Below are 71,683 nucleotides of genomic sequence, written 5' to 3'. Positions count from 1 at the left end.
ACCATCCAACTTGAATTCTACTAATAATATCTTCATCTATTTCACCGTGACTCTGAACAATAGACCTAACATATCTAAATTGTATATTTTTATTAATGACTTGATTGCCCAAAGTCACAATCCCCCCAATAGATTTATTACTACTAAAATTGCACTCCATGTATTCGATTTTGGATATACTCAAACGAAAACCTTTATATTAGTGTTCTTTAAATGTCCCGATCTAATTTTAGAACAACGTTTTACTTTATTTTTCATATTCTGCTACTTCATCTTAAAGTCCATAACTAATAAGTGATATTAGGTACATAACCTTTCACTCGGAATAATTTTACAATCTTTGTAATCAAAACTATCTATTTTTCTTATAAACAAATAATCAATCTAAATTTTTACTATATCCATTCTTATAAGTGATGAGATGCACATCTCTTTTCTTAAATAAGGTATTAGCAATTACAAAATCATAAGTTAGAGTAAAATCTAATACGATCTTACCACCTTCATTGGTCGATCTAAATACATAGCCATCATAAATGCTTTTAAAATCATCCACTCTCTACCAACATATTCATTTAAATCTCCTCCATAAAACTCTTTCTTCAAGAGGTATGAATAAATCAAACGGTAAAAACTTTCTTGCCAGTCTATCCACTATAGGTATGAATAAATGTTTCCTAGCTGGACTCAGATTGAATGATTGATATTTAGCCCATGCTATACCCAATTTATGCAATCCAAACACGATTGGGTAGCACAAAATAAATGGATGAAGACAGAGCATAAATAGATGACCTCTTTATCAATAGCAACCTGTACTCTCAACTAACCAAAAAAAAACTTAGACTTAACATTGTTTTAAACCGATTCAACATTAGTGAATTTTCACCAACAACTGGAAGGTCAGATTTTAAACAGGTTTACCTAAGTCTTCATTTTTTTATACCTTGCGTGGTTAAAAATCATATGACAGACATTTATAAATCTCAACCTTACAATCCCGAAACAGACATTTATACCAAAATGAAGGAAAGATTCATTGCTTAGTCCAGGGCTACAACAATAACTTTTCTAGGTTCTACAAAAGCATGACATGAATCATCACGTAAGAAGCCTTTGCATATGAATAGACTCCATAAAAAAAATGAACTGAGGAAAAATAAGGAAGAATATTTACAGATCAAATCTCTATGATTTCAGAAAAGACTACCGCATAAATGATTAATCTTTTGATAGAAACACAGTTCTCTACAATGCTATTGAAATAAAGGAAATACATCAAAAGGTTCAACGCGTCGAACCGGAAGATAGATTAAATACTAATATTCAAAATTTGACGTTATACAAAGAAATTCGTTCTCAGCATGTTAAACATCGCCCTCAGGTCACTAAGGAGGTTCAAAATAAATTTATAATGGCTTAAGTAACCCAGAGCGCATAAGGAGAATGTTTTACAAGAAACCAATCACAGCCATGCAAGCCAGCAAAAGTTTCGGAAGCAAACAAACAGTGACAACCATTTATTATTTAGCTGGCTTGCATAAGTAGGTAGTTTTCTCTATAGACAAGCAATCCAACAAGTGCGGCGATCAATTACTTAAACTAGAGTGTCATTATTTTCTCTGTTTTCTCAATACAGCCATTGCGTACATAGTCAAATCAGTCCAATGACTTGTCTAAATAGGTTTCACATAAATATATGGAAAAAAAAAAACAACTACGGACATTATAAAAACTGTATTTGGATTACCAAAAGATCATAAAAGTGGATTAAATGCTATTCATCCATTTAGGCACGGTTTGTTTGCCCGTTCCCTGTGCTTTTTTCCGTTTCAAAACGACTTTTTTTTTTTGCCGTTTGAATGTGCCGCACGCTTTTTGCAAAACTTTTGCAAAACTCCATTTTCTTACTGTTTTGAGAAGCGACATGGTTTAGCTTTTTCCGTTTAAAAACTCCATTCCCTCTAATGATGTTTTTGAAACGGAGAAGTTCAAAAAACCAAACGAAGCCTTAAAATGAAATATGAGGTTAGATTAGTAGAAGAATTTCAAAGGACATAGCCTGATCATGAAAATAAAGGGTATGACATATTTGCAAGGAGTAAAGCACAAACCACATATTTGGGATAAGACTAAAGGTTATATCTACCATTTTGTTTTTTGATGAATTATACACAAATCAGTTGATTTACATAAGGAACTGCTAAAAGAACTATGTTAACAATAAAAGATCATAAAAATATAAGGGAAATAAGTTCTAAGGTTGGGAACATATTGCATACCATCAAGAAGCTCATATATTAGAACAAAGTTGTTCCGTATAGCATCTTCATCAAAAGCCCCACCAAAGTAAGACTTGAACAGTGCAACAGCCTGAACATCAACAAATTTCAGTACTTGAAGAAAGCCAAGGAAACTATAAATTTTTTAATATCAACCAAATTTAATCAACACAAGGCTATTTTGTTTTGCATGCCATCAATAAATTCAAAATTTGGAGAGTGCCATCATTCCATATTCTCAATACAATTCAACTTCGACATGCAAGAGAATGTACCCTTCCAACATCAATGTCTCTGACAACCATCAATTATAAATTTAACCAAATTTATAGGATTATCGGATCAACAGTGAACATGTTAAGGCCTGCATAACATATGCAAATGCTTGAATTGAAAGCTAAGGGAGGGATATAAAATCAACAATTAATTAGTAGAGCTATTAGAATATTTTAAGGGAAGAATATTGTGCTCTTACGTTAATTTGTAGAGATGTTCAAAAAAAAAAAACTTAACACATCCTTTATCACTACAGTTCCTAAAAACTCTAGTACCCTCATTATAATGAAAGAGATAGCACCATATAGGGGAAAGGCACAGATGCAAAATAATAGAACTACAGATTTTTTTTTTTTTTTTCAGAGATAATTGTTTGTTTGCATCAGTATTTTGAATTTTTACAAGTTTTCTTATAATCAATAATTAAATATTATAACAGAAAACTCATAAATCAAAGAAAAGTTCTTAGCCTACACAAGAACACCAACACCACAGACTGTCACTCCCAAAGTTTGAAATTATAGCGGTTTTTAGAGGGATAAAATTGAACGCACATAGACTATGCAATATAAGACAACTATTAAGTAAAATTTACGACTATGGAGGAACTTAAGCAGCATAGGCACAGTTAAAAATGGAAAGAAGGGATATCAAGCATACCTCAACAACAAATTTGAAAGCACAAGCAACATTAGCGTTGCTGCTCACAACAATCACAATGTAAACATTACTGATTCTCATGTAAAAGAAAGAGCAACCTCCAATTTGCCGAACAGGACATATGCCTAGTTCTTTTGTCTGCATTATGTGCATTCGGAATGCATCCACCATGTTTCCCCTGTATGAAGCACACATTGTTAGAGCATGCATATAAACAAATAAATAAAAAAATAATACTATGCAAGAAAGCATTCTTGCAGAATATGCAAAAAAAAAACCATAATGATACTTAATTGTACACATATGTCCATTGCACCATATGCATTCTATCCATGTAAATCAAGATAATCAAAAGAGTATTAGTACAACCAATTCAAATCCTCTAGAGTTTCCACTTAGCACAAAAAATCTAAATGATAACACATATACATATATTATGAGAAGAATTTTGATGAACTATAAAATTTGATCCATATCCGAGATATGAATTGTTTAAAAAACCAAGTGATGAACTCCAATGGAAGAAAAGGAACACTGAAATGGGCTTCTTGTCATGGATGATTGGTGCAATTGCATCTGCAAAAGTAGCTACCATCTTTCAAAACAGACTCATACAAGGGGATTGGATCCAAAAAAAGGGGTTGAAGTGCACGAAATTGCACTAGGGTTTCATTTAGACAACCATATAAGCTATCAACAATAACCATTAATCAAACCAAATAGCAATAATAAGAAAAATAAGCACTAAAACCCTCTCTTCCATCTTTGAAATGACTTTGCATCTAGCTAATACAATCAGTGCAACCAACAAGCCATGCGCCATAGGGGAATGGTAACTCCTAACCCATAAACCAGCTTGCCAGATATGATTATCCAACTTGATTCCAATTTTGTCTTGCTAAAATTAAAAAACCATCCCGGGAGCTTTATTTTCCTCGCATTCAAAGCAATAAAAAATTAACACGCCATGCGAAATCAGCATTACCTATTATTCCTCATATTGATCTGTTAATCGACTCGCATAAATCAATTCAACATATTAAGATAGATATTCACATCCATGGCATTTCAGACCTAAAAAGAACAAGGGGAAATGACTCTTACCCGACATCGTCACGGTAGAGGCGATTGATGAGGACATCACCTCGAAGATTAAGGAAATATATAGCAGATGCTGCAACAGGCATCTCTTCCGCCGCAGCGATCCGTTGTTAAACTAAAACAAGGATTCAGAATCTTTCCAAGAGCCCTACCTCCCGATTGCAACCATAAATCTGTAGCAGGTTGCAATTCGGAATAGAAAATAAAATCACTCTACCAAACTCGGCTGCCAGCTATTGATCGAAAGATCTAAGATTTGGGGTTTTGCAGATCTATCAAGGGCTTCCGACCAGCAGATCGGGAGGGGCTGAGGAGAAGGAGAGTGGTGAGAATGGTTCTTTCCTCCAATTCTATACAATAAGCAAGTGTTTTCTTCTGCTTCTTTTCCGATTCAACGCCATCTAAGGAAGCGCACCACCATTCGCACGTGCCTTCCCAGATATTTTTTTTTATTTAATTTGTTGAAAATTTAATACAGAGTATTAGAAGTAGGATTAATTTTAAAAATGAAATAGTTTCATAATTATTTACATGAAATTGAATTAAAGAAATTAAATGATGGCATTCGTTTAGTTTAGGTAATGATTGACTTTTTCCGAGGACTACATGTGCCTCAGGTGAACGAGAAACTATTATGTGCGAAGATTAGATGCAAAATGTCATCTGGAGGTCAATCAGATTGCGTCACGTCAGCGGTATCGAGCCACGATGTAAAGTGCAGGGGTGACGTGGTGCATTCTAATTGGTCTCTAGACTGCGTTCAGCATCCACACATAATATTTAATCCAGGTGAACGCGGCTTTCCTCAAGTGGACATGGTTGACGAGAGTAACGTGGCAAGGCGAGGCTAGTTGTTTGCTATTTGATCAGCTAACCCAATTGCCCGGCCATTATCTATCTGCACAATTGGCTAGTCGCGTTCCTAACTCGGTGCGCGCGAGATATTTGCTTTAAGTATTGAAAAATTAAATCAAAGTTATTTAAAGCATAATGTTGTAGAGTTTTAAATTAGTGAGTCATTAGATTTACATTAATTGATTATTAAATTTAATTCTAGATTAGTGTGTAGATAACTTTATTATTTTGAAATTATTTTTAAAAAAAATTATAAAATACTTTAAAATTAATTGTCGTAATGTCTAGTCCATCATTTGGTTAGTTGAAATTAGGTGGATAATTAAAATAAAGCAAGTAATGTCCCCAAAAAAAGTAAGTTAACTCTTAAATTATGTGGAATTTAACTTAATGTTATTGATTAACTTAAATGTGTTATTATATTATTTTGAAATGAAATTATTTTAAACTAATTTATAATTTAGTTTAAATCATGTTGTTGAACCATCTGATGATGAAGTAATAATTGATTTTTATTATGATTTGGAATTAAAAAATATTAATATGTTTTAATTTAGTTATATAATTGAATTTTAGAGGCAACAAAAAAGGAAATGTTGTTACTTTCTAAATCTATAAAATATAATTTCAATTTTTTATATTTTAAAGAATTGGGTGAGTATAATTATCTTTTAATTTAGGCTTCTTTCGTAATGACTTTTTAATTGCTTGTTAAAATAGAGTTTAATACAAAAAAAAATAGTTTTGTACTAAAACTCTATTTTAAAAAGCAATAAAAAAGTCGTCCCAAACGAAGCCTGGTTCATTTATAGCATATGATTATGTAGTTGTTAGATGTAAAGTCATAAAAGAACTATATTTGTTCCTATTGCTTACAAAATTATGTTCACATTATAATGCGCTGTAAAATATTAATGTCAAATCAACTGCACAGAACTACCGTATTATATAAGTTGTATGTTGTTAATATATATGTTTATGTGAATTTAAATTTCATTTTACATATGTGACTTACTTAAGCTTGGTTATATAAGTGATACATCTCCAAGTGAAGTTGATCGTTGAGATCAATTCTTTCTATCAAAGTTGTGAAAATCAAACCGAACAATGAGCCAAAAGAAGCAGGACTCATAGTTCAACTAGACCAGTCAACATTTAACTTGGTCAACTAAGCTTAGATTGAGGCAAACCAAACCCATTTACATCAAATCATTGCATATAATTAATTCAAGTTATCCAAGACTCACCAAGTTCTTAACCCCTTTTAATGCATGGCTTAAACACACCCAAATTATTGTTAAGTAAAATCATAGTGAGTTTGATAAAGTCAACTAACTAAAACTTGGTCAAACTCACATACATTTGCAACCCTTCATGTACCTTGCTTCAAAGCCATGTCACTCCACTCAATTAACATTTGTACACTTCCTACACTCCACATCAGCACATTTGACTAGTTGACTAGTCAACTTGGTCAACATACACTTAAATAAGTCCTAAATGGTCAAACTAAGCTAAACACCCCATTCCTTCCATACTAAGCATTATCAACTATTCAAATTCCCTCTATAGTCTTTTTCAATGCTCCCTAAATAGTGCTTAATCCCTAATTTACCCTCAATAACTCTCAAATGATTTCCATGTGCTTATAAAAGGATAAAAACACCTTTACAACTCATTGTCCTTGCTTAGTCCTTTTCTCAGCCCTTATAACTTCTTAAGGACATATGTTAAACATCTAGACACTCCCTCAAGCCATCTCAGTCGTCTAAATGATCTAGGGCATTTTAATTGGGCCAAAGAGACAAAAATCACTCATACTAATTTTTCCATTCACTCACTACCTCTAAGATATGAATCTCTTTTGTTTGAGATCTCCAGAAATTCCCTCACACTTCCCAAGCTTCAGCCCGCTGATGAGATTTTGGCCACCAGCACAGCACTTCAATTTTTATCCAAGGCTTCTACATTGCCATCTAGACCTCCTCAGTCATTAACTTCTTCAAGAAATTGTTTTAGGACTCTCACAGAGCAAAACGAACCTAAAATCAGCTCATGAAACTCATTGGATTAAGGTAAATATCAAACCCTAACTAAAAGTACATTGATTTAATTTGTCTTGCGAACAACATGTTTTAAACAATAAAAGCTAGTCCCCATTGTTCATTTATCTCTAGTTAAGCTCTATTTAAAATTTCATAAGATTTGATTAAATATTTCCCAATTTTGTGTCGCTCTTCATCACTAAGGTTTCAGTTAGCCTATATATGAATTATATGAAATATAAGTCATTGATCTCGTGATCAACGGCTCGAATCCTGTTGTTCCATCTCTCATTTGAAATGCATGTGAGATTAGTTAATCCGATTTATATATGACGTCATCACAGCCGTTGATTCAGTACCGAGCGGGATCAAATGGGCGACACAAGCCACTGACATGGTTTAATGAAGCCGCATTTTTCTCACAAGGTGCACACTGTCACAGCTGCATGTATTATCAATGATTGCCGACAACATAATCATTGATAATAAATGCGTAGGAGGTTGAACAAAAAATGTTTAGGGTTATATGATCTATGGAGATATAATAACTGTATAGATGCCATAAACATTTATTTACATCTTTACAAGATCGATGGGTATCTAAAGGTGCATAAGCTCTAATTTATAAGTATTGTAGGTGAGTTTGCTTAGGAGAACATAAATTCATTCACCATCATTAGTCCAAAATATTTTTATTTTTTATTATCTTAACTAATTTTTGCACTTCTTAGTAGTTCTAGTGATTATTCTTTGGTTCATTGCGTAAGATAAATTTAGTAGCTTTAGTAGGCAGTATTAGAGACAATTGTGATTGACCTATTTTCTTGTGGGAATTACAATCTTCTCATAACACTTTATTATTTGATCGGCACGTGCACTTATGTTAGTTGAGAATATTTAGCATATGAATTTATAGTAGCAAGCAATTTCATTAGCATATAACTTAGCCAAAAGTAAAGTGTAAACTCCAATACAGTCCCATAAGTGTGATACATAACTAGAATGACATAAGTACTAAATATTTCATATAAGAATTATTTATGGGAAAATAAGCCTTTTGTGAGGTATTGATGAATAGATGGAGGAGAGAATAACAACAAAATATAACAAATGTGTACATTCAAAAATTAACATAAAATATACTCTTGCTAAAATACTTCATATCTAACCCTGCACAAACAATAGCATATTTTTTTGCAAAAAAAGAAAAAAAATCCATATTTGTTTTTGACAAAGTGATGTATCCAGGAAAAAAACTCGCCATGTCTAATTATTGCCAACAAATAAACATAAATAGAGAAGGAAAACTAACTGTGTTAGCAAAGATATGGAGGTAGAATTCCTGAAGATTTGGTTGACAAAGCTTACTATTGATGAGCGCGGAAGCTGGTAGATAATCACTGCTTGGCAAGCAAAGGATATGGAGTGTTGGGAAGGGTAAAGATGCGAATAAATATTTAAAATAAAAGGTGATAAATTAGTCAGTGAAAGAACACCAGATTCGCCCAGCCTGACGCAAGTCCCGTCCGCCTGCTAGTTGGTCAGACCGATCCCGACTGGCTTAATCATTCGGCCAACGAACGAGTTTGCCTCCCGACTCCCGCCAGTTGATCCTAACTATATTTCTATTGCTCAAAGAATGATCTATTTTGCCTCTCTTTAGCAAATTTCCCCTATTTGTGGTAGGTTTTTTTATGTTTTATTTGTTTGCGATCAAAATGAAATCATGCACAAACATTCCTCTTAGATTGTGATATGATGAAAAAAAAGGACGTTAGTTCGAGTGTTCGACAACTACTTTTAAAGTAGAGATTCAAATATTATAATAGAATCGTAGGTTTGAATAAGAACTTCAACTTATTATATGAAATTTGAACTAAAGTTCAAATACCGTAATAGATGATTAAAGCTTATTCAATAATATGTTCAAACTTTAACATTATGTTCAAACTTATATTTATACCATAGCAGTTGAAAGAAGGATTATGTTTAAACATAAGTTCAAATTAAGTTTGATCATTGTAAAACTTTGGTTCAATGAATTTTTGAATATGCTAATAATATTCATAATTAATTTGAACATTGATTGAATTGAAGAAAAACTATTTATATAGTAATTGTTGCATAATAGGAGTTTGTATTAGTTTTGAGTTTTATGCTTCAACCAAAATTTTTCACATTATCTTCTATGAAATTTATTCATTTAGTTTATTTTGTTATATATAGATATATGTCCAAACTAATTATTTGCATTGAGAGGTGCAACATTGCAATAGTAACTTGCATATTTGAGGACTAATGAAGAAATTCAAAAAAGTTGATCTAGAGAAGGATATTGTAAGTTAAACAATAAATTAAGATGTCATTAGTTTTTTTTTTTTTTATATTATTCATTATTGATATGCTAGCTATGATTGAGAAAGATGCAAGTTTCTTTGCATTCTCATGAGAAAGGATGTCATAGGAGTTCTACAAAAAAATAATCTACATTGAGGGAAATGTCCACAAGGTGGGGAAGAGGATAGGAAAAAAGCCCTAGCATGTTACACTGTTAGTTGATTTACTATCTCATTGCAGTGTTGGTTTTATAAAGCCATTCCAAAGGAAGGAAATGATTGTGTTGAATTCTTTTGAGCGAATTTCTCTACGATGTTGAGTAAGATGAGCAACAAAATGCTCATAATAATTTTTTTATCAGTTATAAATAATAAAGAAGTGAGTGATATGTACTTTATTATATTTTAAATGATTATTTATGTTTAAAAGTAGTGGCAACTAACTTTTAATGTTATATTGAATAATTTTTTTCAAGTCCAAAATAATCGTACATAATGATCAATGACAATAAATCAAGCCACCATGCAAAGACTCATGAGAATGTTGTCGTGGGGGCCTAACACATTGATCTATTTATTGAGATTGTATATACAAATGATGCACAATTAGTTGAGATTGTAAATAAAAATGATATACAAGTAGTTGAGCTTATTAATGAAGATGGTACATAAACATGTGAGCTTGTAAATGAGAAGGATATTCAAGGACTTGAAATTTTAAATAAATAAAATGTGTAAGGAGTTGCATATAATAGAAGGAAAAAAATTGAGCTTATTGAATAGATAAGCTCAAGTTTTAGCTCAAGATGGAGCTTACAGCATGATGAGATTCACTCACGAGCAAGTTATCGAGTAGAGTCGAGTTGGCTCATGAGCAAGCTCGATTCATTTACACCCTTAGCTAACTTATAGTCTTATACTATAGTGACACAATGTTCCTTAATGATACAATATTAAATATATTATGAATTATTATTTTGCAGCATGTATATGCATTTAGTCTTTTAACAAGGGAATGACTTTGGCTTTACCTGGAGATATTTGAGATAGCTATTGTCATCTTAGATAAATAATTTGATTAATATATACTTGAAAATAATATTTTTTCATTTATATTATGTATAAGAACCTAAAATATTATGTAGGTGGGCTCTATAAGTATGACATTGGTGATGAAGAAAGATTCCTCAGTTGTTGATAAGAAAATAGAACGTATATACTATCCAATTAATTGGAATACATTTCATTTGATTGTACGTGAAATAACATTATCTAATAGGATTTTGACATTATACTATTATGTTTCTTATGTTGTTACACCTTAAAAACTTTGCTAAATAATGACCTCACTTTACAAGTGTTTCCTTGCATTGTTGAAAGAGTTGGGGTTGTTTGCACATATAATGGACATTCTCCATTACCATAGAAATTGAGAGAAGCTAACAAATATTCGGTGTCAAAAGCAAAAAGTAGGTAATAACATTAAAAAAAAAAAGTAGGCTATAATGTTGAGACCATGAGTCAATATTTTCTTTACCATTTGTTTTTACAACTTACATACCATCAGCTTTTAAATTGTATTGCTTTGTTTTGTATAGATTGTGGAGTGTATATGATCCAATCTATTATCTCCTTGATTTAAGGAAGAATGTCATCGAAATTATACATGATCACATTGATTTTATGGAAGAATGTCACTATTCACAGACAAACTTTGTGTGGACATATTCTTTAACTACTTAGATCCATAATGCATCTTAAAGTATTTCATGTTATTGTAAATTGATCTATGAGCACCTCTAAATGAATTCCATGATTGTAGCTATTTGTAGAATTGTTCTTAATTTTAGTAACTATGACATTGATGTTATGTGCAACTATGTAGTTATAGATCTTAAATGAATTCTTAAACTATATACCTAAATGATATTATTGTGAGTTTAGCTTTTACAAATAATGCTATGTCATTGATATTTTGAGTTAGGTGCTAGTCATTTCTCTATTATAATTTTAATAATGATTGACATATGTTCAAAACTTGCTTTTCATAAAAAAACGGGTTGAGAGAGCGAGTCAAATATGATTGAACTAATTGTGAACCATATTAAAGACTTATTGAACGTCTTGAGCCTTGCTATACATCAAACGTGGGAAAAAAGAGAGTTGACCATGATTGAATCAATTTCAATCATGTTTGAACTTTTTTAAAATATTATTAGAAAATTGTTCTATAACATTCAAGCCTATACAAACATTTTTTGGTCATCATGACAAAAACAATTCAAACAAGGTTCACACATGCTTTTACTTGGTTGGGTAAGGCAAAAACCGAACAAAATCGTGATGGAACTTGTTCAAACATCTTTAGAAGAAGTTTGAAGCAATTTCAAGCCTTGTTGATCTAGATTCAAACAAAGTTGAAATAATGTTTTGTCCTCTTTAAAACAGAACAAGGTTAGAACTAGGTTGAACTACTTAAACTAGCTCAAGAATGAGGCTTCTCTGTGTTATGAGTGGGATATTGGCACTATCTATTTTTAAGGGCATTTTTGTCAATATTGTCTTTGAAGTATATTTATCCAAATGAAAAATCTGTAGGGAATAGTTGTGCAAATTGATCTAATATGAAAGATAATAAATCAAGATTATAATTTTATTAAATAAAATTTATAGTCTTATAATTTATTTAAAAAATATATATAAGAAGTGATTAATAAATAAAAATTTTCATTAATTTTAGATTATACAATTAATTATCATTAAATTTGAATCACGATAACATGCATAACTTTTTCCAATTAAGGGATTTTTTTAGTAGATGAATTTAATCAGAATTTAGACTTCATTTCAGACAATTTTTTTTGATGTTTTCTAAAACAACTTTTTAGTACATAAATTTCTTGAATTAAAAATTATTTACTAAAAAACTGTTTTAAAAATCGATACAAAGATGTTCCAAACGAAGCCTTGGTGTAAATCTTCTCAAACTATCAAAATGAATATTTCAATTACTCCAAAATCTTAAATCCCCTTTCTCCTCCATTTTTCTTTAAATCATTGACTTAGTAATCCAGGAGTATAGCCTATTTAACTTAAAAAAGTCATTTCACCTTTTGCCTCGAGATTCGTGCCCGATCAAGCTAATTTTGTGATGCCGTATCATATATATATATACCAAGTAAATTACATAAGTGTGTGCGTTTGTTAAGTAATTACTTTAATCTTAATATTTTTATGTATTCATTAATTTATTCTCAATAATTTAATTAATATTAATAAAAGTTAATTAATTACCTTAATATGCTATCAATTATTTATTAGAATTTAGTTAAAATTATATAAATAAAATAAATATAAAAAATTAAATTCTGAAATAATTTAACAAAATTTTATTTTAATTGATCAAATTTAACGCATAAAATTCAGTAAATATGAAATTACAGGATTTCCTAATCTTCGAGTAAAATCCTACTTGCAGCCGAACAGCCATCTCACAGTTGAAATCGAAGGTTAACAAAACGAGGCGACCGAATGAACTTCTTGTAAGAAAGCTCTTTTCTTTGGACTGTCCTCGCTTCGCCTTCTCTGTGGACAACGGTGGATTCCATGGGATTCTTCCGCAGGATCGGCACAATCCTAGGGTTTGTGAAGGACGAGGCCCACGCCGTTGGGGAAGAGGACGGGGACAAGCTCAATGACAGCGCGCAGCGACGGCCGGGGCGAGGATTTAGCGTGCAGGTACCTGTTGCTGCTGAGAAGCCCAGCCTCGGTCCCGTCATCATCCCATGTAGCGTTGGGGAAGGAGGAGTCCAGGTACACTTCTTCTTCTTCCCTTTTTACCTACTCGGCTTCTTGTCTGTTAAAATATCTAACCACTTTGCAAGTCAAAGCTTAGGTCTTGTCATTTATAAAGTATTGTGACGGTTTCTTTAACTGGAGGCCAATGGGACTGAGGGCGATTATAATGATAAGAAAGATCAAGAAGGAATCAGGGCTTCCATGCTAATCAAATGATGTTAAAAAAAGTTCGATGGGCGTTAGCGATGACTTGTTATCTGAGACTTATGCAGATAAATCTATTTATATAATTTTGTCTCCAGAATCCACAAACTGAACTTTTTTAACTTCTTACTTTAATTTGTACAATTTTTGTTATCTGGAGGTTACGGATTTGTGGCTAGGAAAAAGCCTATATGCAAAGCAGGGGTCGGGTAGGGCATGTGAGCTCCTCTCAAGAACCTACATTTCTGGAAGCCTCTGCATTTTATCTCTAGATTTTTATTACCATAGTTATGAAACTTGAAGCTGCTTTTATTCTCAGTTTTCAGATCTTATGGCCAATTCAATTAATTTATCCAATTTCAGAAGAACCATCTTGACTTGGTTTAGTATATCAGGGTCCGTGGATCCCCTGGGAACATCCCAAAAAATACAATAATCTAGTGTATCTCACTTGGCTGTTATGGTTAAAAAAAATCCAATACAACAACAACATCAATCATTTATCCCACTAGGGTGGTCGGCTACATTAATCTTTTTTCTTCATTGTGTCCTATTAAGAGTTAAATTCTCATTTAAATATAATAAACAAAAGTATTTCTAATACTTTTTAACCAAGTTTTTTTAGGTTTGCCTCTATAGTTCTTGACATAGGTCGAATATAATACACCTACTCTCCTAACTAGGTTATTGGAAGGCCGACTGATGCAGGACTTAAATGTCTAAGCGATGTTAGAAAAGAATCTTGCACAATTTAATTTAGAGAGCTTTATTCACTAAAATACTTGTAATAATTAAACGATGAAATAAAACAAGAAAGAGATGAGACTAGCTTAGGCCAAGTCACACAATTAAAAGTTAGGATCACAAAATAATCAATGATTCAAAACATAGCATACATGAAAGGATTCCAATAAGAAATCCCAAAATTAACAAAGAGACTAGTCACTATGAAAATAAGCCCCTCAATCAACTCTCTAAATTATTAGGTTTACCGGAGGGAGTTAACACAACCTTGATGACTTAATTAAAACCACAAGTTAGGGTAGGATTTAGATAGGAAAAGATTTGGGGGAAAGATTCACCTTGCTCAGGATTTAGAAATAACCCGCCATTGGACGGAAGAAAATTGTTCGTGAATAGCTTCGGCGAGGGTGAAGACGATCCTCTCCACGTAGTCCTCTACAGTTTGGTCAATCTCGAGGTTGGGGTTGAAGAATGGTGAGTTGAAGAGGATCCGCCATGCGTGGGTAGAGAAGTTTGTTAAGTGTGGGAGGGGAAGTGGTGTGATCTCTTCTCTCTTCCTTAGGTGAAGCTTCAATCCGAGAATAGTGGTGGCAAGGGGAAGGTGGGTAGTCGACCAAAACGAGGGGAAGAAAGCATCTTCCAAAAATTTGAAATAGAATTTCAGATTTGAGTGAGAGAGGATCAGGTTTTGAAATTTGAATTCCAAGTAAGGGAAAAGAGGGAAAATTACTCCTTAACGAGAGACTAAATTGATTTCCCTAAAAGGAGAGGAGTTAATGTGGGAGAGAGAGAGGGGAGAAGGAAGGGGCAACGACATGAGCATGTGGGATAGGGTTTAGGGAAATGAATTAAATCTTGCTCTAATTGGGATCTTAAATTAGGAAGAGTTAATTTAAATCAAATATAATTAGACTTAATTTAATTAACTTTCCTAAAATAGGAATTTTTAATTATGAAACAAATTCAAATTCAAATTTGTTTGAATTTTGAACTCAAATTTGTTAACAAATTAAGAAGGCTAAAATTGGAATGGCTTTGAATGCAAGATGGAATTAGTGGAGCCAATGGAAGATGGAGGGTTATGCCTTTGTGGCTGGCGGCTTGTGTAGTAGGGAAGGGGATGTAGGGTCGGCGGTTAGGGGTGGAGGGGAGTGGTGGCCGTCAGTTTGAAGGAGGGAGAGGGTAGACCGGTTGGCCTTGTGAGGGTGGTGTTGGTTCAGTCGAGGAGGGGAAGTGGGATGGGATGCCGATAGTTGGGGAAGGGAAGGAGGGGTAGGCCGGCGGTTTGTAGGGGCGAAGAGAAGCAAGGGAGGGGAAGGCGAAGATCAATCACGAACCCGAACACTTCCTGCGGTTGGTGGGTATTACGATGCCCTCACCTAGGGACTTCAATATTCAAGAGCTCACAAACTCTCCCAAAAGCACACAAGTGCAGAAATTTTCATGTAATATTATTCATTAGCCTCCAAGGAGAAGGAGGTGGCCTTTAAATAGCCTTATTACAATGAAAGAAAAATAAAATACCAACTTGCCCCTAGGGCTTGCACATAACTAGACCCTCAAATGAGGGTATAAATAGAAAATGCAATAATAACTCATAACACAAAAATAAACTAATACAAATAATTCTAATACAATGATGATCAAAAGTAAAGTGGCGCAATCGCGGCCGTAGATCGACGACCACGTCTCTGGTATACCCTCCAAGTTCCGAAGTTCGGATGTCCTCATCACCGACACTTTAGTTCAATATTACTTGAAAAATGTTGTTATCTCGATTAGAGTAGTAGTTGCATGTAAGTGCAACCTACCTACCAATAATTATATGTTCAGTTCGCGATTAGATCTATAAAATACCAGCCAACATGAATGATCAACAGTTGTCTATCTTTTGATTTTTATTTTTTGGTTCCTATTTCGTCAAGATAGCTAGAAGCTAGGATTTAGATTGTTTGCCTGTTTCCAAGATTACAATTATCTTTAGTTGCAACATTGAGATGGTGGAAAAACAAACAAGTCGCATATGCTACTAGAATAATTTTGCATGTAAGATGCCAGCAAACCCATTTGCCTCTAAGTTAGGTCTTAGCTTTTTTTAAGTGGAGTGCATTATTTGCTATACTGCTAGAGTAAGAGTAGTATATTTGGTGAACTGAATGTTTCCAATCATGTTATAGTTTTATACAGCAACTTGTATCTTTTGTTTGGATAAGTTCATGCATTGCTACGCAGCCTTTATACTTGCATTTGAATGTCATTGATGAAGAACCTTTTTACTGTTCACACTTTCATCTTTTGCCAAGAAGGAAATAAATACTCCTGTTCTCCTTGTTTTTTTAATACCCTTAGCTGCATACCCTCTTTATTAGTGGAACCCATGACGAGCATGAGGCCATTTTCTGGTCAAATTTAGAGTTTCATTATCAAGAAGTAATGTCTACGTTCTTGCCAGTTCTTTCAAGAATGCTCTTTTAGCTGAGTTGCTTGTTGAATTCACCTTTTTCATAAGTATTTTTGGAGATAACTGTAATCAAGTAATCAAGTGATCAAGCAATGTGACATTGATAGGTGGGATAAAAAAAGGATAACTTCTGCAATACTAGAACTTCAGGAACCTTAAGCAAACTACCAGCTAATTAAAAGAAATGGAGAAGAAAAGATTACATAAATTACGTGAAATAACAAACAACCACAAGAATTCCTTTTCCTTGTTCTTCTTCTCCAGATCAGGCCAAAAGAAGGATGCAGGGAAGTGCTCGTAACTGCTGCACCTCTGATTTGATGTTTCCCGTCACTTGTCACTTGCTACCTGACCGATACCTCCCCACTCCTCCTCCAATTGGTGTAACTTCTGCCCATCTTCCAAAAGTGGGCTGAAAAGAAGTTTTGCTGGAATTCTAACAACCTGCAATTTAACTCAAGAAGAGAAAAGGCTAGATCAATGATGAACAAAAAAAAAAAAAAAAAAAAAAAAAAAAAAAAAGAATTAAACAAGCACAATTAGACAATAGAGAACCTGATGGAAGCACTTGTTGATTAAAGAAAACAGAGGGATTCCTTGGGTTTACAAGCTCCTAAGGTACAAAGATAAACCATGATGTCATCAAGTATACTACATGAACTTGCCAAAGAATGGCCGACAAATTTGAGTTGTAAAATGCATAAGGGTGTTGGGTGCTTTGGAATGGCCTAATGCATCTCCTTCCTTTTGTATAATCCATCTCATGTCTTAAATGTAGTATTCCCTATGTCTTCCATCTCCGTGATATCTGATGGTACCCATTACACAAGTGAATTTTGGATTAAAGAGGCACCGTGTAGTTGATTAAACATATTGTCTAATCAAGGAATCACGATTCACATTTTTATTGTAATATTATTTATTGCTCGACTATCAATACACATTTATCACATGTTGCCTTTATTTAGGACTGGTAAAGTGGGTATAGTGCATGGAATGACACCCTTATTAATTAGGTGCTTAGGAAGGAGTTCTTTCACTTGATGTTGCAATTTTTCATATTCTTTGGGATGTGTTCAGTATACTAGCCAATGTGGAATGACAGCTCTTGAAACAATCCATCTTTTGTTGTACATCCGTCATAGGAAGTAAACCAATTGGGCGATTGGGTTGGAATACATCTTGATACTGCTATAACAAAAGTTCAACTTTTTATGTTACATACCCCTCTTCCCGATTTTCTTTTAAAACCACGAGAGCATATACAAATGCGGAGTCTTGCATGGCTTGCGTGAAAATAAAATTATTGATTAATGTGTCAGCCCCCACTTGTTTAATTTCGTCAAATGAGAATGTCCATCACTCCAGCTCTCAAAACCTCAGCTCAGTAGGAGAAATTAGAAGCAAAATATGATCCCAAGATATATTAAAAAAAAAAAAGGCTAAAAAAGTCATATGGATTATTTTAGAAGCACGTCAATAACTCATGCTTGATGGCTCAGGGGACTCAAACAGAATATGTATATGATATCCTTTATAATGAATTGCTTTTACTAATTGCAAAATTGCATTATAGTTTTATAATGCTTAGAAAGAAACATTCTACTTTAAAAAAGAATTTTGCATGCTTAGAGAGGGAACATAGCATCTTTTAGCATGGTTTAGATGAGATGAACTCCTTGTATAAAATTTGAAAAGGAATATCATTTAATGTAAAAAGTGTTTTTTGGTTATGGATAAAATAAAGTATGATTTATATGTTAGAATATGATCACTTACTAGTGCTAATCAAGATACGAGATAAAAACTAAATATATTAGCATCTTCCACTATACTACATTTCACTTACATGCACTATATAAACAACCGTCGCATATTTCATCTACCACTACCCATAATAAAAAAATGTAGAACAAATAAAAAGTTAATACATTCCATGTCAAGCATTAGATGTTACTCAAGTGGTTTATATGAACATATAACAAAAATGTGCACTAACAGAAGATGCATGAGCACTAAGTACAGGTGAGTACCTTATATTTAGGGCTGCACATCATGGTTATTTGCATCTTTTAGTGAACTCAAAATCAAAACCTATTTTTTCTGGATCAATCTCCATGGTAGGACTGGTGGAGGCATCTGTTACCTTGGCAATGGATTTTCGAGGCACATGACTGGAGATAAAATAAAAATCCTATCACTTTGATCCTGCTAAGGAGGTAAAGTCTCTTCCTATAGAGTGAAAATATGCATTTAGTCTTTCTAATGATGTAATTATTGTAGATCAATATGTGGGAGTTAGGATTTGGAATGCACTTAGGTAGGAAGTGAACCTTATTGCATTTATTTCCTTGATAAAACCAACTAGAGTAGCAGCATTGGTCAATGAATTCTAGATACTAGATAGTGGCTTTGTATGAGAAATCAAATCAATTAACTAGAAATAATATTTTGGAGTTACTATCAGGACCTACCAATCAAACTATTCTAGAAACTAAATGAATCTTTAAAAATAAACTGTGTAGTTATTAAAGACAAAGTGAGGTTAGTTGCAAAAGGTTTCAATAAAATATAAGAGATAGATTTCAAAGAAATCCTTACACTAGTGGCATGACTTAAGGCTATTAGATTGTTACTTGCATTTGAATGCTTCAAGGTTTCTTTTTAAATGGAATTATAAAAGATGATATATATGTTAAGCAGCCCGTGGACTTTGAAAGTTTAAAATAGCTTGATCAGATGTATAAGTTGAAGAAAGCATTGTATGGACTAAAATAAGCTTTTAGGGTGTGGTATGAAAGGCTTAATGTTATTACTTCAAAATTGAATTTACTAAGGGAGTTACCAATAGACATCGTTCAATAAGAAATTTGGGTCAAATACGGTAATGACGACATACTCTCTGGGGCTATAGATGGTTCATTGTATAAAGAATTTTCTTAAAGCATGGGTCATGAGTTTGAGATGAGTATGACGGAGGAGTTGGTGTACTTTCAAGATTTCATGTTAAACAAGAAAATATTTTATTATTTATGTTTTAGACTAAGTATATAAAAGAGCTTATTAAGAAATATGACAAAAAAATGTAAGAGTACATAGCTAGATACATATGTTAGTGGTTAATCTGTATTTTCTAAGCATTATAGAGGTATAATTGGATCACCAATATATCTTTACATAAATTGAAATGAAATCATATTTAATGTCTTCTTGTGTGCACGATTTCAAGCTTATAAAAAAAGAATCTTATCTGATAGTGTCATTAAATGGATTTTTAGATATCTGATAAGTACCTTTAGGTTAGGTTGTGAATTTGATATCCTAAGAATAACGCATTATTTGATATTATATGATATCTAAATTTTGACTTTATGGGATGTAAGGTAAATAGGAAGAGCATATCAGGAATTTGTTAGTTCATAGAACATTCATTGGTTTCATTGTCAAGCAAAAAATAGAATTTAGTTGCATTGTTAATTGCTAAATCTCAATTCATTGGAGTGGGGAGTTATGTTGCCCAAGCTTTATGGCTTAAATAATAACTTCTTGATTTTGGAATTTTAATACTAGGGCGTCCCCTGGAAGCGATGCACTGTATGGCCTGAATACAGTGACAAGTGTGCTAGGGCCGCTGCACCGGCGGCCGGGTGCAGTGTTAAATAGGCAAGGGTTCCCACATCAAGGACGGATGTGGGCAAAGAAGCTAGTCCATGAAACTAAAATTAGGATATGAACTTGGAATATAGGTTCCCTTATAGGAAAATTAATGAAATTAATAGATATTATGATTTATAGGAAGTTAAATATTTTGTGCATTCAGTAAACTAAATGGGTTGGAGAGAAGGCTAAGGAAATTGATAGTTTATGATTTAAACTTTGGTATTCGGGTAGGAGTCATACTAGAAATGGTGTAGGTGTTATTATAGATAAGAGTTTAAAGGATAATGTTATAAAAATTAATAGGATTGAAGATAGAATATAGCTTTAAAGATTGTTGTTGATGATAATATTGTTAATATTATAAGTGTTTATGCTCTTCAAGTACGTTTGGGTATGAGTTCTAAATTAAAATTTTAAAATGACTTAGAAGAATTAATACAAAAAATACCTCTTGAAGAAAGAGTTTTATTTGGAGGATATTTAAATGGACATGTTGGTAGAGAGGTAGATGATTTTAAAAACATTCATGTTGGCCATGAATTTGGAACGATGAATGAAGGTGGCAAAACCATATTGGATTTTTGTTTAGCTTATGATTTTTCAATTGCTAATACCTTATTTAAGAAAAGGAATGAGCATCTCATCACTTATAAAAATGGATATAATACAACCCAGATTGACTATTTTCTTATTAGAAAATTAAATCGTTTAGATTGCAAAGATTGTAAAGTTATTCCGAGTGAAAATTTATGTACCCAACATCGATTATTAGTTTTGAACTTTAAGATAAATTGGCATAAAATTAAAAATAAAGTAAAACCATTTTCTAGGATTAAATGGGGACATTTAAAGAATATTAACAAAAATATTTTTAGATCATTAAATAATTCACTTGCATCAAATAATTTATCTATCTGCCTCTGCTTGCGTTAAGAGGAGATCAAATGAAATCCTTTGTCCCACTTCTTCGGCTACATATATGAGCTCTAAACAACCGAGCTTGGGATTCAACTTCTCCTCGCTCATTCCACGCCTGCAAGCAGAGTCGAACTACTTCTTCCTCCTGCTCCCGTCATTTCTTAGATTTCTTCTTCTCCCTGCCGTAAATCCCAAGCCGATTCCACCTTCTTTAGTTCCGACCTCAAATCCAGCCTTCCCATCGCTTTCAACCTCCGATAGAGCCTTCCTATCCGATTTCTTCCTGAGTTCACCAACTCCACTGCTCCCAAACTCCACAGTAAACTTCTGATCTCCCCTGGCTGTGACGGCTTCTCATGCAAGCACTGAGAGATAGAGAGAAATAAAGAGAGAACACCAATCTCTCGACTCCTATTTTCATTATAAAAAGGGGTGAAGGTGAGGAAGAGGAGGCAGCGGTCGGACCCAACTTGGTTTTCTTACGTCGGTGAATCGGCAGCGGCGGTGTTGGATGAGACGTCTCTACTCCGGTGGCGAGGAGGGATGGAAGATAGGACTTGGATACCGCGGCTTTCAGCCGACGCCCTCCGCCGTCGTACTCGTCGTTTCTATTGACGACGAATCTCGTTTCCTAGAATGGCAAAGTGGCTTCAGGGAGGAGAATGAATTTTCGTCGAGCGAATTTAGAACCCGCTCGATATGAGCGGGTTTGTAATTCGCTTAAAACAGTGTCCGTAATACACCCATAATCCTTCGGAGGGTTTTCATTTGTTCCACTCAAAATTAAACAAACAATCAAATTTAGTAAATGCATGCATTTGTTTTACTTTACACTCCTAATTCAGACAACCAAACAGCCCCTAAGTAGAAATAATATTTTGGAGTTACTATAAGGACCTACGTCACCTACCAATCAAACTATTCTAGAAACTATATGAATCTTTAAAAATTAACTGAATGACTCTGGAGTTATTAAAGACAAATTGAGGTTAGTTGCAAAAAGTTTCAATAAAATATAAGAGAGATTTCGAAGAAATCCTTACACCAGTGGCATGACTTAAGGCTATCAGATTGTTACTTGCATTTGAATGCTTCAAGGTTTCACATTATATCAAATAGGCATAAAAGTTTCTTTTTAAATGGAATTATAAAAGATGATATATATGTTAAGCAGCCCGTGGACTTTGAAAGTTTAAAATAGCTTGATCAGATGTATAAGTTGAAGAAAGCGTTGTATGGACTAAAATAAGCTTTTAGAGTGTGGTATGAAAAGCTTAATGTTCTTACTTCAAAATGAATTTACTAAGGGAGTTACCAATAGACATCATTCAATAAGAAATTTGGGTTAAAATACGATAATGACGACATACTCTCTGGGACTATAGATGGTTCATTGTATAAAGAATTTTCTTAAAGCATGGATCATGAGTTTGAGATGAGTATGATGGAGGAGTTGGTTTACTTTCAGGATTTTATGTTAAACAAGAAAAGACTTTATTATTTATGTTTTAGACTAAGTATATAATAGAGCTTATTAAGAAATATGACAAAAGAATGTAAGAGTACACAGCTAGATACATATGTTAGCGGTTAATCTGTATGTTCTAAGCATTATAGAGGTATAATTGGATCACCAATATATCTTTGCATAAATTGAAATGAAATCATATTTAATGTCTTCTTGTGTGCACGATTTCAAGCTGATAAAAAAAGAATCTTATCTGATAGTGTCATTAAATGGATTTTTAGATATCTAATAAGTACCTTTAGGTTAGGTTGGGAATTTGATATCCTAAGAATAACACATTATTTGATATTATATGATATTTAGATTTTGACTTTATGGGATGTAAGGTAAATAGGAAGAGCATATCAGGAATTTGTCAGTTCATAGGACATTCATTGGTTTCATTGTCAAGCAAAAAATAGAATTTAGTTGCATTGTTAATTGCTAAAGCTCAATTCATTTGAGTGGGGAATTAAATTGCCCAAGCTTTATGGCTTAAACAATAACTTCTTGATTTTGGAATTTCAATGGATATGATACTTGGAATATGTCACAACACTAGTGATATATGTAATATGAAAAATCCAATATGGCACTGTTGGACTAAGCTCATAGACATTTGTCACAATTTCATCATATAGATCATGTGCTAAAAGGGGACGTGGATGTTCAATTTATTAAAAAGGTGAGTCAATCGATGAATATCTTTACAAAACTATTAAGTCATGATATGTTTAGTACACTGAGGACCAACTTGGGAGTCATAGATTTAGGTTTCCAAACCTTATCAATCATGAGTTTCTTTGTTTGAGTGTTTGAGTGTGCTTTGGTTATTTGCAATGATCATTTGAGTTAGGATTTAAAATTTTACAAATTGAGGCTCGTTTCAGCATAATTTGATTATTTACATTGTGAGGCGTGGGCCTTAATATTTTCATGTGAGGCGTCCACCTCACACAAAATGAGGTGCAACCCAATGTGTGTTTTGACTCAATTTTTGTGAGGCATGAGTCTTAAAATATCCATTGATTGGTTTTTAAGTAAACCCCTTTTCTTTTTAACCAATCATGCCCACTTTATCTCTTAGTCCTATTATTTTATGGTCTCGAGCTCCTATTGTCCTACCCTCTTGTCTTTCACGTTCTAGACTGTCACACCCTTCCTCATTGTTACTTACCACCTCCTCCTAGTCGTCGGTCGCCTCTTTTCTCCTTGCCATGCATTCTTCTTCAATAAGGGTGAAAGTTCTTATCTCTTCTCTTCAACATCTCTTCTTGTCAATAATATTATAATTTTATTCTTTTAGTTTCTTAATCTGAAAATTATTTATTTATCTATATAGTTTTTTTTTAAATTATTTGCTTGTTCACTTTTTTAAAATTAAACTTTGTTATAATTTTTCGAAAATACTTAAGAGGTAAGGATAAAAGCGTAGTTGGACAAGGATTCAAGATGGGGACATTATGTGCAAGTTGATATTGGAAGGAATAAGAAAACAAATATTTATCTAAACTACAATGATTGTGAGAAGATTGTTAAAGGATGATGAAACTCTTTTTTGGCCAGCACATAAATGTCACACCATGTGCTTAGGTGCCTAAAGAAATGAAAGAATAGACCTATGCATTTATAAGTAGGGTGATGATGTCAAAGCATTTGACACAACAATAATTTGATTAGACAATTGATGTTGGATTTTATTATTTGAGTGAGTGTAGTGGCAAAGATTCTTCTTCATCTTTGCAACAATGTCAACTAGAGGTGCAATAGGAACCATGGATTAATGTATATGATAAATTTGGAGGATGACAAGGATCATGACATGAGGGTAGCTCAAAAGATGTCTCATGAGAATGCTAGAGAGGAGCGCAGGCCTGTTTGCATGGATATTAGAATGTTCTTTTATGAGAATGCCATTCCATTTAATATTTCAACATTTTTTCTTCTTTCCTTATGATCATAGATGCTAATAATTGCGGCCTAAAATTTCCATCAATGTATGATTTGAGAACTTAAATATTAAAGGAGCTGAATAATACTGAAAAACAGTCATTGAGAAAATTTGAATGATTTAGTTAGGCTAAAGTGACGATCATGTATGATAGTTGATCTGATATAATTAATAAAAGCTTGATTAATATCTTGATTTACAATCCCCATGGAGCTATTTTATTAAAATCCATTAAAGAATCTAATCAGGTCAATCAGGCAAAATATATTTTTGGATTGCTTGATGGAGTGATATATGAAATTAGAGAGCATTTAGTGGTACAATTTGTGATAGATAATGCTAGTGCTTATAGGACAACTGGGAATAAGTTGATTGAGAAAAGAAAATGTTTGTATTTGACATCCTACATACACTATGGATTTGATTTTAGAAAAACTTGGTGACTTGTCTCAGCACAAAATGCTTTGACTAAAGCAAACAAGATAAGAAAATTCATCTACAACCATTCCTAAGTTTTGACTTGGATGAGGAAGTTTTCTAAAAAAGAACTCAAATGGAAGTTTGTCAACTTTTGGAGGCTATGCTCACTTGCACACAATGCTTGATTCATTGATTGTGCTTTGGAAAAGAAACACAAGGAAAAAGAAGTTAGCAAGGTTTATCTGAATGAAAGATTTTGTTGAGTGTTATGTATGCAATAATGATAAGGCCTTTATTTTAAGCTTTGAGGATGGTGGATACAGAGAAAAAGTTAACCAGTGGCTTCATTCACAATAGAATGGAAAAGGTTAAAGAGTTGATAACCCATAACTTAGGATGGAGTCCAACTACAAGAGATTTGGCAAATTATTTATAAGAGGTGCGAGTTTCAGATCCATCATCATTTGCATGTTGGTGGATATTACTTTAATCCTCATTTCCAATGTGAAGAGAATAAGTCTACTTATTTTGAGATTAAATTAGAACTATATCATTGTATGGATAGGTTGATTGCTTACTCAATTGAGAGGGTGAATGGTGATATGCAACTTGTACCATTCAGGAATGAAAAAGATTTCTTTGGACTACATTAAACCAAATATATTGTGGCAAAACATTCTCTAGGTAAAATTTAATATTTACTAATTGAAATAAGTAAGCACTCACTCAATTTTAACTTCACTTTTTTCTCTCAAATTTAGTTAAATGATGGATCTAGTTTGGTGATGACACTCTAGAACTACGATGATTTGCTTTTTAAGGTATTATGACTTGCATGTTTGTCATTTGTATGTTAGCGAAATTTGAGTATATATAATCAAGTTCATACGAAAAGGAGAAATCATCTGACTACCTTAAGGATGAACTCTTTAATGCACTTCATATATAACAAGAGATTGAGTGCTAGAAATTTGAAGAAAATGGATTTAAAGGATATTGAGGGTCCCTTATTTTGTGATGATATGCCATTAGTAGATAAATGGTTTGAGGATGATGATAACGAGGTCACACCATCTAATTTGCAAGAATATCTAAATATGTACTTTTTGATGAGAATTTAACCAAGACAAATATATTTAGCACAAGCCAACAAGTAATTATTCTCGATCTTTTCCCTAGAAGTAACATTATCCATTAATAAAAATTTTTGGGCTGATTTCTCTTGGCTACTTTCATATTGGTTAAAGTCATCGCGAAATATTATGACAAATAATTTCGAATAGGTCAAAAATTATTGATGGATTTCTCTCAACCTCCTCCATAGTGATTAACTATTAGGGTGATTTGCATGCATACCACAGAACTATAATTTTTAGTTTAATTGGTGTGTTCTTTAGTTTGATGGGCTTAAGTAACATTAGCTTCTCTTAAATCCAAACTAAATAGGCCCACCATCTATTTGTAAAAACTGCTTAAGTTTAGTTAATTATTTGTTTTATCCCAACCCTTTTTTGTTTGGATTCTTAAAGATACTCTAACTTTGCTGTACTTGATTTATTTTTTAGAAGAAATTACTGCACGTTAGTTATAATTTTTGATTCATCGATTCAAGTTATTGAATCCAACATTAGGTTTCTACAAAATTAGTTTATCTCATACATGTATGATGTATGATTGTTGTTTCCTTTCCTATGGGTCTCTTATTGAACTTTTAGCGTTCTTAAATCATCAAACTTTTATCTATATTTTCCACCAGCCACATATCTCACTGTTTTCCCCCGTGTACCTGATGAATACTTTCATACTGATTTTTGAGGTTCCACAAAATTAATTTTACAGATATATGAAACAGTTGATTTAGGCTTCTTATTGATGGATTAGGATCAGCATGGCCAAATTCTACGAGAAAATTGAGTTTACAAGGTGCATGAATCTGTTAAGAAGCCGCTAGAATGATTTGTTGCCCTTTGGCTTCCTAAGTTTCAATCCCATGTACACTTTTACTTTGTTTTCCTTGTTTAATAACTTTTTCCAGGATATCATTGTTTGAAAGTTGTAGTGACCAGAAAAAGTAGAAATGCAAAAGGAAGACCTTTTGAATATAATAACAAAGTTAAGTGTTAAAATAAAATGTAGAGTTTGTGACTTCTAGGAAAAAGAATTCTGAATTTAGAGGCAGGTTGTTGAAAAAACTGATGTCAGAAGATAATGAGGTGCACATGCCTAAATGGAGTTAATTTATCTGCCAATTTGAGGCTTTCTAATAAAAATGATGTAATTTAATGCAACCTTTTCCATATGCCTCGAATACTTAAACTTGTTTCAGATCAGCTGGAAACTTTATTCCTCTCTTTCTAATACTGATTTGTTAATTGTTGGAATAGCCAAGGAGTGCTAGTTCTAGCTAGAAGTTTGTTAGTATTCTTCATTTCTATTCCTTCCACTCAATTAGACCAATGTTAGTATCGAAGATTTTTAGTCCCTAATTTTTTGTCCATGTTTCCATCTTGTAAATTTTTTCTCCTCGATTTAATGGTCAATCTGGTTGCAAATTGTTTGAGGAAATAATTCTTAGGTTTGGCTTGTTGGGTTAACAGTTGTAGAATGATGTAATTAACTTTGAGGTAGATATACCATAAAGTTCATCATTGTATTTTGTAGTCTATGATTTTGCAACTGAGCACTTGAATTTCTTCAATAAATTTGAGTTAGTCTAGCTGATTGTTACTTGGGCGATAGGAAAAATCTATGCACGTAAAATGCTGGTTCTTTGTTGTCATGTTTCCTGTTCTAAGGTTTGCATTTGATAGTTCTGACTAAATTTTTAATTAGTTTAGACATCATTCTAATGCTATTCCCATAGTGGTGCTGCTTTTTTTAATCGGATTGGAAAAATCCTGCTCCTATATTTATATTTTCAATTATTTGTCATTGCTTTTGGCTTGTTTCTTGTGCATGTTTTTATTTTTTGGTGATACAGAACCCTCACAAAAGAAGTCTTTGTGAAATATTATGCCTCATATTTGATGACAAAATATTCAATCCTGCGACATATATAGATAGATGCCTTCTGGATTTTTAGTATCTCCATGTTTTCAGACAAATTTCAAATGGTTTTACAATGTAAACATTTTTCTATTGTAAATTTGCATATCAATTTTGTACGTTAAGTTGTAAGTGTTCACTATATTACATAACCTCTACTAAATCTACTAAGAAGCTCCACTTGATTGCCGTCTGTAGAGCTGCAGTTGATGTGAAGACTTGAATTCTGCATAATTATAACTCATGTAAAGTTTTCAATCCATGATATTGCCATTAATGCTCTGCTAGTCTTTATTTTTCCATATAGATCAAGTTAACGTTTTATTTTATTGGCTTTAGCTTTATGAGCAAACTTGTAGGAACAGCTCCATGACTTGCGTGGTTGCTTATTTATAATATTCAGTAGAAATCCGTTGATCCAAGATCAATCCACAAACTCTGGTTGTTTTTTTCAAGTCTAAAAGAATACGCTGTTTTGTGGATCAAGTCTCTAATAAGGAATTATTCCATTTTTTTGAATAGAAATCAGTTAGATAGGCATCCAAAAAATGATCCCAAGCACACCATGAATCAACGCCAGCTCTGGTTGTTTTTTTCCATTGCGTTGCTTTTTTTGTTATATGAATTGTATGGTGTTAGATAAAAGATGATTGATACTGAAGAGTGATCATGATCAGGTTTGATGAATGAACAGTATAAACTAACCTGCCTGAGCGATCAATCACAAAGAAAATGAACAAAAAATTTTCCGGCCAAACTTGATCCCTTATTTAATACCCTTTTCTTCATGTTACTGGCTGAATTGCATTTCTCTTCTATAACTTAAATTACTTATGCTTGGCATCACTGACTTTTTATTAGCGTTGTTTTTGTAAAAAGATTGATATCATGCAAATTTTAATGACCGACTTCTATTCTAATGTAGAAATCAATTATTGATATTGCTTCATGTCATGTGCTATTTATCTAGTCTGCACAAACCCATTCTCTGATAGTGTAGAGACTAAAAACACTTTTGAAGTATATGATGGAGCTTAGTTTGTAATTTTCGGAATCCAGGAAAAACAGCCCAAAAACAGTGGAAAAATGCGAAATTTCTTGGATGAAAACACTCACAAACACTTCAATAACTTGAATATAATTAGGGAATGAAAACTCAATGTTTTAATTTTTTTGTTGATTGTAATGTATGAGTAAAATTGTTCTGTATGATCTGTTCAAACAGAAATTAATTAAAATATTTAATTAAGATTAATTAAAATTATTACATAATTAATTGTATTGTATGATCTACCTGTACATGACAATCAACTATTTTGAGAAATCCCACTGTCAAATCTTGGTTACTTAAAATAGACAAATTTAAAATTTGAATTGATTGTACTGTACGAACATCGATTAAAATTGCATAATTTAATTTCAAGGATTAAGGAATCAAATCGAATCAAATTAATCATTTAAGATCGTACTGCATGATCATGTATTGGACTGTATGATTCACCCAAGAGCTCACTGAACGAACCTTGGTTTGTCTTGGATGATCTGTAATTCGATTGCTGTAATTCGATTGAGCTAATCATATCGTTCTACTGTTCATTTGTACAACATGACCAGTGAAGGAATTAAACTGATCGTGTTGTGTCACTATTCATCGTACAATACTAACAGTGGCAGAATTGAACTAATCGTGTTGTAAGAACTAGAAATTGTGCCGTATGATCATTATACTTAAAATTGAAATTTAGGACTTTTTTGAGTCTTTTTTTTATAAATTCTTGTTATGTCCTGTAGCAAGAGTCTTTTGGCAGTCAAAGTCGTCTTCTTTTTGAGGGAGAGTTTAGAGAAAGTCTACATTCACAATGAGAGAGAGGAGTTGAGGTTGAGAGAGTGAGAGTGTCTTGAGGGAGTCAAGGGGTGTGAGTGGGTTATACGATTGCTTTAGCTAGCTTTCTTCTTGAGTACTCTGGTTGTGTTTGGTGGAGTTCTTGGAGAAGAGCTCTAGAAAGGAGAGTCTTTGGTGCTAAATACTAGCTAGCTGAGAAGGCTAGGGATTCAACACCTCTGCCGGACTGGGAGACAAAAGGAGGGATCGATATCTGCGCTGGGGTTGGAAGCGAAAGGAGGGGTCAGCATCTCCGCCTGGTCAGGAGGGGAAAGGAGGTACAACCTTTGCTGGGCTGTGAAGTTGAGATGAGGGAGATTCTTTGGGTGTGAAGAGTGTAAAGGTAAGGGAGAAGGGCTTCTCCGCCTTTTTTTTTTTAAAGGTCGCACAGCTATGCACTCTTTTAAGGGCTTCTCCGCCTATATTTGTGTTGAAGGAGAGTCATTGTTTAGTTCAATATCCATAGAGGAGGATCTTTGGGGAAGTTGATGTAGGTCAATTTGATTGAGCCACTGTAAACCTTAGTTTGCATTTTCTTATTTTTTCTGCGATTACATTATTTGCAATTTACTTTATTGCACTCTAATTATATTTATGGAAAAGGATTTTGGTGATTAGTTTTGGTTGATTTTTGGTTTGAAAATCAGAACAAAAAAAAAAGGGGTTATTTGTTTTCTACAATTTTAAAAACAAAAAAAATTCATACTTGCTTTTCGTTTTGTTTTGAGTTATTTAATCTCTTTTGTTTAATTGCTTCCACATATTTTAAGATTTGTTTTTTAAGCAAAAAATTTTCAAATTTCCAAAGAATTTTTAAAAGAACTAATCCCCCCTCTTCTTGGTGTGCCTTTTGCACTGTAAATTGGTATTAGAGCACTTTCAATTTTGTCTTCTCTTCTTCTTCCTTAAAGTTCAAATGTTGTTGGTCCCATTAATGTCCCCTCCTAAGCAAGATCCCTTCGCAAATTCTTTATAGTTGAGGGCTTCCTCCATGTTTAGTTCACAGCCACTGGCGTCCTAGATGGCTTGCCTTAGCGGGATCTCATTGTGACTCATTCTCTTTGTCGTCGAGGTTTTAGCCTTTTCAAGAAGTCAAGAAAATTGAGGGTTTGGGGAAGACGAGAAACCATATTAATGAAGTGATTCAAGTAAATATATAGTTTTAGACATTAGATATGTAAATAATATAGTTTTAAGTATTTTGCTCCTCAATCCCCTTATATTCTTATCCAAAATACAATTAGTAACTGTTATGTACAAACCCATTCTCTGACATTAATTTTATTTGGTCTAGGGTTTCAGGTGGTACAGTCGACGGCTGAGAGTAGACGAAGATGGAGATGTGGCCGATGAATTCCTTGATGAGATTCAGCCACCTACAACCTCTGGTGATGAAATCCAAGCCTCAAAACCTAGATTTGAGGTTAAGTACACAACCAGGCCGGCGCCATTGAGGAAACATGCAATCTCCATTGCTGGCAATGTTCATCCTTGCATGGAACACCAGGGAATGTTGAGGTGGGTGTGAAAGAGAGAACTTCCCACCTTTGCTTTCACAAATGGTCTCTGTCAATATACAGACGATGATACACTCTGAAGACTAGAACTAAAAGACCCACAGAGCTTACGAATGGCAGAAAGGTGTCTGTAGCTGTGATTTCTGATCTAATTCCATGGGTGCAGTAGAGATGATGTTTTGAATGGTACAGATAAATATTGCCAGTAAACTCTTGTACACAACTTGTATTGGTAGAAAACAGGTTAAATACAAAATTTGAGACTGGAGATTGCAGGAAAGAAATGGCAGAAGTAGATGTTCTTTGTTGGCATGAAATAATTATTTGATTTAGTGATTTAGTTTGCTATCCTATGTTGGGATTTGTACTGCTCTTTTTTATAAAGTAAAATTTATATGAAAAAGCATTAGACCCAGCGCATGAAAATAAATTTCACTTATTTCTCAAGTTTGAGAGGATTGTCCTAGTCTGGAGAGACATTATTCTGTGCGGAGTCTGAATGAGAAGAATCGGCCGGATATATGAGTGTATATATTATGTACATATGGTGTGTATACATTATGTACATGTGTATAGAGTGTGGACACTCATGTTTTCGGACGGTTTTTCTCGTCCGAACTTTGAACAGAATAGTTTTTCCAGTTAGGAGTTACCGTTGACACGCTTTCCATCGGATATTTGCCGAAAAGTCAATATTTTAGGCTGGCATTTCTGGCGGCTTTTGTTCGCCGGAAATTCTTAGTTTTTGTTGTAGTGTAAGTGCCAAAATATGTCCACACATCTTTAAATTTGTAAAATCTTAGAAATTATACACACAACTTCATTAAAGCTATGATTTTTTTAGCCCTTCTAAAGAGATCAAAGTCATTAAACTGTGCAATAATTTTGTACATCAGAGTCCTAGCTTTATATTTAACTTGAGCACTATAACGCATTTCTGTATATATGATTTCAAGACATATAAGTTAAATTTCATAAAAAATTTGTTTATTTCATTGAAAATTTTGACTTTATATGTCCAATAATATCTAAATATAAAAAACATGCTCTCTATTTTATTTATTCAGACTAAAATCTCAGCAGAATTTGAATGGAAGCTCGAGTATTATATAAGAGAATTTTAGAGCAAGATGTTAATTTGAAGTTATTTACATTTTTGTGTTGAATATTATATGCAAGAATACAATATCTATTATTATTGAATTTTGTACTGTTTAATATTTGAATGTGAAATTAAAGATCAATAAAAATGTGGGTATTTTGATCACACATTTTTTTGGGAAATTTACATACATACCACTTTATACCATCCTGTTTATATATATAAAATTCAAAATTTTAATATTATATACATATCATCCTATATTATTTTAATATCATATACCACTCATATATTTTATTTCTACCACTCATAATTGATATGAAAATAAATTATGGGTGGTATGTATGTAATATTAAAATTTTAGATGTTAAATATATAAATAGAGAAGTATATGATGGCATGTATGTAAATCTCTTTTTGTTTTTCTTGAAAAATTTTAGCTTAGTATTCAAAACTCATACTTATAAAAATACACCTTATATTCCTTGATGAGAAGGGTTTGAATCTAGAGAATCTTCATGAGCTCATTTTATGGAGTCTCAATTAGGGGTGCAAACGAGTCGAATCGAGCTCGAGCCAGGGGGTGTTCGAGTCGAGCACGACTGCCAAATATCAAGCTCGAGCTCGAGTCGAGCTCAAATCGTCTCACGAAACGAGTCGAGTCAAGCGGCTGCCTCGTACGCGAATCCCTTTCCGAGCCGGCTTGACTCGGTTGCACCCCTAGTCCCCATCAACCCATTCATTAATCATAGATTTGAGTATTTTATAATGCTAGACATGTTATCTATTTTATAATACTAAAGAGTTCCTACCGAGTGTTAAAGCGGGCGGTAGACACAGAGATGGGTTGAAACTGAGAGGAATCAAGAAAATGGAGCCACAGTGGACGGAGAAGGATTTCCTGAGGTGCAGTGGGAGCACCAAGCTTGCCAGAGAGATGGCCGCGGCTGCTCCCTTCGCCGATCTCGATCACGCTGTCCAATATGCGAGAGATATTTGGTTCAATAAGGTCGTCCTTTCTTCTCCTGGTTAAATCGGTTTTTCTTCTTGCGAATGGTTTCCTACTCTCCCTTTTTCCCTCTCCAGGTCGATGTCAAGGGTTGGCTTGAAGCCTTCGCCGTCCATCCCGAAATCGGAGCCACTTCGAAGCCGATATCACAGTTGCGATCCCTTCTTCTGCATTCATTTGTTTGATTGTTGTTCTTTGTTTATTAAATGATTTTTTGATTGATTGGGTGAATGAGTTCGTGACGGATCAGGTGGAGTAAGGAGGAGCAGTCCGCTGCGATGGCGACTTCTGGTGGTTCCACCATGCAGGTACCCTTTTTTTTGTTGCCGGATTTTATACTTTTAATTATTACTCTATTAGGTTTTGATTAAGTACGTCTTGGAATGATAATTTTTTTGTTTTTGTTTTGCAGGAACTAATTGAGTGGAATGCTCGGTATAAGGAGAAATTTGGATTTGTATTTCTTATATGCGCTTCTGGAAGGGGCTCGCCGGAAATTCTATCTGAGTTGAAGGTGAGATAATGTGTATGATTTTTGAACCAGTTTTCTAGTTCGTTCTTCTGCAGCAAGTAGATTGAGTGCCTAGTTATAAATTAAGAAAATTTGATGGCTTAGTAAGCCAACTTTAGCTCAAAAGATTAAGTTGGAAATTTGAATGAATTCTTCCTCATTCATGCATATTCTTTGAAATCTTCCAAATTATGTTTTTCCCTTAATTACAATAATTCTTGGCTAACCTCCTAAATCAACCAGTAAGGTAACTTGTGCTATTTAACGCCACCCTTCTCAGCACAAACTCTTTAGGTTGCATGCCTATTACCTTTGCTACTATTACCTTTGTTATTTGAGTAAAGCATTCACCCCATATGGGTAGATGAAAATAACTATGAGTTCAGGATGATTTCTACAAAATGAAACTGAATTCTACACATGGATTTGCTTGAATCTTCCTCGAAATGCTGGATTTTAGGGTATCCTTGTTATTGAATTGTCGTCGCAATATACTTTGTGGGTTCATCTTCAGATGATTACACCTTTTAAGAAGTCTTTTAGGTCAAATGGGTTGATTTGTAGAACTGTTGTAGCTATATATTTTGCTTCACTAGTTGTAAAAGGTAAGAGATGTTTTGAACTCCAAAGTGAAAGCACTATTGCTAAGTGAGACCATATTTCTTAAAGTACCCATTCTTTCATTTGAGGAACCTAGACAAACTATTTTGCAAATCCAACAATTTCTATTTTATATAAAGAATTTGAAGGACTATTGTCTCATGGATATACTTAAGATTGCTTTTTCTAGATGATAGATAAATTGATATTCTTACCTCTATATCTTCTAATTATCTCAACAATATAGGCTATGGTGGGTCTTGTTGTGCGTCTGTGAAGAATTCCCAATAATTTTATTACAAAATTGGGATCCACATGATCTTGATCAACTTAAAATTTCCCGCCAAATGTATTAAAAAAAACAAACTTGTGTGGTTCTTTTTAGAGATGATTTTCCTTCGTCTTTCTATGCACCTTTATGCTGGAGGATTATATTGCTTCTTAAATCTACATTTCACAAGGCATGCTCTCTCTCTCTCTCTCTCTCTCTCTTTAAATTCTTTATTCATCAATTAATTTTAAATTATCCCCATAATTATTTGATTGTCAACATTTAAGGAAATAAATAAAACAGCTCCACACATATTCTTCCTAGAAAGAGCATATTTGTAAGAAGATGGAGTTACTATGACCATGTAGTTTGTTTTATTCCATAGAAAGATTTTTTGAGTTTGTAGACTTTGTTTCTATAGCCTTCGATTTTTAATTGAGCCATCTTTATATAAATTTCATTAATAGGAAGAAAAACTTGCAAATCTTTTCAGTTTATCTTTGACTTGTTTTGGGATGTAAGGAGACTTAGCACTTGAATATAGAACTGAGGCAAACAGGTCATGATATTCTCAGCCTTGAACTATGAGACTTGCTTCATAGTGTTCTACTAAACCCTCTTGATTTTGGGCCTTTATATTAATCACCTTCTTTTTTTTATTTTTCTTAATTTCCAACTGTATTGTCGTTTGCCTCCTAAAGTTCATGTGAATGTTAGAAATATAGTGATGACACTTTTTAATATCACACTGCATTTAATATTTGTCATACCTTGGTTTAGCTTTTGGGTCACCTCTATCTCTGCCTAGATTTCTTCTTCTTGTTGAGTTTATCCGCACAGACCTTTTTTCTTGTTCGGTAGCAGCAGATTGATCACCGTCACAATCATAGTGACAATGCGACAATTACTATATCCCGCTCTTTTTTTTTCTAACATTTCCGAGCTTACTTGATTGGTTTGTGTTGCTTGCTGATGGTTTCCTCTTAATTTGTTGTCTGTGGGCATGCAAGGAATTCTTGAGAACTTTTCAATAGTCGCATCCTCTAAAATTTTGAACTCTTCAAATACAGTTACTACATGATCATCCATATCTCGTCTACTAGTCATAATGCGTGTCAGTTATACTTTGATCAGAAATAATATCTTTATCTGAATATCCAATCACAAATTAAATCTAATTGGTTTTCAAAGATTTAAATTCACCATGTGAGGTTTGTTGTCCTTACTTTTTCACTTCTCTCTAAGATTTTTTTTAGTAGATGCTGTTCCTTTGATTTCTGGGCTTTGAAGATTTTTTTGTTGCATCCTTGTCCAATTTTTGGTAGATGACGCAAATGGCCTTGATGTACTTTCAATGGTTGGCTAATTTATCTTTCCATTCCTAAAGTAAATTCAATTTTCCATTAATTACATCGGAACAAAACACTTAATATGAAATTGTGAAGTAAAATATATTTACATTCCTTCAAAACCGAATAGACCCTTTAAATTCCATTTCTCCGTACAAAAAATAGTGAGGGGACAGAGAGTTGCTTTTTCCCAAAGTTTTAAGAATTTTCATGCAATTTATTAACTGTTTGTACCGTGTGGCAGAGACGTTTTGTCAACAGGCCCATTGTTGAGCTTGAGGCAGCAGCAGAGGAGGAGATGAAAATAATTGAGCTGCGCCTTAAAAAGCTTTTTGATTCTAAGTTGAGAACAAGCTCCTCACAAACAGCACAAGTATCTGCTGGTAAACATGAAGGTATTGCCCAGGTCGTTTAAGTGCATGGCTCTGTTTATATCTGATAATGGTTATATCAATTGCAATTTTTATGCATACCTATTTTTTCTGATAACAAGGAGGTATCCCAACTGAAATATGTTGTCTTCTTCCTTTTTTGCATTTATGAATTAGGTTCTACAGTATCTCAATACTATTACTACCTTCTTATGCATTCACTACACTCAGCTTGATTTTCTCAACTTATTCAACTACCGTGGCTCCCAGGTTTTTTGATCAAGTTTTCATGGACGGCTTGTGCTTTGTTTCATTTTTCTTCTTCATATAGTTTAGCAGCTAGCCTCAATATTTCACCAAGCCTGGAACTTTGACCTTTTAAATGGGAAGTCATTGTTGTTAATCAGACTTATTTTTATAGGTTTTTCTATATCATTATTTTATGTTCAGAGAAATACTTTAGAGCTTTTTAAATTTTATGAAAAATATTTTTGAAGTAAGACTGATATAATTCATTGGCCTTTGCCAAATGAATCTTGTCCTTATCGCCTGCAAAACAAAAAAAACATGGTTCTCAATTTTTTGATCAAGCTTTCATGGACAGCTGTGTTTGATTTTTCATTATTTTTGAAAAGAGGGTACAGTTTAGTGATTAACCTCCTGGTTAAATAAATATTTGAATTTTGAATCGAGTATAGGAAGCTTGTTGACCATCAGACTTTGAATAAATCTTCCCATTTTATTATTTTAAGTTCACGAGCAACGCTTTTGGTGCGTTTCGGATAAGTATTGCTTTGTAGCAGTATGGCTGATTTTGTTAGATTTTCTATGAGAAATGAAACTATCCATACTTACTTACCCAGATTGATTGTCTTACTGTCTACTCAATTTCAGTCAGGACAAGGAGCCAGGACATTTGTTTTATCACCGTATAGTATAGTTTAGAAAAAAATGAGCAACATTGAAGACCTACAGCTATTACGTTTCCTTCCTAAGGAAACTCCAACGGAAAAATTCATTTTCCACTCTAAAATATAGTAAAACATCGAAATGCCATAAGTCATCTCCAGTAGAACTGCATTTCTTTCTTCTTTCTGTGCTTCCTGTGAAAGTAACAATCTCTCTCCTCTTTTATGTGCTTTTCTCCTCTTTCACTCTCATCTTCGGCAAATTTTGCAAACCAATTTTTGGCATCGCACTGTTTACCTACCGAATTTTAGTGTGAGATTTGGAGTTCGAATGTAACAAATGTCGGACGGCATACAGTGATATGCAGTTCAGTTGTAGATGATCTTAGATGAAAAAACCTCCTCATATAGGTAGAATGTGAATGATGGTACTTGCTATGTGACTTTTTAGAATGCCATAGATTCTATATACTTTTCTTGTAGTATATTGATCTGGCAGTTGAAAAATGCAACTTCAAATACTTATAAGAATAATTTTGGCTTGCAACATCGTTTTTCAGCTTCAATAAACTTTTATTGCTTGAAATGGTCTGTGGGAGTGGTATAAACAGCTGGATAGAGGCTTATTGCGATGTACCGTTCTGCATTTCATTATTCCATGCAAGTTATTCTTGTGCTGTGGTGTAAATCAGTTTCTTCTTCTTGCTTTTATCATTGCTATCAAATTGTGGCCTCTTGAAAATTCTTTGGAGACTCTCTGAGGCCAACTCTTTCACTAGACCGTTTTTTTGGTCTATACGCCACATTTATTTCCATCCCTGAGACTTGGCTTCTATTTTCCCATTTTCTTTCTTTCTTTCTTAGTATGAATTTGACAAATTCAGCCAGCTTCATGGTGTCTTCATCTTTATTGCTTTCCTTTCCTGAATGCACGCTTCACCATGGTAAAGCTTCTTGCTTTCTTGTTACACGAGCTGTAACAAGAGCAAAAAAATAAAAATAAAAGAAGGGAAATTTACTACATACCACTTTATACCATCCTATTTACATTTCTAATACCCAAAATTTTAATATTACATATCACCCTATGTTATTTTAATATCAAATATGACACTCATATTTCCTTCCTACCACTCATCTATTTCATTTATAACACTCATATTTGATATGAAACTGAACTATGGATCGTATGTATGTAATATTAAAGTTTTAGCAATTAAATATGTAAATAGAATAGTATAGAGTGGTATATATGTAAATCTTTTAAAAATAAAATAAAATCATAAGCTCTACTGCTTTATCACAAATTTAATATTCCAATTGTTTTTCATTTATTAATCTCTAACTGTGGATTTGATTAGTTCAAAAAGATCGTATAGGCGTAATTGGAGGGCATCTTATGGCTGTTGCTAAGGTTCTTTCAGAAAAACCCACTGTAACTGCAGGTCGCACTCGCCCTCCCATCACCACACATGTTCTGGACACTGCTCGTGGCTCTCCAGCATCAGGCCTCGAAGTTCGATTGGAGATGTGGAAAGGAGCTCAGAGTTCTCCTTCAATTGCTGAAAGAGATTCAAGAAGCTGGGTATTACATGGCTCATCAATCACAAATTCCGAAGGTCGCACCAGTCCTCTAATGGCCATAACTGATGACGTCGAGCCTGGATTTTATAGAATGAGCTTCAATACTGGTATTTATAACCCATCTGGCTTCTTCCCTTACGTCAGTATTGTGTTTGAGATCAGGGAATCACAGAAATCTGAGCATTTTCATGTTCCATTGCTGCTTTCACCCTTTTCTTTTTCCACATATCGTGGTAGTTAAGAGGGGAAGAAGTCGTTTGTATAAGGGAAGTAACTATAAAAATAATTTGGAAACTGTGGGGTGTGGAAGTAGAGGATTTTGCTTGAGAGGCATGCTTGTAACAGCAATAATTACTATGTTTCAATTGCTTATGGTCCTGAAATCATGAAGATGAATTCAAGTAAAACTAACTTTAATGTGGGCATTGCTTTTGGTTGTGTAAAAATTTGTCACTTAAACCCTAAACTATATGCTTACACGTCCAATGAAAAGATACCGGAACTATCATCTTACATATGTGCATGCTTTGTTGACAGAAAGTTCACTTGCATATAGTTTTTGCAAAAGAGTTTCTGTTTAGATTTTTATATGATACATGGCTTTAGCAGTTTTTTTTTTTTTTTTTAAATTTAATGTAGGAGAGACTACTAATCACAAAATTTTGGCAGTATCTTTCAAGAAAAATTGTCAGTTAAATCACTTGACACACTCAATTTACACATTCTGCTTCAAGTCGTCACAGTAATCAAACAACAGAACCTGCTTACACATGCTTTTTCACATGTGCAGACATTTTTGATATGAAGTAATAGCAGCATTTTGATAAAAAAGAATTTTAATTCCCTGTAGGAAACGGATCTATGACTTCCTGTCATTATTGCAGTATACTGTCAATGGTTGCAGAAAAGCAGCAATTATTAGGCGCTTCATCTTGGGGTACTGCAACAAACCTTGTCTTTTTTGGATTAGTTATTCTGTGTGGATGCCGAACTTTATTTGAAGACAAACTAGAGTGCGTCATATCACCCCATTGTTATGTACCGCAGCTCAGTACTGCTCGTTACCGCTAACATGACACATCCTGATAGGTTTCCGGATGACGTTCTACGTCCAGCCTTTGCACAGAATAATTTCTCCCTTTCTTGAGATTACCTCCAATGGTCAAAGTTCAGGCTCCTTCAATCCATCCCAACAAGCCTTCTCTAGCCATAAGTAAAAATATATGATTTTAGCATTATTCAAACATAGGGTTTAGGAAAACACACAAAATAACATGCTAAAAATAATCTTAAGTGAAAGACAGGCCAAAGCCGCATCAATAGGAGGCCTGAGAGTCCAGATTTTAGGATATTTGGATAATTGTTGTATGAGTTTAGGAATATCTACAAGCAAATCGCACATTTATAAGAAAACTTAGTGAAGAAATGAGGAGGTATAAATGATTGTTAGCAAAAAAAAGATGTATATTTTTAAATAGTAACAATAGCTAAATATTATTGAAGTTTATAAAGTCATAAAAATTTAATGTCTTGCAAAGAGAACAAAATAAAATTTACTTTTTATAAGTAATGTTATAAGCATGAAAAGGTGCATAAAAGTGCGTGCAACCATGAACCACAATGTGAAGGCGTCGAAGAAATATCTTAGAGGACAATGGACAACAATAAGGCTGCACTAGAGAATAAGAGATGGAGTAGGCATGTGCATGGGAAGTTAGCTTCCACTGGAGGAACGAGTGTGCAAAGAGAGGGAAGTGGCTACCACCGGAAAGTGTCACAACTTAATCCCATCATGACAAGTCCTATCGTGTTGAGCTGTGACAGATAAATCCCAAGATCTAATTTTGAAGTTATTTAAGATTTTTTGCCAATATTTATTGAAATAAATCACAAATTACAGAGTTAATAAAACATCCAAATATTGAAAACAAACTTATCCAACAGGTTTCTTTTATTTTATCAAAATAAATGTCTACACTATAGTACATGGTTACATACAAAAGCTACATAGCTGAAATTTAACTAGTTATGATTGTACAAAAATCAAAATAGCAAAATACATGTAATTTAAGATCTGATCATGAACCGCTAGTCTACAATCTCATTCCCCTTCCCGAATCCTAAAAACCATAAGTAAAATTATAGTGAGCTAAAATAGCTCAGCAAGCCACACAAAACAATTTAAATTTGCAAATATTATTTTATCAAAAATTTTGCTAAATATTTAAAAATAATGCAATTTAAATAAATCACTATATTAAAAGATGTAATAAATGCATAACAGTTATTTTCTGATTTTAATAAAAATACTAAACAAATAAATAAATTGAATTTCATATCACATTTTTTGGACCCAAACAGAACCTCAAAGGATACTGGCTTCTTATGACTCTTTTTTTTGTGTGCTTATAGCACCATAACATATCACATATTTTTATCTCAGACAGAATCTCAAAGGATTATGACCCTTATAGTTCCCTGCAATTCCTAACACAGATAAAATCTCAGAGAATTTCAAACCCTTATAACTCCCAGCAGATATAATTTAAGCACATATGCATATATATCATCACATTATATCAATTAAAGACTAGTTGAGCATGTATCAGAATTACATAGTGTTGTATAACGGTAAAAAAGAGAAAATCCTACTAGGCAAGAATGTACATCTTCAAAAAATACCAAATTATTAGGAATTGTGTAAAATGATGTTTTAAGACTTTTATTGTACCACACTACTATTTTTCAACATCAAATAATTTTCTATTCAATAAAAAAAAAATTCAAAATCCCAATTGTAAATTTTTTAGAAAATATTCAAAATGTACATAATTTTAATATCTATAATATATAAAAAGTTACGCGGTGAAAATTTTACTAGTGCAAAGTTATTTGCATTTTTCACTAACGAAAATAAAATTTTAATAAAAAAATTCTCTAAAAAATTACGTATTTTTGAAAATTAAGATTGGCATAATATGATTTACCACGAGATGAACAAGCTTTCCAATTGGGCTGACAGATGAAAATGATGCGAAGTCGCCTAAAATCAAGTTTTAAATTTCTCTATCCTCTCTTTCTCTTAATTTCAAATTATTTTTAAATTAATTAATGAATTTAATTACATTAAGATTTTAATTAATTAAAATAAATTAATTATTTTTAAATGGCTTGGTTAATTAAATTTTAATGTTATTTCTGAATTAATCAATCAAATGAATTATACTCTTATTTTTTAATTAATTTACTATATGTATTTTTTATTTTGGATTTAAGCAATTTATTAAATGATTTAATATCAACTTATTTTAAAATTAATTATTAAAAATAAATTTAAACATCTCAAAATTCCTCTCCAATGGCTCCAAAAGGAATTTCATGCAGCCTTCCGAGAAATTTTGGTAGCCTCCTGATATCCCCTCGCTGCAGGGGGAGGTTGGAACGACCCGCGGATAAAAGATCGACAACTAATTGTCTTAGAATTAGAAATCATCCCGTTAACAACGAAATTCGACTGCGTGAACTCTTCAATTTCAAAATTTTTATGCCCAGATCAAAGATTAACAGTGCGGGATCTTCGAATTTTAAAACCATCCGTCAAGATCAAAGATTGAAAGTGCGGGTCTTCAAATTGACAAATAACCATCTATTTACTTTATTTGTTGTTAAAATGACGAACCATATGATCAATTGAAATTGTCATGCATATGCGACACAAAGGTAAGCAATTTACATTTCAGATTTATCTACTTGGAATATCCCGGCCCAGATCTATCTGGGTAGTTCACGCAGGCAAGTTCATGTGCGAGTGAAGGCAAAGCGTTCATGTGCGAGTGAAGGCACAGCTAATGTACAGGTTTTGGTAAAAGGTAATCACGAAGGCAAGCAGAAGTGCAGGTAGTCGGATTAAATGCGAAGGGGCGGAATCGGAGGGCTTCTTGAGTGCGAACAGGGACAGCGGACTAGAGCGTGGGCTTATCCGTTCTCGTGCGGGAGGTCGGATTCGGCACAGGAGTCGGAAACCTGGATGCTTGGTCGGATTCGGCTAGGCTTCACACGTAAGGAGGCGGAGGCGGAGGCGGAGGCGTGAGATCTAGGGTTGGCACGACGGAAGATTAGCCGGCCTAGTTGTTCGTGTGGGATTCGCATGATCGATTCCAAGGCAGAGGGTGTGGGTGTGGTGACGAACAGGAAGTAGCCGTGCGAGATTTAGTCGATCGGATCGAAGGCAGAGGATGTGGGATCAATTAGAGAAGGAAAGCGCGATTGAGATCGTAAGTTCCGTCTCTTGTATTTTTATTGATTGCTTTGTAAATGGATCTGTCTCTTCCGAAGCGTTTAAACTTAAACAGAAGGCTGTTTATAGTATGAGAAATCAACAAGAATTCACCAAAACAATGGGAATGGAGAACCTGATGGTTTCGTAAAATGCAGATTGATAAGGAATTGCAGTGACAGGTTGCAGTCCATTGTTCCTACTAGCAAAGCAGTGGACGGAATAGAATGGACAGGAAGGCAGGAATCAACAAGAGCACTAATTTGGTATAATTCTTGATGAATTAAGAAGGTTAAGACACCATTGGAGTAGTTGTGGACTCAAGTTCATAAAGAAGAAAATAAAAGAAGCAGAGTTTCATTTCCCAAAAATCCAATTACAACCATATGGAGGTCTACATAAGCTTTTTTATGAAGCATTAAAAAAGCCGTCCCAAACGGAAACTCAGTCTTTGCAGCTGTTTTCTGAACTTCTTTTATTTCTTCTTCTTCGAAGATGAACTATAATATTTGCATTATTGTTTTTAGCTTGGTCTTCTAAGTTCTTGATCCATTCTTCTCCTTGTTCTTTTACTATGGTTGAATCCAAGGGAATATATTGTTACTTAACAGTATCTAAGAAGTACAAAGTAAAGAAGTAATTCAATTAAGTGAGAAGTACAACCTTGTGCAAATGTTTAACTTGGTAGAACAAAAGCACAACCTTGTACAAGTATTTAGCATGTAAAGAGATGTAAATCTCTGAGCAATAAAAAACATTCAGAATTAGAGGAAAAGGCTAAATCAGGAACAAAGAGCAGATATTAAGCTTTAGCATACCACCGGATAGGATGTGGACAAATGGCGCAGGCATATAAGCAACTATGTTGGAACACAAAACATAGGACAAAAAATGAACAACAACGACAAAAACTCATGCAGCAATAAAATCAAGCAGCAACAACAACATGAAGCCTTTATCCCACTACGTAAGGTCAACTACATGAATCTTTTTTCTCTATTGTGTCATATTAAGATTCAAATTCTCATTTAAATCTAATAAATAAAGATCATTTTTAATATTTTCTAACCAAGTTTTTTTTAGGGATACCACTACCTTTCTTAACATAAGCCAAATCTAATGCATCTGCTTCCTAACCGGGTCATCAGAAGGCCGCCGTTTTATGTGACCAAACCATTTAAGGCGACTCTCTCAAATCTTATCTTCCATTGGAGCTACTCCAAACCTTTCATGTATGTGCAACAAACAGACGAGAAGTTCATCAAAAAAAAAAAGAACATAAACATATCACAAACCAAAAAGAGTAATACCTTCAGAGAATTTAAAAGGATTGAACCATTCCCCTATTGGACCAAGTCTACCTAAGTTGGAGACAAAAGCAAACTTACATGTAGGTAACGATCCCCAAAATAAGATCAAATTGAGGCCTAATGGTGTAGAAGTGGCTGAACTAGATACATGGATAGCGGCCTCACCAATGCTGCTATTTGAATCAATCTGCCATAAATGCCCTGTTTGTAGCCTCAGATCATGTCAACATGTGCTCCTTATTGTGAAATTCATTCACGAAGATTCAAACTTCTCTGAGCTGTAGTGCCTTTGAGATACCATCAAAATACTTACAACCCCAAATTAGATAAACTAAGTTGCACTGGAAAACCAGAAAACCAAAAAACAATGCTCAGAAATTGAGGTTAAAAAGACAACAACAATGACAAGCCTTTATCCCACAGTGGGTTCGGCTACAAGATGTTTTTCTCCCTTGTCTCCTATTAAAAGTTAAATTCTCATTTAAATATAATGAAAATATCATTTTTAATACTTTTTAATTAAGTCTTTTTAGGTCTACCTCTACCTTTCTTAACATAGGCTGAATTTAATACATCTACTATACTAACAGGGTTATCAGAACAATGATGTTTTATGTGACCAAATCATCTAAGGTGACTCTTTAATCGTATCTTCCACCATCATTGTTGGGTTCCAAACCCAGGATGAGAAAAGTGAAGGTTCCGTTAGGTACTTGACAACAAACATTAAACCTATAGAACAATCATGACATGAGATAAAGAAACTAATATAGGCCTCGTTTGATTCATGCGCTCTTTTTGCATAAGCTCGTCTAGACGGAGTAAGCGGAATTTTTTCCCTTTTCAGACCGGCGGAATTATGGAATAATAGGAAGATGTATTATAGAAAAGGCATGTAGACAAACAGTACTTACCTAAATGTTTTTGCGGTTTGAATTGGAAACGGCATAATAAAGCTGAAACAAACGAGGCCATAGTATATTTATGAAACCATAATTTTAGAAATAATCATAAGAAAAATAATGAAACTATTCTTAAAAAAGGTTTATATGAAAAAAAAAAAGTATTCATGATGAGAATAAAAAAGTATTCTCTGAACAAATCTTATTTTTTAATCAGAATAAAAGGAAAAAAAAAAAGCAAAGTGCTTAAACACAACGTAGTTGAATCTAAAGGTATCATAAAGGAAACATCATCATCATCCGAGAAACTTGAAATTGAAGAGAAATGTTTGGGCATGGGAAAGATCTAGGACAGTGAGAATCCTTCAATTGCTTTAGAAATCTAAACTATGGGCCTTCACTGGGCTCTGCATACCCCTACCCTCAGCAGTTGTGAGTCTCCACCATCCAATAACAAAAGTCCTTATCCTAGCACATATCAAATAAAAAAGCTAGTAAGTGACTAGTTGACACAGCTTACTACAAAGTGCCAAAACTACGCACCACATGTTATTTACATAAAAAACAAGCACTGCTGAAATTCAACAAGAAGCTAATTTCTCATCTAACAAATTACTTGAAAGGATACTACCGACGAAGGAGAATGGTTATAAAACCTGAGTTAAAGCTTACCCAAATACTGCCACAAGAGGAGTTGAGTATATCCAAATGGACCCAGTATCATGTAGAATGTAAATACTCATCCATCTCTCCAAGTCAAGTTTCCATGATAAACCTCTGAAATAATGTAAATTCTTGATCTTGTCAATGTTATATGCCAGGAGAACCCCTTTTGTTAGTCAAGGGAGACTTGAGCATTTCTTGGAACGAGATCTAAGGTATAACGACCAAGCCTTCCAGTTCGATAAAGATTAAGTAACTTCAAAGCAACAGCATTATCTCTGTTTTCTTCTGATTCATTTAAGATTCTTAAAGGTTCGCATAATGCAGTAAACGCAGCATCAATGAATCTCTCCATTTCTTCTTCTTTTTCTAGATGCAGCTTAGATGATGAGATGCACTTGAAAAGTGTTTGGCGTACATTTTTGACAATGAAATCCTGTACACATTTGATTATGTTTTAGACATAGCGATTTTGTGAAAGCTTGCTAATTTTTTAGATTTGGGGACTATCTTTTAAGTTTCTCATTTTAAACTCTCACTTAAATTTAACATCTGAAACAGACTATAGTAAGTGGGCATTCCACAAAGTTTATTTAGGGTAGTTCTTTTCTTTCATAGTTTGCTTTTCAGGCAATAGCCATAACTCTATATGGATATAACTATAGAGTGTGCTAGTTGTAAGAAAATAATTATCTGACTTTCTCAAAAGAGAATATAGCTTGGCTTTTTTACTGCTTCTTAAAGCAGCTTTTTAGTATAAAAATTTTATTTTATTTTTACTAGAAAGCTTTTTTAAGGAATAGTAAAAAAAAAAAAACTATCATAAACGAAGCCTAAATCTTTAATAGCCACATAATTAAAAAAAATATATATATATTTTTTCCCATCACATCTCTACAACTACTTTCACATAAAGCTATAGCCAATCTATACAGATCCAAAATTTAGAATCTTTTATTCTTAAAATTGTAAATTTTCAACTTGAAAGTTAAATAAAAGTGCCTTTAAAGCTGACCTGTGTATGATCTGAATCATACCGCCTTCTTCTCTTTTGGTCAGAACCAACAAGCTTTCCGGCTTGGGTGTCTGATGACAACATCTGATCACATGCACATTTCAGGCCCTCCCAGCGTTTATATACATCTGAAGAGCTGAGGACAGCTAATAAAAACCGAGCAAGATTACATTCACCTATCAGTGAATCCTTGATGGCACCTGAAACACAGGATAGATGAATGCATCAACTGAGTTAAATTTGCTGAGTAATATTAACAAAGTGTACGAAGCTATGATGCACAGACACGGACACGGTGACATGGACACATGACACACATCAATTATTGAAAATATAAGACACGGACAAGGGTTGGACACGACATTATAGTTTTTATATTTTAAAAATGTTGTATAAAAATTAAATAAGTATAATTTTAAAAATAATTTAGAAAAAATAAGTCATTTAAATATAATTTGTGCTTAAAATGATTAATATTATGATGTCGAGAGTCGGGCGTCGATGTCGTTTATCAGTCATCAAGAGAGGAGATGAAAATACCTTCACTGCTAAAGTGAAATGAAAATGAGAATATTCGATGAATAGGGTATTAAGTGTGGGCAATTGATTTGGTGTTATAGATAGGAAATAAGAAATTTAGTTTTTATATTTTAAATAAGTAAAAAAAATTAAATACAAAAAATTATATTTTAAAAAAATTCATAAAATATTAAAGATACGCATGTCTGTATTTAATATTTTTAATCGGACACATTTTCGGCGTGTCTGATACGTGTCAGACGCATGCCGTGTCGGACATTACATGCCTCTGTCAGTAGAAGTGTCGGCGCATCATAGGTACGAAGCAACAAACCTGTCAAGGCAAGCTTGGAACCAGAGTCAGCATCAGCAATTTCAGCAGACAGAACACCTGGCGTGTCAAATACATATATGTTGGGATGGCTGGCAATCTGGAGAAAAGCGGACAACCTGATTACCGAGGAGAATAATAGCAAAGTGTCACATGGGATAGTTCTTTTGAACAGTTGCTAAGCCTATTTCTATGATCAAACTCTTAGCACACTAGCATTTACAAATTTGCATGAAACTTTTTTTTGTCAAATATTTGTTTAGGGGAATACTTTTAATGGTAACCACAGTAACATATCAGGTACACAAGAATATATGGGAACATCAACAAGAAAATCATTAGCAAGCTAGGAGGCGGGAGAGACAATGAGTTGGGAGGATTATTATGATAGGAAAAACTTGAGTATTTCAAGTAAATTCTAATAGGAATAGAGAAAAACAGCAATAGAATCACAATAAATCTGGTGGAAAAACTCTCCAAATTGTAATTGGATTGCAAAAGAGAGAACTAACAAAAACAACGAAACAAATATACAATTGATCCTCAATTTGAGAGGAGGATCATTTCTCCCAATCTCTAGATGAGTCTAGAGCCCATGCACCAAGAAGAACCCTCACAATAACATAATAATCAAAACATAACCCTAACCCTAATTCTCCCTCCCATACTTAAGGCATACAATTAAAACAATAAGACAAAAAGACCTAAAGGCCCATGCCACCCCCTCCTTTGACTCCAAATTTGAATTTGAAATCAAGTGGATCCCACCCCATCTCTCTCCCTCTCCCCCTCCCTCTTGCCGCCGTCCCTCTTGTTGTAAACATAAACTAGCCCCTTAGATGGGGCCGGCTGAACCGGTCCACTAGGGGCTGGTCTAAACATATTAGTCATTAAATCGTTGCTAAGCCTATTTTCTTTTGTTAAACTGCATATAATTTTGACATTCCATTTATTAAAACGTGTTTATGGTTTTCTGCAAAATTTGTCCACAATAGCAGGATCATTGCGCTTTAATGTTTTAACTATTGGCCACAAAAAATACCAAGATGTTAGTACACCGACCAACGAAAAACAGTAGGAAAAAGATGAAGTAGCAACCAATATAGTGCAATATTACAATACTTCAATATTATTGAGAATAGTTTAAATAAAAGAGAAGAACCGGAATGAGTATAATACATGATTTTTTGAAATAATTCTTTGAGATCACATTTCCTGAATGGTGGAAATATAGAGAAACAGCATTAATACCTGCTGAAATGTTACTTTCACCAAATTCAATCATATCGAATCTGGCACATACTGAAATTAACTCCTTAACAGTATCAGAGTTGAATCATATTTTGCACTTACTGAAATCAACTCTTTTACAGTATCAGAATAAAAAGAGAACTAATGAGTTCCAATAATGGCATCTAAAGTATTGAGATTGCTGTAAAAACTTAGCGATGCTGTAGATGGGATAAATGACAGAAGCTAAAAGCCTCGTACCTTATAACTACTAATGTCTCTAGTCTCTCCAGGCTGTGGACTCACCACTGCGTGCTTCAATTTTCCTTTCTCTTCAAAACAGAAGCCATCAAAAGAGTTACCATCTAACTAAAAGAAGAATATGGCTTAAAAATATAATATAAGTTTTTCCCAGTTATAAAGATCGAGAGATACCCCATTTATTTAAGCCTGTCATGAAATAGAGCAAGATTGACCGATACCTGCTGCATCTATCCTGCCAATGAGATGCATAGAATTGGCAATGGCTGATTTTCCCACATTTGGAATCCCGACCAATAATACTGTTGCAGTTGCAGTATCCTTTATATCATCAACTTTCAAGTCCTTAGTTCTTTTCTTTACAACATTTAACAGCTGCATTAAACAAGCACATAATTAAGACATCCCGGCATTCTTTTAATTATGGAGAACCTATTATACATTGAAGAAATCAGTTCAATTTGGTTCTATCTTTCCAAATTAGAACAAGATTCAAAATGGAAAACATGAGAGTTTAACAAGGCGTACTTCATCTTTAACAATCTGCTCATAAAACTTTAGCTGCTAGAAAATAAAAAAAATTGTTTTTACCTGCTTGATACTATCATTGTTGTGGGAATTCACTCCAAGACAGATATGATTCTGCTTCTGAAAATGCATGGTCCACTCCTATAGATTATACACCCATACAAGAATTAAGATAACGATATTTGACATGATCCACTCCTATTTGCAAAGTTTTAGACGGTTTGGTCACATAAAACGACGGCCTTCCGATGACCCGGTTAGAAAAGTAGAGGTATTAGATTTGACTTATATTAAGAAAGGTAGAGGTAGACCTAAAAAGACTTCGTTAGAAAATATTAGAAATGATCTTTCTTTATTAGATTTAAATGAGAAATTGACTTTTAACATGACACAATACAGAAAAAGGATTCATGTAGTTGAGCTCATGTAGTGAGACTAAGGCTTGATTTTGTTGTTGTTGTTGTATATTTGACATGGGCAAACTTTGCAAATGTAAGAGATGCACTTGCAAATCGCATGGTCATGATGCATGTCACTTTCTACCAACCTCAGCTAAAAGCATGGCAAGAACTATTCCAATCTTATAATGCGAACTTTAAAATTGTAGATAAACATTAAATTAGCGGATCATAATTATAACCCAAAATAATAAGTATACCTCTGTACGAGAGCAATCTGCTAGATCCATCTTGTTTAGAATAATCATATGCTTACTGGAATGTATATCATGCCTAGCTGATTCAAAAGCAGATGCAATGGGGATCTGCACATAAGTTACATATTAATTACATGTATAAACATCAAAGCAAAAATGAGAAGACCAAAAGCCAGCCAAAAATGTGTAAGTTGAAAGAACTAAACATGAAGAACTATTTTGTCAGATAGTTGCTAAACATAAAAAAGCTAGGACGCATCTTCGGGAAGACAATCAACATCACAATTACTTCAATGGAGCGAAGAGAACTTTATCTGATAGTAAAAAAAAAAAAGAGGAATGTATTGTAGTCTTCCTCAAGGTCATTAATTTCGAGTGTTAGCTGCCAATTTTGACCATATTCTCTCTTTTTGACTGCGAGGTGGTTTCATTTAGGTGAATTTGATGCCCCGATCGTAATAGAGCAGTCTGTTTGGCGATCGGGGGTCGTTTGACCCTTTAAGTGACGTATCGCGCCCGCCGGCCATCACTTGGATCGTCATTTCTGTCCCTTTTCGCATGTTTTCAGTGTGTGGGTTAACAATTATATTTTGAGTCGAGTGCCCTCACTTCTACAATTTTTTATATGTAAAACATTCTAGGGTCCTAAACTCACTATAAACTACCTTTGCAAGAGTTGCATTTTCCTCCTATTAGAGAATCAATGGCAATACATGCCCTGAGTTGGTGACCAAGCATCGTTGTGATGAAGCACAAAATATAGCCAAGATTATCTTGTGCCTTTGTAGCATATCTAATAGCTAATGAAATCTTAATCTGTGAAACATAAGTACATCAACTTTTTGTAGGAAGATCAATCTAAAGTTGTTCCCTGATTGAGATCATCAACTTTGATTTATCAATGCATGAAAGGAAAAGGACAAATACAACCCTTCCACCCATTATGATATCCTAATCGACTACACTAATATCTTCTCAAGCATCATTACTACTATAGTGAACAATTATTTCCATGTTAGCATCCAAAACCACAATTTTTATTGTGCTACAAATAAATTTTAAAAATATATTGTGCCAATAGAGTAAACCTCATGTTTTGAAAGTTCTCAATAACCAGTGGACAAATTATCACTGATTAAAACCAAAACATCATAAACATCCTCCATTTTAGCAATTAACTTTCTTTAACACTCTTGTGATAGCATTCATCAAACTTTCATTCTTTTGAAAGCACCAAATAAAGGACCATGACCTGAAACTGTAGCATTCAACTATCGTCCAACATTACAAAAAAGGTTTCATAGGCGCCCAACTTAAGCTTCGTTTGTGAAAGCTTTCTTATTGTTTTCTAAAACAATTTTTTAGTTAAAAAATTTTTAGAACTAACCATTTTTGTATTAGAAAGCTACTTTAAAAAGCAATAAGAAATCTGTCCCAAACGAAACCTTAATCAAACAGATTTCTATGCAACTTCCTAACCAAGATATGGCATTAAAAGGTTATTCTAGGTAATTCAAAAAGTATTTTTTCTGCCCCTAGAGATTGAAAATAACCATTATTTGAATTGCAAGATGAATATAACATATGTTAAGCTGTTGAGCGTTTAGTTTACTATAAAATTTCATATTTACATCACACCAAGCCATATTTCTAAATGCAACCCAATCAACAAAATTACTTTCTAGAGAAGCATCTACAACACTAATGGCCAAGCCGCCCGTCAGTGAAAGCACAATTGAAATTGTTTAAACCTTAGCAATAGATCTTTATAGCCTCTTGTGCGATCAGAGAAAAAAAAATAAAAGAGCCCAAAGACAACAAACCGCAATCAAATGCTAGTATATTGACCACTAAATACTTCTGAAAGCAAATGAAAAATAATTCTTCATCGTTTTCAAAATAAATCATCTATTTCAAATGAAGAAGAACAAATGGTTTCAGACGTTCAGGAATTTCATCAAATGCCTTGTAAGCAATGATTAAGGCTTCTAGCAGCAATGAACAAACAACTCAAAACAATCATTCAACAACGGAGTCAGGAAAAAAATGATGCAGATAGCCAGATAAATCTACGAGGGGAGAGATCATACCCTCGCATCTCGCACCTCTACAACGAGATCAACCATAGAGATCCTCTCCCGGATCGCACGATCAGCAGCAGCCATATGCGGCCCGTACCAGCCCCCGAATCCTTGCTTTTGCCCAATCTCCTTCACTACTGAGCCCAGGCGCTTCGAGAAGGAACTGATCACTGTCATTGGTGGGAATATAGGAGATTAAAATAAGAGCTTGAAGCTCTTCCGGAGATTTTGGAAAGCTGGAACGCCAAAGTGGAGGGGCAAATTTTTAAACTAAGGCTAAGGCTTTTTTTTTTTTTTTTTTTTTATTGGTGGGAATATAGGAGATTAAAATAAGAGCTTGAAGCTCTTCCGGAGATTTTGGAAAGCTGGAACGCCAAAGTGGAGGGGCAAATTTTTAAACTAAGGCTAAGGCTTTTTTTTTTTTTTTTTTTTTAATTTTTCTATTAAATATGATAAATATTTATTTTTTCAAAAGTGCAGACAAAGCTGCTATCAGATCCTAAGTAACCTTGTGGGATCTTAATTACATATCAAATACTTGAAATTTATGCATACTAATTGTGTTGTAGGCAAGCTACTATGATTTTTTTTATTTGAAACAACAACAGCAAACTGAACATTATTCATGATGGGCCACCCCTGTATGACAAATTGAAGATCAGATTTACTTCTATAGCACATACCTTCAAACAAGTAGATTGTAATAAAAAAACTCATCGTTTTACACTTACTAAATAACATAAAAATATAAATTTAATTTAAGTCGCTCATTGCACGAACAACTTATATTGATTATTATTTTTTAAAAAAACTAAACTTTATATTAATTTATAGCTATTAAACTGACTTAATAATGGTGTTTTTGTATTTGTATTTATGCTTCTATAATGAAGAGAAGATTTTATATATTTTTAATAATAGTGCATTACCAATTTATTGTCAAATCAGCTTAACATACTAGCATATTGACATTCGTGCGGAGTTGTAGAGTGAGAGTGATGGGTTATCGTGCTTAGGGAAAGCAAGATTGGATACTGAGGTTGTTGTTAGGCTTTTTTGTGGATACCTTTAGTGGATGTTGTTGAGAGGGAAATTTGAGGTGATTTGCATAGTTGAACTTCAACTATTTAAGGGGGGTTGTTATAGCATTGGAGGTGGACGTTGAGTGTAGTTTCTCTAGTAGCTAGTTTATTTTTTTGAAGTAGCTATCAGCTTTACCTTACCTTATATTCTACACAATGTATTGGCTGGATAATGAGAAGCCTCGTGGTTTAGCAGATGAATGCATGAGTGTATGTCAAGGTGTTCTGACAAATTGCTTAAGCAACAAGTTAGGGCTAATAAGATATTCAGATGTTACATGCATGTATGTACGGAAGAGATGGATCATATACTCTGATATTTGCATATGAAGGTAGACAACAAAAGAATTTAATGTGTACATTCTAAAAATGAATATTATATCAATAACCTGTGAGAGGACATTTTATTTTCTAACCATAAGTATCTACATATGTTACTAAGTTCCTCTTTAGATTCATGAAGCTGTGTGTAAAAGGTACAATCCAAATATAGGATCGTGACAAACCTAATGTTCTCTATCAGGAATTACGTGAAATTGATCTGAGTATGTTTGTCTGAAGTTCCCCAAAGTATACTACTCTATGGCATACAGAAGATGAATTTACCTAAGTGTGGCAACACAACCAATCACATGTGAACAAGACATATGATAAATATTTATTTTTTCAAAAGTGCAGACAAAGCTGCTATCAGATCCTAAGTCAACCTTGTGGGATCTTAATTACATATCAAATACTTGAAATTTATGCATACTAATTGTGTTGTAGTCAAGCTACTATGATTTTTTTTATTTGAAACAACAACAGCAAACTGAACATTATTCATGATGGGCCACCCCTGTATGACAAATTGAAGATCAGATTTACTTCTATAGCACATACCTTCAAACAAGTAGATTGTAATAAAAAAACTCATCGTTTTACACTTACTAAATAACATAAAGAGATATTTTCCTAAAAAGTGCAACTAACAAATTCTTAATAAACATTTTAAAAATAAGAACTTACTAAATTATTAACTTAAATTAAAAAAAAAAACAGTCTAATTTTACAAATTTTAATAGATTTTTAATAAAGTTTAACTGAACTGTATAATTTTACTAAATTTATGACACATGGATATTGAAAAAACCGGCACAAATTGCAACCAATATTATACACAAATTTGAAAAACTTAATCATTATTCTACACAAATTATTTTACACAAATTATCCTACGCAAATTATTTTACACAAATTATCAACCCTCAAATCATCCACAAAATTTTATTTAACACAAATTATTAAATAAAAATTTAATTTTAACTTTTATAAAGCTTCATTTGTTATGACTTTCTTATTGCTTCTTAAAGCAGCTTTCTAATATAAATTTTTTAATTTTTTACTAAAAAGATGCTTTAAGAAATAGTAAGAAAGCTGTCTCGCACGAAGCCTAAATCAGTGAAATGTTACAAATCTTCCTCATAACTTATTCTAAACATTTTTATATACACCTAAATCATTCCACCAACAAATCATCTCACAAAAAAATTTCTTACAATTAATTCTACACAAATTTGTTTTTAACCATTTTAAATTAAGTAAATGTGACAGATCTTCCTTAAAAAAAAATTATAATGTTGATGATTTTGCCAAAACTAATTCATCTCTTAAATCCCTACTCCAACTTCTACAGATCTTGATTAATGAAAGAAAAAGCAAGCCAACATTACCGTTTAAACGAACAAAGTACACAAATACAAATAATAGAATGTTAAAATAACTTTCAAAACGTAATACATGCTAAGGCTTCGTTTGGGACGGCTTTCTTACTGCTTCTTAAAGCAAGATAAAAAATTTTAATTTTTATATTTAAAAGCTACTTAAGAAGCAATAAGAAAGCCATCCCAAACACAGCTTAAATATGTTGGTCTTACACAACACAAAAGCTCCCACCATCAAATATTTCAAGAAGTACTGTAATATATATATAATCTAATACGTGCTTACTATGTCTCTCGAGCAGCCGAAGGAGAACTCGAGTGGAGATGGGAAGCGGAGGAAAGGGAACGACATATTCCAGCAAGAATCGCTGGAGCTCCAATAAACAAGAAAAGAGAAAGGACGGAGAAAACAGAGAGAAGTGTTATTGATTTTCTTGATTACTCACCTGGTACATACAATATATATAAATAGAGCCTAATGGAAAAGCCACACAGTCGGCTACACAAGAAAGCTATACAGTATGATGTTACATTGTTTTATTTTTGTGCTCTAATATACCCCTGCAAACTGAAGGGTCTTGAGTGTCTGTCAGTTTGAGTCGGAGCTGAGGAAACCTTGGAGTGGAGAGGAATTTGATGAGGATATCGGCGACCTGATCAATTGTGCTAATGGGAAGTAGTCTGATGTGTTGTTGTTGAATGTGGTCGCGAATAAACCGGTGATCGATTTCAATGTGTTTCGTTCTAGCATGAAACACGGGATTGTTCGCCAATGATATGGTGGAAGTATTGTCACAGTACAAATCTTTCGGTTTTTCTTGTGTAATCCCAAAGTCAGTGAGAATGCGACGAAGCCAGATGATGTCCGCCGTAAGAGCAGCTAGGGCTCTGTACTTTGATTCCGTAGATGACCGAGCTACAATAGTTTGTTTTTGACAGTCCATGATATGAGTGTGTTCCCCAGGAGTGAGCAATATCCGGAGGTTGATCTTCGAGAAATAGAATATCTTGCCTAGTCGACATCTGAAAAGGATGTAAGACACATATCAAATTTTGTAATTGGTATCTCATAGTCGATCGTACCTTTGATGTAGTGCAGATGTGGCGACTTAAGGTTACCCCTGAGGTATAATAGAAGTAGAATTTTCCGGTGCAAGAGAAGATGTTCTTGGTTGCACATGTTGTTCGCTAGAGGTTCTGGCATTACCTGCATACGAATTTAATTCCTGGACCACCGATGTTGGTGTAAGAAATAAGGGAGATAACTGCTCAGAAACATGATTAGTAACTGGAGTGAAATTTGTAGACGGAAAACATGCAGTTTTCATCAAACGTAACATGGCAAGAGAAATTATTTTATTTGTGGTGAGGTTTATGCATTTGTATCCTTTATATGTGTTCGAGTATTCCAAAAATACACATAAAGGTGCTTTTGGTTTGGTTGAAGTTTGTTACGGAGAGGAGCAAGAGTGAGAGGAAAGCAGGCCCAGCCGAACGTGCATTAATGGTTGTATTCCGGATGGATGCCGTGTAGGAGTTCATACAGATGTTAGAGCAGCGTATGGCCAATATGTGTATGGAACCGAGGCAGTGTAGAAGAGGTTCCTAGTTGTTTCAAGAATATGCTGATGTTTCTGTTCTGCCACGCCGTTTTGTTCTGGCATGTATGGACACACGAGCTGATGAGCCGTGATGTTGAAGAAACTGAACAAATGAGGTGCTTAAGTATTCGCCTCCTCCATCGATACGAATGCATTTAATTTTGTGAGACGTGGATTTTCAATGTAGGATTTAAAGGTAATAAAATGAGTAAGTACTTCTGATTTGTGCCTCATAGGAAACAACCACGTAAATCTAGTGTAGTCATCTACGAATATAACATAATAGAGAAATACATTATTAGATTACGTGGGAGCTGGAGCCCACACGTCAGAATGAATTAAACACATAATTGATTGTGCTCTATTTTGTGATGGTTCAAACACAAGTTTATGGTTCTTAGTCTTATTGCAAGAATGACAGATTATAGTTTGAGTGTCTATATGCAAATCAGAATTACACAATGAAATGTGATATAAAGTTCTTAGACTGGGATGACCCAGTTTGTTATGCCAGGGACTAGTTCGGTTGCTGGAAGCTTGAAAGACGTGCTACTTGGATGAGGCAGCAGGCGTTCGAATGGGGTAAAGACCGTCACGGCAGGGTCCTTGAAAAATTACTTGATGAGTCGTCAGATCCTTAAACACAAAACCATAAGGATTAAATATGATAGCAATATTGTTATCTTTGGTGAATTGAGAGATAGATAATAAATGGTAATGAAGATATGGAGTATGAAATATGTGAGAGAGATTTAGCTTACGAGAGGGAGTCGGTAGCAATCCCTTGTAGGAGTTGGCAATGCTAACCGAACTCCCGTCGCCAATAGTAATACCATCCGATCCGGTGTAAGGAGACGAGATGGAAAGATTGTCCATAGATTTTGTCAAATGGGACGAAGCTCCCAAGTCATGATACCAATCCTTGTATGCTGAGGTTGGTTCCGCCGTGAGAGCTCTGTTTTGTTGCATGGTTTTCGGTACATATTGGGTGTTTAGTCGATGCCAACAATCGTAGGCTATGTGTCATTTCTTTATGCAAATTTGGCAGATAGTAGGAGCATTAGATGAGGAATCTCGGGTTGAACAACTGGGACCGTAGGATCTACCTCTTCCTCGGCAACCTCGGCCACGATTTGAGAACAAAGCCGTGTTGGAAATGTCTGCCGGAGTGAGTCGAGTCGCATCAGAGGCAATGTGAATTTCTTTACTAATGAGTAAGGAGTACAGTTGGTCGAGATTGAGAGGTTGTGTCATGGTGCGTATGAAAGTTTTGAAAGATTGATACGGATTGGGAAGGCCATTGAGGATATAGAGGATGATATCTTCCAAGACTATTTGAGCTCTTGCAGTAGCGATTTGGTCGATAAGGGATTTTATTTCATTTAGATATTGAAGCATAGTCATGTTTTTGAGCGAAATATGGTGACGTTCGTTTTTAAGTTGAATGACCTTGGATCGATTTGTAGATTGAAACTTGGTTTGAAGGGTTGTCCAAATGGCTGAGGTAGATTCAAGATTTAGAATGTAGAGGAGAATGGAGACAGAAATCGTGGAGCATATAGCAGCCGCTAGGTTTTGATCATTAATAATCCATTGGGAATAGCAGGGATTATGAGCAGTTATGCCATCTGTGAGGGGAGTAAGCTTGTCGGGAATGGGATGTTGGGGATCAAGAAAATATTCGAATCCATTCGCACGACAGATCTTAAGGATCTGAGAGCGCCAAAGCGAGTAATTATCTGGAGAGAGGATTTTGCAAAAGTTTCTTGAGATTGGAAAGAATGAATTTGAGAGATGACGAGATGACCGGAGTTGCCGAGGTTGTAATCTCCGGTTGTTCGTCGACTTGAGAGGTTGTAGAAGTCTCCATTTGGCCCGTGGATTTTCAATCCTTGTCTGATACCATGTAGAACGACATATTCTAGCAAGAATAGCTGGAGCTCCAAGAAATGAGAGAAGAGAAAGGATGGAGAAAACATAGAGAAGTGTTATTGATTTTCTTGATCACTCACCTGGTACATACAACATATATATATAGAGCCTAATGGAAAAGCCACACAGGCGGCTACACAAGAAAGCTATACAGTATGTTGTTACATTGTTTTATTCTTGTGCTCTAATATTTCTCTCTTCACTTAAAAGGATTATTATCTCTCTCTCACTTCACTTAATTAAATGATACTTTAAATGAATTGTCAATCATCTTATTTGATCTTTAAATTCTATATCATTATGTTGAGTTGTGAGGGCATGTTTATTAAGGCTTCGTTTGGAATTCTGTTTTATAAAGCAGTATGAAAGCTATCTCAAACGAAACCTAAGAGTATTCTCTCCAACTTCGGGTCTTTCATTGAGCATATTCACAGCCTCCTCTGCCCTAATTTATTGTTATCACCAAACTTCTCCAAAATCATATTTTCAAATTCAAAATCAAAATTAATAATATATAGTTCATGCATTTAATTCAAAATCATTTGAAAAATCCACGCATCTAAAAGTATAGCATCTTCTCATGAAATTATAGAATAAATAATTTTCTTAAAAACTAAAATTTTGGAGATAATGAGAGAAAAATTTTTAAAGGGTATTTACATATATATCATAATTTTTTTATATATTTATATATTTAACATCTAAATTTTTATATTTAATTATATAACAATTAAATATCTAAATCATATTGAAAAACTGCTAATATTAACTTATTTAAAATAAACATATTTTTTCATCTACATTATTTGATGTGTTTTAGACATTAAAATGATGTATAAGTAAATACAAATATTTAGCTGTTAGATATATAAATTAAATAAATAATTTATGATAAATGCATATACAAATCTATTCTTTTATTTGCTTATTTATGAGTCAAAGCCAAATAGAAATTGAGCTCACTCAAACTTAGGCTTCGTTTGGGCAGCTCTTTTACTGCTTTATAAAGCAGCTTTTAGTACAAATTTTTTTTGAGCTATATATTTTTATACTGAAAAATTGCTTTATAAAGCAGTAATAAATATATCTAAAATCAAGCTTTAGTCTTCCGCACTCTACTTGGTATATCTCTTTAGCAAAAAAGCAAGATAAGGGATGGCTCATCCTCATAAAAAATATTTTTTACCATCTATAAACAATCAAATACGTGTGAAAACCAGCTTAAGTGGAGGCTTCTTGCTTTAGAGAGAGGATTATTCAAAGCTAATTAGTGTTAACTTCTTAATCATTTTATAATTTCCTTCCACTAATTTCTTGATTTATAATTAACAAGCAATAAATAAAATTATGGCAAACTTTAGATTGGGGGCTAAAAATTCATTCAAAGAGATGGAGGAGAATATTAAAGTAAGATGAATGGTTAGATTTCAGGTTTTAAAGCACCCGAAGGAATCACTTCTGCATAAAGTTTTTCCTGCATTGTTTCAGTTGTCTAAGGATTCAGATTGCTTTGTTGCTTGCCAAATATGAAAGAGGACGTTGGAAATTTAAATTCAATAGTCATATGTTATGAGATAATATGAGAAATCTCCCCCTTAAAAAGACAATTTGGCCCTTCAAAAATGTATGTTTACATTAGTACTTTTCCTTAGAGAGGCAAGGAAATGAACAACTTTCTAAAAATTTCAGAGTAAGAGGGAGAAATTGTTTGAATGCTTTCATAAGCACTAGTTGATGACAAGTGACATAAGATCCAAAATCCAACTAGAGAGAAATAGGAAATTATTCTATGCGGACGCCGAATATAGAGCCCCATTCGGATTTGCTGCAACAAATACGCAGTAAATACTCAGTTGTGAGTATTTGCTGAGTATTTAGTGAGTATTTAATGATTTTTAGCTGAGTATTTGATGATTTTTAATTACGTATTTGCTGATTTTTATGATCCTCTGAATTCGGAGTCCGCACAGAATAAATTCTCAGAGAGAAACTGTATCAGCACCTATCTAAAGAACATGAAATTCACTCCTCTTTAGTTGTTTCTATCAACTTATAAACATTTCTTAGTGGCAGCTTAGTTTCACTTCACAGATATTGGTTGATTGGAGTCTGAACAACTAGTGGGGAAGAAAAGGTGGGCTTTGGCTTGATCCCTTCAAAAGGAGGATAACAAAGAAGTTTTTTCAGCCTTTTCAGATTCCTGGGCGGTGGTGCTTTAATTTTTTTGTATTTTTTTAGTAGAAATTGCAAGATGAGGCAGATACGCTTTCATAGCTTTCATGAAACTTTTTAAGTAAACTTTCAAATTTCTTCTCGCTTTACTATTTTGCAAGGTACTTCTGATATTAAGTAGAACTATGTTTCCATATTCAGGACTCATTTTGTTTTGTTTTTATTTGATTTTTGTAGGAAAGTTCCTGTAAAGCAGCCGAGTGCGGTTTGGATAGAAAGTTCTGTATAGTTTTGTTTCCAAAATTTTGTTTTATGGACAATAGAAAAGTTGATTCTCAAACAATTATAGGGTAGATTATGAAGGAAAAGAAACCGCTTTACTTTGGCTTCGTTTGGGATGATTTTTCTTCTGATATTAAGTAGAACTATGTTTCCTTATTCAGGACTCATTTTATTTTGTTTTTGTTTGATTTTTGTAGGATAAGTTCCTGTAAAGCAGCCGAGTGCGGTTTGGATAGAAAGTTCTGTATAGTTTTGTTTCCAAAATTTTGTTTTATGGACAATAGAAAAGTTGATTCTCAAACAATTATAGGGTAGATTATGAAGGAAAAGAAACCACTTTACTTTGGCTTCGTTTGGGATGATTTTTATACTGTTTCTTAAAGCAATTTTCTAGTAGAAAAATTTTAATTTATGTACTAAAAAGCTGCATTAAGAAGCAGTAAAAAAGCCGCCCCAAACGAAGCTTTTATGACGACCAAATACGACATTAAATGAAGCCATTGGGTTTATTTGATTGACTTATTTTTGTATTGAGTTTTTGGCCATAATTTCTTAAATCAATTTTGGCTTTTGCTTGGGACAATTTTTTTATTGCTTTGTTTTTCAAATTGCAACCGTATTTTTTTATTTGGCTATTATTTTTTGCTGTTTTTAAGAAGTTTTTGTGCTATGAAGCTGCTTTTTATAGCAACTTTCAAAAAAAATATTTCCCCCTAACAGATGTACGACCACCTTAACAAAAAGCTAAAATCATCTCAAATAGATCCTTTATATGGCAAAAAATTTATCCTACTTAAGGAGAATAACTTCTTAATTCCTACGAAATTTAAAAAAAAAATCATATATTTTTTGTTAGCAAATGAGGCTTGGTATTTAGATCAAATCAAATAGTTAAAATTTTTGAAAATATGATAATGTATGAATATCAGATGGTTGACCATTATGAACTTCAGTTTTTTTTTGCCCCTGAAAAGTCAGTTTCATCGACCATATATTTGACCAAAGTTTAATCATTTTTTATTTCATTCTAACCAGTAAAGGGTATGAGGACCCATGATTTGGCTGGGACCAAATGGTTCAAGCAGTTTATGGTTCTTAGAGTCTCGTCACCTTCTATCCTAGCTAAGAAAAGTTATCTACAGCCGAACTCCAAATGACTGTAAGACGTAGCTGATTTTCTCCATTCGAACGGCAAAAAAAATCATTAATCCGTGGAGGGTGAACAGTGCGACTTCAATATTGACAAAATGGAGTTTGATTGAAGATAATCACGACATTTCTCAGTTTCACTGTATTTTGAAGTGAAAAATGGGATTTTCTGTTGGAGATGAGATGCCCTTAGAGAGCAGGTGATTTTCAAATATATCTGCATGACTGAGTGAGCTTTCTTATTGCAGGATACTACTGATACTTCTATTTGAGAGAGATTGATGATGAAATGGAGTGATTTCATGTAACGAGGAGATTATTATGACCATTGAAATTTTGTTTTAGTTCCACATCATATTGTTAAAAAAAAATTTATTTAGAAAAAAAATGGTTGACTTTTACCTATAAACTCTAATTTCCAGCTTAAAAATGAATTTAATCTTTTATATTTGCCAACTGAATTTAATCACATTCTCTTAACATATTATTCCATCCAGAAAAAATTTCTGTCAGCTACACTGTCACCACAAAAGCAAAAACAAACGCGTTAGGAATTGTTTAATTGGGTTTCTTTTTATAAATAATGATTAACTTTATTCTAAAGTAGCTTTTTTGAAGAGAAATTTCTTGAAAAGCATCTTATCTTCTGTGGTGCTGTAGGAAAAGTGCTGTAGGAAAAGTACTGTGAAACACCTATGAAATTTTCAGAAAGGATGGTTCAAAGTTCCTTTGTTACATCAGATACAGATAAATAAGCCTACAAAACTCATATAAATTAGAAAAAACTAACACTCAAATAGCAGAAAATTTAAACCTTCTTCATATAATTCAAGCTACATCCTCTTAAGAAGACACAGATCATCAGACACCACTTGCAAAGTCTGATCATGGCTTCTCCAAGAACAAGCTTAGAAGGGGCTGCCTGAGAAAGCTTTATTTATCATCTTATGTAAGTTCTATTAGTTCCTGAGTGCAATCAGTAAAAAGAGCCGCCTCAGAAACTCACCATTTACTCATCCAACCATAAACTTCTGCAGCACAATTCAAAATTTCTCCACCATATTTTAAGGTATATAATCCTTCAAATCACGAACATTGAGCCATCTTCTTGTGACCATAAGTTCTGTTCATCGCCGCTTGCTTGACGACATAACGGTTCAATTATTCCTGCAATCCAGTTATTCAATTAAAATTAGTGATTTCCAAATGAAGTCTTATTAATTAATTACAGTTCTTCTTTTTGTGAAATGCAAATCCATATTCTTAAGAGTTCTTCAAAGTTTTAACTACCATTGCTTCTTGTAAGAAAGGAATTATCTGCAACCCAGTCAAGGCTCTGCAATGGCAAGCTTTCTTCGTTGTAGTAAATGCTCATGGAGTGCAGTGGGCTTGGGCAGATCGAAGATAAACAGTTTCTGTCGATCTGTTCAACTGAAAAGGCTTCATCTGTGAGGCTTGAGAAGGATGAAACTGGAGAAATGCCATTAGTTAGGCATGATTCTGTGGAAAAAGGAAACTGAACTGGGAAAAATTGCTCAGATATGTCCTCTTCTATAGTAAAGCCCTGAAATCCATATAAATACAGCAAAAACTTGTCAATTACAGTGCATCTTGATGCAAGCTCTAGATATTTTGATATATATGGCTATTATTAGATGAATTATCTTATATGAAAGTTGTTGAATCTGAATTTCTTTCTGTGCGACTCCTTGAAAGAGAGGAGAAAGAAGCCTAGTTTATCCTCAGACCCCTTATTTATAGGAAAAATTATTCTATGTGAAAGCAGAACTCGTTCGGATGCCTAAGCCCGCAGCTCAATACGGCGGTACCGCGGCTCGGTATGGTTGACGTGTCTTATTCTGATTGGTATCCGGATGTACAGCTACGTTCAACATCCGCACAGAATAATCTCTCTATTTATAGGCGAAGATTGAAGCAAGATATTACAGAAAAGTTACGTTAAAGATAAATCCATAAATTATAGAATACGACCTCGTGAAAACTTGTCATAAACTAATTGACCCCTAAGACTAACCTCTTTTAGTTGGTTCAATAATCTAGGACTCGGTCAAAATAGTATTAGAAGTACACAAGCGGAACAATATTCGACAAAAAAATCAGTGTCAATCAAATTGACTATGGTAGAAGCAATATTATATTAAAATGGTTAAAATGCAAATGCTCATTTCTTTTTTGGCGTGTTCACCAAAATTTCATGAATCTTACCGTAGAGACATCTGAAAGAACAAGCGGCGATTGGTCAGAAGCGTCCACCATAGCTGAGGCTAGCTCAAACTGTGTTTCTTTGAAAAAATTTGAATGAAATGGACCGTTGCTCACATCTAAGAGGCTTACCACTTGGGAGGAACTTCCTTCCAAGCTACTACTAGGGACCTTACTATTGTATTTCCTCTTACTGGTTTCTCTTGCCACAGAGGGTGGAACCCTCTTAAATTTAGCCTCTCCTTGATGCAAATGCTCATTTCTTTTCACTACACGGCACAGTGCATAACCTCCCTGCAGAAAAATAAGGAAAAGTTTTGAACTTAAACTTTTGAAATATAGCAATCTTGTTAATTAGTACAGAAATTGAAATTGTACCAAGAAAGAAATATTTCCTTGAGGAAGATGTTCACAAAGACGATACTCATGCATTACCCAGTCAGTTCTTTCTCCTCCTGGAGCTCTTCCTCGGTAAAAAACCAGAGTTTTCCTCATTCCTTTAATGGAATTCTCGCAGGTGATTGTTCTATCTTTTCCAGTAGCTTTCCAATAACCTGAATTAGTTGCTCTATTGGTTCGAGATCCATTTGGATATTTTCGATCGCGTGGGCAGAAGAAGAACCATTCCATGTCTCTTTTTGGCAGGAATGATTTTTCTGCAAACATTATCAGAAAAGACTGAATGAAGAGCAAGAACACAAAGCATCATAAAGCTCATTGATATAGATGGAAAAAGTTCCCTCATTTTCTCTTTATTTTCTTCACATTAATCGATCTTTTTTTTTTCTAAGTATGATGAATTTCTCTGATGCAAATTTATGATTCTCAAACAGTAAATATATTTTTGCTTAAACAAAGAGCTGAAAAGCTATAATTTTTTACCTGGTAAATCCCATGGATCGAACTTATACAAGTCTACCACTGGAATTACTTCAAGCTCAATCTTTTGCGCATCCACTTTCCTCTTCAAGTAATATCCCACCAGTTCATCATCTGTGGGATGGAAGCGGAAACCAGGAGGCAAAGACATAGGACCCATTCTTCAAACAGATCTAAAGACAGTATAAATCTAGGGAAAATAGAGGTACAAAGGGGAGCAGAGCAGTGTTTACAGAGACAACAATTTAAATTAGCTTACAAAAGTTACAAAACAGATAATTTTTTTTAAAAAAAAATTATTTGCCGATACTATAACTGCTAAAGATTTGAAATATCCAAAAGTAGAAGCTTGTCTCAACTCGGAGCTTTTCTAGAATCAAGAAGAATTTCCAGAGGGCAACACTGTCGTGCAACAGAAGCATTATTCTCAGAACTTCAAAACCTTGAAGAGCAAAAAAAAGAACCCAAAATCTACAATCTATGGAGATTTTGAGTGCAGGAAAACAATCAAAATTACATCTTTTGGTTAAAAAGATCTCAAAATTAGTCGGAATAACCAAGATGGTGCTGAGGAGCAAAGGAGATAGAGGTAGAGCTAACAGTTGAGGGCTTTTTATAGAGGAGGGAGACGTCAGCAGTAGCCGAAAGCCGCGTTTTGCTCTGAAGCGATCCCTCAAACAGTTAAACTTTTCAAAAGGGCAAATATAGTCGGAGAATTTCACACTACTGTTCTGCCACCAAATTTTAATTTCCGTTACGTGGATCAGAAAAAAATAGAAAACCTGTGTAAGCTGAGTATTATATATATATATATAACATTGGAGAGCAACTTTTTAAAGCTATACGATATTAGTACATCAGATTATAAAAAGATCTTTCTCATTATTACGGACTGTAATGTCTTTAACTTAAAAATGATGTGTGAAAGTCATAAGAGATACTAAGATTTGTACTTATAAAATCATAAAAAGGAAAAAACCACTAAATCTGGCACAGTGGAAATGATTCTTGTAGTCGATTATAAATGGTGCCCTTCCTCAAGGGAAAGGCCTTGGCTCATTGTATCATATATAGAACATTATATAGTAAGGGTTAGAAGAATCCAATGATAAGAGAGTCATTCTCAAGAGAAAGTTGGCATGTTCATTTGGTTAGCAGGACAACGGAGGTTGGAGGGATTAATAGGCGTGCGATGAAGATCGTAGGGATCGTAGTAAGCGGGCGACGGTGGTCGAAGAGACCGTAGTCGGCGGCCAATGGAGGTCGAACGTCGAAGGGATCGTAATCAGCGGGCTACGGTGTTTGGAGGGATCATAGTTGGCGGGTTATGGAGGTCAGAGGGACCGTAGTCGACGGGCGACGATGGTCGGAGGGATCGTAGTCGGTGAACAACAGTGGCAGGGGCAGAACCAGGTTCAATTTTGAGAGGGGACAAATACAACATAAAAATAATTAAATATAAAAAAAATAATATTATATGTCTATATGTTACGAAATTTTTTTTAAAAAAAATTAAACAAGAAAAATAAAGAAAATAAAATTGTAATTAAACTGTCATGAAAAGCATGAAAGAGAATATTAGAACTAAATGTGAAGAAATATATAAATATTTTAGGGCAAATTAGAACAAAAGAGTTTTTTTAGGGGGGGCAAAACAAAATTTTAGGAGGGGCAAAAAATTTTTTTACTCTCTTATAAATTTTTTTTTTTTTACTCTTATAAAATTTTTTTTTTTGAGGGGGGGCAATTGCCCCCCCTAGGAACCAAGTGGTTCCGCCTCTGAACAGTGGTCGGAGGGGACATAGTCGGCGGGTGACTAAGGCCTGAGGGACCGTATTTGGCGGTTGACGGTAGTCCGACGGATTGTAGTTGGAGGGCGACAGAGGACCGTTGTCGGCGGACAACAGTGGTTGGAGGGACACTAGTCAGCAAGCAACGTTGTTTGGATGGACCGTAGTTGGCGGGCGATAGAGATCATAGGTACTGTAGTCAGCGTGCGATAGATATTAGAGGGACTATAGTCGGCAAAGGACAGTGGTAGGATGGACTGTAGTTGGCGGAGGGACCATAGTCAGAGGTGCGAATGAGGTCGGATGGACTGTAGTTAGCGGGCGATGGAAGTCGGAGTGACTGTAGTTAGCGAGTAAGGAAGGTTGGAGGGAACTTAGTTGGCTGGCAATGGTGGTCGAATATACCATAGTCGACGGGTAATGTTGGTTGGATGGATCGTAGTCGGTGGGCGACAGTGATCAAAAGGATCATAGTTAGCTGGTGAAGGAGGTCAGACAGACCTTAGCGACGGGTGATAGAGGTCAGAGTGACTGTAGTTTGTGGGCGACGGAGGTAGGAGGGACGTAGTCGGTGGGCGACGGTAGTCGGAGGGATCATAATCGCAGGCGATGTTGGTTGGATGGAGCGTAGTCGGCGGGCGAAGGTGGTAGGAGAGACCGTATTTAGCAAGAGATAGAGGTCGGAAGAGCCGTAGTCGACATATGATGGAGGTTGGAGTGACTGTAGTAGGCGGGCTAAAGAAGTTGGAGTGAATGTAGTCGAGTGGCCGGACGGACCATAGTCGGTTGGAGATAGTGGTCAGATGGACTGTACTTGGCAGCCTGGAAGGAGCAGGTCTAGTGGCGGTCGATGGTTGGGTGAAAGTTCTTTGATGGTCGACGTCCGGGAAGTGGTTCGACGATGGTCGGACAGAAGTGCAACGGCGGTTTACGGCAGCATGGAAGTCTGATGGCCGATCGATGTTCCAACGATGGTCAGATGAAAGTCAGATAACCGTCAATGGTCAGATGGAAGTCCGGCGGCAATAAACTATCAGGTGGTGGTCCGACGATGGTCAAGTAGAAGTTTGGCGATGGTCGGCTGTCAAATGGAAGTCAGACGGTTGTTGGCAGCTGGGCGGTGGTCCGACGATGATCGGTGGAAGTTTAGCAGCCGTCGACAGCCGTGGGGATGGTTCAATAACAGTCAATGGAGGTTCACTGGTGGTGGTGTGCAGGAGCTTTGGAAGCTTTAAAGCTCTCTCTAATTTATGACTAAAAGTCCCCCCTCCCCCTCGTGTAGAGAGTGGGTGTCTTTTTATAGATTTTCGTGAGTGACACACCCTGTAAATATAGAGAAGATTCAAGGCAGGTTCGGAGTGCTCCATCAGACGATCCGTATTGATTCCTTCGATCATTGAGCATTTTTCAAGTGTTTAAAGGCCTTAATGATGTTGAAATTAAAGAATCCTAGGCCCATTTGATTCGTCTCTAAGAGCTGCTCAATTTGAATATAAACATGACATAATTGGATAAAATATTATCATACAGTTAATGCTTTGAACTTTCTAAATATGCTTCATACTCTTAATTTATACCCATTTGTGTTCGGATTAGATCGATTTTGGTTTCTGTTTGATAAGTTTAGCTAGACTATAGGTTTGCTGAAATCAGAGTTCATATTTTATTGCATTTAATTTCGGAAGTTTTCAACTTAAATATGTCTCAGGATTCGTACTCGATCAAAGTAATTTTTGATGATGTATTAGTTGCCCCGTTATATTTTTTCAACGTTGAATTTTGTAGAGACCAAAATTTTATTTTGATTTTAGCATTATGCAACGTTAGAGTGTTAATCAAAGCACAAAAAAAGGTAAAAAAAGTTTACCCCCAAACTTTTTTAAATTGCTCAAAACATATCATAGAGGCTATTTTGAGCTTCAAATTATCAAAATTGAGTCTGAAACATTGAAAAATGATTCAGGAGACTCAAAATCATTTAAATTATATATATATATATATATATATACACACACGTATTTTATCCTATTAATATTTTTCTCTTATTCCCTCCGAAGGAAGGCGGCTATAGTAGCCGCCTCAATAAGGCATGAAAGATAATTTTTTTAATAGTTAATTAATTTTATTAGTTAAACTATTAATCGAAGTATATTCTTTTTTGCCCCAAAAGAATTTCAAGAAAATTACAGAAAACTCTAAAAAATTCATAAATTTTTCTTGAAAGGAAATAATTAATTTCCTACTATTTATTTTATGTTTAAACAAAATTGTTTGTTAATGTTTCCTATTTAATTTTTTCAAAAAATAGGAATTATTTATTTTTTGGGTATTAAAAAATTCTTAAAATAATAAAGTTATTCATAAAAATTTTCCCCAAACATCCATTAAAAAAATTATAAATACCCCCGTTAGGGAGAGGACACTAGCTCCTTAAGCCGATCCAAAGATTTCCCTTGCAAATTGAGGGAAAATCGGACTAGCAAAAATTTTAAAGTTTTTGGCTTCAGCGATCAAGACATGTTACTCTTACGTTGGCATAGATCACTCCCGGTGGGGGGAAAATTATCCTGCAAGATTTAAAAAATGACAACAGGGATCAAAGCCCGATACTCTTACGTAGGCTCCAGTTCACTCCCAATGAGGGAATGTTGATCTACTTACCTTATACTTGATCCAATCCTCCACAAATCCTACTGAACCACTATAAATTCAGCACTGTTTTGGGATTTATGCTCAAATTCCTTGTACACTGCTTGAGACGATGCTCTGATAGTCAGTAAAAAGAGAACGAAGTTTAAACCTCGTTCAATTCATTGGTGGGTGACGATGGTCGAACAGAATGTAGTTGGCAGGCGATAGAGATTAGATTGGCTGTAGTCGGTAGACGATGGTGGTAGGAAGGACCATAGTCAGCGGATGAAGGTGATCGGAGAGACCATAGTTGTCGGGCAACGGAGGTCGTACAGATTGTAGTCGGCGGACGACGTTGATCGGATGTATTATAGTTAGTGGGTGATGGTGGTCGGAGGGACCGTAGTCTGCATGCGATGAAGATCGGACAGACCATAGTCGACGAGAGACGGAGGCCGAAGGGATCGGAGTTGGCGGGCGATGGTGGTTAGAGGGATCTTAGAAGGCGACTGATGAAGGTCGAACGTATTGTAGTCAACGGGTGATGGAGGTTCGAGTGATTATAGTTAGTAGGTGGAGGAGGTTGGAGGGACCAAAGTCGACGGGTAACAATGGTCAGAGGGACCATATTCATTATGCGATGGCGGTCAGAGGGACCGTAGTTGATGGGCGATGGTGATATGAGGGATCATAGTCGACAGGTTACATAGATCGAATAGATCGTAGTCGACGCATAATGGAGGTCAAAGTAACTATAGTCGGTGTGATATGAAGGTCGAAGGGAAGTAGTTGGTGGGCGACTGTGGTCGTAGGGACCGTAGTGGTGTCCGACGTTGGTCCGATGGGTCATCAGAGGGATCATAGTTGACAATTGATGGTGGTCGGAGAACCGTAATCATTAGGCGACGGTGGTTGATGGGAACATAGTCTGCAGGAGATAAAAATAGGAGGGATCGTAGTCGACGGGTGATGGAGGTAAAATGGATCATAGTTGGCGGGCAACAGTGGTAGGTGGGACTGTAGACGGTGGCCGACAGTGGTGAAAGAAATTCTAGTAGGTGTGCAACAGAGGTTGAATGGATTATAGTCGAAGGGTGACAT

The 71,683-nt window shown here is 34.4% G+C and overlaps 5 protein-coding genes and 1 long non-coding RNA gene across 19 annotated transcripts in view; 3 read left to right on the top strand and 3 right to left on the bottom strand.

The window, feature by feature from the left end:
- The window catches only part of LOC110107689 (AP-2 complex subunit mu), a 15,762-nt gene extending 11,060 nt beyond the window's left edge, over nt 1-4,702 (bottom strand). Inside the window, exons 1-3 of the mRNA XM_020838022.2 lie at nt 4,323-4,702; nt 3,219-3,396; nt 2,283-2,373 (exon numbers count right to left, since the gene is read on the bottom strand). Coding sequence (XP_020693681.1) covers nt 2,283-2,373; nt 3,219-3,396; nt 4,323-4,405 — 352 coding nt within the window. The 5' untranslated portion in view covers nt 4,406-4,702. The remainder of the gene's footprint in view (nt 1-2,282; nt 2,374-3,218; nt 3,397-4,322) is intronic.
- Nucleotides 4,703-13,068: 8,366 nt separating this feature from the next.
- Nucleotides 13,069-32,065, top strand: LOC110107686. Its single transcript, XM_020838017.2, has 2 exons — nt 13,069-13,368; nt 31,440-32,065. The coding sequence occupies exons 1-2, from the start codon at nt 13,162-13,164 to the stop codon at nt 31,671-31,673; spliced, it is 441 nt and encodes a 146-aa protein (XP_020693676.1). The 5' UTR covers nt 13,069-13,161; the 3' UTR covers nt 31,674-32,065.
- A 1,492-nt stretch (nt 32,066-33,557) lies between these two features.
- LOC110107691 (uric acid degradation bifunctional protein TTL) lies at nt 33,558-39,880 on the top strand. 4 transcript variants are annotated; one of them, XM_020838028.2, is made up of 6 exons: nt 33,558-33,773; nt 33,851-33,924; nt 34,024-34,081; nt 34,186-34,287; nt 36,749-36,899; nt 39,229-39,880. In XM_020838028.2, the coding sequence occupies exons 1-6, from the start codon at nt 33,636-33,638 to the stop codon at nt 39,606-39,608; spliced, it is 903 nt and encodes a 300-aa protein (XP_020693687.1). In that variant the 5' UTR covers nt 33,558-33,635; the 3' UTR covers nt 39,609-39,880. The 4 variants fall into 4 exon arrangements, with proteins under 4 accessions (XP_020693687.1, XP_020693685.1, XP_020693684.1 ...); XM_020838026.2 differs by having other exon boundaries at nt 39,154-39,880; XM_020838025.2 differs by having other exon boundaries at nt 39,145-39,880.
- A 136-nt stretch (nt 39,881-40,016) lies between these two features.
- LOC110107697 (DAR GTPase 2, mitochondrial) lies at nt 40,017-53,416 on the bottom strand. Of its 9 annotated transcripts, none has more exons than XR_003701833.1 (10): nt 53,148-53,416; nt 51,061-51,165; nt 50,466-50,543; nt 50,096-50,249; nt 49,875-49,945; nt 48,387-48,483; nt 47,534-47,733; nt 46,528-46,954; nt 45,032-45,294; nt 40,017-40,565 (listed from the first exon to the last, which is right to left on the bottom strand). XR_003701833.1 is itself a non-coding variant. In XM_020838035.2 (8 exons), the coding sequence occupies exons 1-8, from the start codon at nt 53,313-53,315 to the stop codon at nt 46,691-46,693; spliced, it is 1,137 nt and encodes a 378-aa protein (XP_020693694.1). In that variant the 5' UTR covers nt 53,316-53,416; the 3' UTR covers nt 45,301-46,690. The 9 variants fall into 9 exon arrangements, 1 of the variants encoding a protein (XP_020693694.1); XR_002304382.2 differs by lacking the exon at nt 40,017-40,565 and adding an exon at nt 40,642-41,487; XR_003701835.1 differs by lacking the exon at nt 45,032-45,294 and having other exon boundaries at nt 40,017-40,570.
- LOC110107698 lies at nt 42,661-44,256 on the top strand. The gene is made up of 2 exons (XR_002304388.2): nt 42,661-43,641; nt 43,802-44,256. It is a non-coding gene; the product is annotated as an uncharacterized LOC110107698 (long non-coding RNA).
- Nucleotides 53,417-63,682: 10,266 nt separating the features above from the next.
- LOC110107694 (NAC domain-containing protein 71) lies at nt 63,683-66,780 on the bottom strand. 3 transcript variants are annotated; one of them, XM_028697949.1, is made up of 6 exons: nt 66,762-66,780; nt 66,165-66,275; nt 65,661-65,938; nt 65,286-65,576; nt 64,350-64,623; nt 63,683-64,226 (listed from the first exon to the last, which is right to left on the bottom strand). In XM_028697949.1, exons 3-6 carry the CDS (start codon nt 65,910-65,912, stop codon nt 64,141-64,143), a joined length of 903 nt encoding a protein of 300 aa, XP_028553782.1. In that variant the 5' UTR covers nt 65,913-65,938; nt 66,165-66,275; nt 66,762-66,780; the 3' UTR covers nt 63,683-64,140. The 3 variants fall into 3 exon arrangements, with proteins under 3 accessions (XP_028553782.1, XP_020693689.1, XP_020693690.1); XM_020838030.2 differs by lacking the exon at nt 66,762-66,780 and having other exon boundaries at nt 66,165-66,754; XM_020838031.2 differs by lacking the exon at nt 66,762-66,780 and having other exon boundaries at nt 65,718-65,938; nt 66,165-66,754.
- Nucleotides 66,781-71,683: the final 4,903 nt, after the last annotated feature.

This window comes from Dendrobium catenatum, unplaced genomic scaffold, assembly GCF_001605985.2.
Source record: "Dendrobium catenatum unplaced genomic scaffold, ASM160598v2 fragScaff_scaffold_1022, whole genome shotgun sequence".
Taxonomy (NCBI): Eukaryota; Viridiplantae; Streptophyta; class Magnoliopsida; order Asparagales; family Orchidaceae; genus Dendrobium; species Dendrobium catenatum.
This window is presented reverse-complemented; position numbering and strand designations above follow the sequence as displayed.

Excerpts from the sequence above, each read along its gene's own strand:
- LOC110107686 (XM_020838017.2), top strand. The coding sequence starts at position 13,162 with ATGGGATTCTTCCGCAGGATCGGCACAATCCTAGGGTTTGTGAAGGAC. Across the intron at positions 13,369-31,439 it reads TTGGGGAAGGAGGAGTCCAG|GGTTTCAGGTGGTACAGTCG; the intron begins GTACACTTCTTC and ends TATTTGGTCTAG.
- LOC110107697 (XM_020838035.2), bottom strand. The coding sequence starts at position 53,315 with ATGACAGTGATCAGTTCCTTCTCGAAGCGCCTGGGCTCAGTAGTGAAG. Across the intron at positions 48,484-49,874 it reads GAGACATTAGTAGTTATAAG|ATTGCCAGCCATCCCAACAT; the intron begins GTACGAGGCTTT and ends GCTTTTCTCCAG. Across the intron at positions 47,734-48,386 it reads TTCCAAGCTTGCCTTGACAG|GTGCCATCAAGGATTCACTG; the intron begins GTTTGTTGCTTC and ends CCTGTGTTTCAG.
- LOC110107691 (XM_020838025.2), top strand. The coding sequence starts at position 33,636 with ATGGAGCCACAGTGGACGGAGAAGGATTTCCTGAGGTGCAGTGGGAGC. Across the intron at positions 33,925-34,023 it reads ACTTCGAAGCCGATATCACA|GTGGAGTAAGGAGGAGCAGT; the intron begins GTTGCGATCCCT and ends GTGACGGATCAG. Across the intron at positions 34,082-34,185 it reads CTGGTGGTTCCACCATGCAG|GAACTAATTGAGTGGAATGC; the intron begins GTACCCTTTTTT and ends TTTGTTTTGCAG.
- LOC110107694 (XM_020838030.2), bottom strand. The coding sequence starts at position 66,321 with ATGGGTCCTATGTCTTTGCCTCCTGGTTTCCGCTTCCATCCCACAGAT. Across the intron at positions 65,577-65,660 it reads AAGGAAATATTTCTTTCTTG|GGAGGTTATGCACTGTGCCG; the intron begins GTACAATTTCAA and ends ATTTTTCTGCAG. Across the intron at positions 64,227-64,349 it reads CTTTCTTACAAGAAGCAATG|GAATAATTGAACCGTTATGT; the intron begins GTAGTTAAAACT and ends ACTGGATTGCAG.